This window comes from Pinus tabuliformis, chromosome 5_1 (genome assembly GCF_031772625.1).
Source record: "Pinus tabuliformis cultivar Carrire ecotype Pingquan chromosome 5_1, CPIR1, whole genome shotgun sequence".
NCBI lineage: Eukaryota > Viridiplantae > Streptophyta > Pinopsida > Pinales > Pinaceae > Pinus > Pinus tabuliformis.
Genome location: NC_142305.1, coordinates 220704761 through 220776849, shown reverse-complemented (window position 1 = coordinate 220776849; position 72089 = coordinate 220704761). Strand labels below are relative to the sequence as shown.

The 72089-nt window shown below is 37.6% G+C and overlaps 1 pseudogene; it reads left to right on the top strand.

The window, feature by feature from the left end:
• The first annotated feature begins 19048 nt into the window (after positions 1 to 19048).
• LOC149164198 (ras-related protein RABA1e pseudogene) lies at positions 19049 to 19817 on the top strand (annotated as a pseudogene).
• The last annotated feature ends 52272 nt before the right edge of the window (positions 19818 to 72089 follow it).

The window sequence follows — 72089 nt, the reverse complement described above, 5'->3', positions numbered from 1 at the left end:
CAAATTGATGACATCTTTACCAAACTATTACCTCATGAAGCATTTGAGTATCTTCGCCAAAATCTTGGGATTCTCCCAAGTTCTCATTAGAATATTTCTTTTATCTAACTAAGTAGAAAGGGGGAGTGGAGTTGTGTACAGGTCTGCAAGATGATAGTTTGTCAGGGGGAATTACCCTTTGTCATTGATGACAAAGGGGGAGAGAAGGCAGTGGGAAGAGGTGTCATGATTGCAGGGGGATTACTTGTGTTTCCATCAATGCCAAAGGGGGAGATTGTTAATCAATGGTTGTCATTGATGCCAACCCAAGCAACACCAGGGTCTACCCCGATTTTGCATGGGCATTTGACTTGAAAACTTACTCTATTATGAGTCAAGGATATTTTAGATGGATTCTACTCGTCAAGATGTTTTCATTGATATATGGCATGCCACATAATTCTTCACAGTTTGAGAGATATTCGTGTTTGAAGTTAGTAACCCCAGTTAGTGGGCTAAAACCCTATCAGGTGTGGCATGGCACTCATAATTGGTTGTGGTCATTGAATAGTCAATAATTATTAATGTTTTTTTCCTCCTAAAATCCCTCCAACTTTCACTTGTTGAGGACCCTCTCAACTCAAGACATTCATATAAATAGTGACCCTCGTATCCTCCTCTAGTAAGGATTTTGTGGCTTCAAACAGTTCATCGTGACATTTTCACTATAATTTTTTTTTTTTTTTGGTGAAGCCTCAGAAGCTTAAATTAAAACCCATTTGAGCCTAAATATTGATGAAACTCGTGATCGAATCTCAAATCTTAGTTCGATATATTTTCAGAGATATGATCTGAGGAAGTTAGGGTTTTTGCAGGCTCCTGAATTCCATGTCAAACAAGGCCGAAGGTTGCAACAGTGACATGTGGCACTTCATACAAGTTCACTCTACTGAACCAGTCTATAATCAGGTCATTCTGGGAGATTGGGCATAACTCTTTCTTGAAGAACCCAGTCTTGATCAGACCTGTGGGGTTGGAAAGAGGACTTAGAGGGATACCACAGGATGAAATTTCAGACCCTGGAGATATGAAATTACATAGATACAACATATTCAATATCGAGTTCCTAGAAGGAAAGAAAAAGCATTCATTCAAGTATCACTTCAATAAGGACCACACATCAACAATCAAGGGTAAGTCTACTACAACAAGGTACGTATGATTAGTGTTTACATTTGAATTTTGAGTATCATCTCTGACATACGTTTTTGCAGGACAATTTAAGCATATACAAGGTCTCGATTATTTCTCTATGTCTCTATATGTCACAATTAGTTTGATACCACATTTCAGATGTCTTATTCTTGATACTACACATTTGATGCTACATATTCCTGATGCTACACCAATTCTACTAAATCTATATGATGTTGTAAGTTCATGTTACTTGTCTTGTCATAGTTGATAGAATGGTCTTTGTTGTTGTACTTAGAACTAGGCCCTGTCATTAGTTTTTATTATATATATCTTTAGGTCATTTTTGGATATATTCTTGCATAGAGTCCAGACCTATATCAAGAGTGGGAGTCTTTTTCTACTGCTACAACAAGTCAACAACAAAATTGACAAGCACACTTCATGTACACATTGTAATTTTAATTTGTATTTATTCATTATTATGCACTTACATGTGTTTTGCAGGCAAAGCTAAGTTGAAGGGTATTTTGTTTTGTTTTGGGATTGGTTTTGCTAGGAAAATTTTTGCATGTAGGTAGAAGAAGATTCAAGTACACCATCAAGCAAGAATTCAAGAGCAGAAGTATCAAATCAAAGGAATCATTGTAGCGGGACATCCTTGAAGACATGACAACCATTCAGATATCGTGAAGTATTGTTAAGGCCAAGAGTCATCATTTTAAACTTGTAAAAGAATCATTGTAAAAGAGTCATCATTGTAAAGTTGTAAAAGAGTCATCATTGTAAAGATTGTAAAAGAGTCATTCTGCCTAAGTCGAAGAGGCAGGGTTGGGAGGTATAAGAGTCACTGTTGGGATGATGTCATGGTTGGGTTGCAGGTCATAGAGTGATTGGTTATTTGGTCAAGTACATGAAAATCATTGTACATCTTATTGTATCATGGATTGTTGTCCCTGGTTTGGGAATCCATAGTCTCGTATTATTTCAGTCATTATAGGGTGGCAGGGAGGTGCTAGGCAGGTGTATGAAGTAACCTACAGGTTGGGGCTTGTGAACACTTCAAGGTGGTAGGGTGGTGCTAGGGCAAGTTGTGGCTTGCTAGGGTGTTGGGACATCCATTTAGTTGATTACTGAAGAAACCGGGGCATTGGGGCATCCTTCGAGTGGGAGCTAGAGACTAATGCTTTTATAGACTTCTAGGAAGTTGTTGCTTTCATTTCAGTTGGGGCTGAAGATTAAATAATTTATTAGAAAAACGTTCGGTGGTTTTTGACTCGGAGGGGGTTTTCCATGTAAAATTATTGCTCTGAAAAGAATTAAAAGTGATAATTTCTAAGGAATACTGATTCACCCCCCCTCTCAGTATTTCTAACACTAAGAGGTATAGCCACCTGCAATATCCAATCTAATAAATCCAAGATCAGTTACAAAGATTTGAGTATTGAAGGCACTTATGTTTAACAAAAATACTCAAGAAATGCAAGCCTCATAAAAAAACATTTTTTTGAAACACGTAAAAGATTTCTTTTGGAAACTTAGGAAAGGGATATTGTGTAATATATAGTACCCAATAAAAAGAAAACATTAAAATAAAGTTGAATTCACAAACATTATTCTAGAATTAATGTGATAATGTATGTATTACCCTGTAGTAGCTACAGGCATTCCTTCATTGAGAATATGTGATGGAGAGTGGACAGTCAATGCATAAGACTACCTTTTTTGTGGATATGAATCTAAGTAGCCCTACCATAGGGCCACTGCTGGTTGAAAAGTAACAAGCTGAAGTTTTCAAGAGCTTCTCTGTTGGACCAACACTGAAGCTTAGCCTAAACATTTTTTCAACTCCACCTTGAGCTACTATTTTGGTCCCCAAGCTCAAATTTCCTCATACTGTTTTAGACATGCTTCCCCCAAGCTTCATTGAACACAATAAAAAAACATATGCATTTTATGAGCAAATTATATTGAAAATCCTTTACTCACTTTGCATATAATGAAATCTTAATTTTTACTCATATTGAAAGATTATGCAGACATAAAGGTTTATAGACTTATTGTGAGCCCAAAAAAGCTCAACTAGGCCATTAGCATTTCTGCTCCATATATGCAAGTGCTCTAAGAATGCATCTACCATAGTTGTACACAAAACAAACAAAGCCATAATCCAGTGAAGATCATTATCTCATAACGCTCCATATTAAAAGTCTATAACTTCAAAGCACTATAAAAAATGATAATTGTTCTATCAGGTACCAGTGAAAAAATCGGTCAACCAAAAAACACAAAATATTCAAATTTTAAATAAAAACATATATATTAATGTGGATCTATATGAATCCAAACCATTTATACACAAATATGAATATAGAAAATAAGAGTGCATGTAACCAAAATAACACTTAGTGCAATGCATTTTTGAACCAAAAATACATGCACAAAGAGGCAATGCCAGCCTCATAAAAAAAATAAAAAAATTTGAAACACGTAAAAGGTTTCTTTTGGAAACTTAGGAAAGGGATATTGTGTAATATAGTATCCAATAAAAAGAAAACATTAAAATAAAGTTGAATTCACAAACATTAGTCTAGAATTAACACGATAATGTATGTATTACCCTGTAGTAGCTACGAGTTCCTTCCTTGAGAAGATGTGATGGAGAGTGTACGGTCAATGCATAAGACTACCTTTTCTGTTGATATGAATAGTAGCCCTGCCATAGGGCCACTACTGGTTGACAAGTAACAAGATGAAGTTTTCAAGAGCTTCTCTTTTGGACCAACAATGAAGCTCAACTTAAACATTTTGTCAACTCCACCTTGAGCTACTATTTTGGTCCCCAAGCTCAACTTTCCTCATATTGTTTTAGACATGCTTCCCCCAAGCTTCATTGAACACAATAAAAAAGCAGATGCATTCTATGAGCAGTTTGTATTTAAAATCATTTATTCACTTTGCATATAATGAAATCATAATTTTTACTCATATTGAAAGATTATGCAGACAAAAAGGTTTATAGACTTTCTGTGAGCCCAAAAAAGCTCAACTAGGCTATTAACATTTCTGCTCCACATATGCAAGTGCTCTAAGAATGCATCTATCATACTTGTACAAAAAAAACCATAAATTATCCAATGAAGATCATTATCTCAAAGCCCTCCATACTAAAAGTCTATAACTTCAAAGCACAATAAAAAATGATAATTGTTAGATCAGGTACCAGTAAAAAATCGGTTGACCAAAAAACACAAAATATTCAAATTTTAAATAAAATAATATATATTAATTTGCATCTATATGAATCTAAACCATTTATACACAAATACGAAAAATTTCTCATTTATATAGCAAATAAGAGTGCATGTAACCAAAATAACACTTAGTGCAATGCATTTTTGAACCAAAAATACATCAACAAAGAGGCTCTAGATGACCTCTAGTGTGAAAAAAAAACATGCTACAACAAATACCTACATATCATCAAAATCATTGCCTATATTGGGATATTCATCATCAATATCACCCTTTAAGCATTAAAATAAGATAGAAAAATCTTCACATGTCAAATCAAGATTTTGTTTGAGTGATGGGTACACTTTTATTAGTGCCATGATAAAGGAGTTTATCATAACATATATCTGAAGGGCTAAAAAATTATTTATAAAGACCGACCATAGCTACAAAATTCGACAACATGTGGGACACACATAGATGATGATCCTCTTACATTATTGAGGAGCCATTTAGAAAAAATGGTAGTAGAGCTGAATTTGAGCTTATAAAGAAGAAGAAAGCTCCAATTGGCAGTCTAATGGACAATATTTTTAAACAAGGGTTGTCAGAGGAAGTTAACCGTTGACCTTACCATTAAATTATTTCTCTATCCCAACTTCCTTTCATATAATGTTGCAAGGTCTCCTTTGTTGGGAAAATTTTGGTTAAGGGTCGGACAACCTCAGCCGGATTCAAACTTGTAACCTCTCATCCAAAACACAAGTTCCTTACCATTGCGCCACAGGGGTGGTTCTTACCCCTTATGGTTCATGACACTATATAAGTTTTATGTTGGGAACATATATTGAGGAGGGGTTGGGCAATCAGAGTCGCCTGTTGGTCACTTTCTCACCATATGACCAGACAATGGTGCAAATGTGTGGGGCTCGAGACCTGTTCTAGCCCCTGATCACATGACTCCCATAAGACCTCAACCAAGGTAGATTTTAGTGCTCAATGGGAAGGGGCTTAGGGTTTAACCCTAGCCCATGGTCATTTTTCCTGCACAGGACTGTCAGCACTGGAGCGGAGTGCCAACTGAAGGGGTGAGAAAATTAAAGCCCTAGGTTCTAGGCATATGAGCAGTCATGAGACCTCGACAAAGCGCAGACATGGGTTCAACTCATTTATTGATCCGGATCTTGGGAGGAGGCCCCCAAGATCTAAAAGATTGAAATGGATCTTGGGGGAAAGACCCCAAGATCTGAAAAAAATTGAAATGGCAGAAGAAGAAAAAAAAAAGGAGAATGCCCAATAAACAAAACCACAAAGAAACTTTTTATTAAAACCGATAATAACTGTAAAGGCTACATTGTGGCCGAAAATCTGTCCTTTTACAAAATGTGACTTGTTACTTATAGTATTTTTCAGTTATAATACCATAGGCCAATTCCATGGGTGAATGAATACCATGGGTGGATTTTACAATACCACGGACGGATGCCATTTACAATACCATGGGTAAATTCCATGGGTCGATGAATAATATGGGTGGATGAGTACCATGGGTGGATTTTACAATACCACGGGCGGATGCCATTTACAATACCATGGGTAAATTCCATGGGTTGATGAATAATATGGGTGGATGAGTACCATGGGTTGATGCCATTTTCCATTCGGATCATTCCCCCCTCCTTAAAAAGCAATGGTCCCCATTGCATAAAGTTCCTGCGAAGCCTTTGTGGAATATGAAGAGCCACTGAAGATAAGGGTTTTATGTGGTTAACCCAAAACCCTGATAAACGAAGATCCAAGGATAGAGATACCCTGTAATGCTTGTGACCAACTGTGATTCTGACAGTGTGCGGCCTAGCAAATGGACTTCGATGACAAGGATTTTATGCGGTTGACCCATAACCGTGATGTTGGTTGCTGATGAAGTAGCAGGTGTCTACATAGCCTAGGGTGGGAGGGCATGTCTCCAAATAACCCAAGCCGAATGATTCTATGTTGAAACTGATGAATGTGAAGCAGGTGCTTACTAAAGCGGGGTGGGAGGGCATGTCTCCAATGGAAACCCACTCCGAATGCTGCTCCAAAGTTAAAATGGACATAACTCGGCCAATATAACTCAGAATATTTATTATAACCTGTTTTTAGAAGCAGAAGGATCATTTTTCATCTTTCCATGAGTTGGAAATCCTTATCTGGACACTCTGAGATCTCAGATTCGCGCTGCAACAGTTCCGCCGTCACAAAAATTATGATACAATAGCTGATTTTAAATCAGCGATATCTCCCACATCCGAACTCCGATTCGACCCATTTTTTTTTTGAAATTGGGTGATTTTTCGAGAGGAATATAGATATGTTATTATTTTTTTGTAAATTTTGTACCAAATGTTTCAGATATGATCTGAAAAGTCGCCTTCCAAAAAAATTCCTGCAAAAAAATTGAGACTGAAATATGCATGAAACCCTCATTCCCATGGAATCGTAACCTGCTCTGATATCACTGATCCAGATCTTGGGAGGAGGCCCCCAAGATCTAAAAGATTGAAATGGATCTTGGGGGAAAGACCCCAAGATCTGAAAAAAATTGAAATGGCAGAAGAAGAAAAAAAAGGAGAATGCCCAATAAACAAAACCACAAAGAAACTTTTTATTAAAACCGATAATAACTGTAAATGCTACATTGTGGCGGACAATCTGTCCTTTTACAAAATGTGACTTGTTACTTATATTATTTTTCAGTTACAATACCACGGGTCAATTCCATGGGTGAATGAATACCATGGGTGGATTTTACAATACCACGAGCGGATGCCATTTACAATACCATGGGTAAATTCCATGGGTCGATGAATAATATGGGTGGATGAGTACCATGGGTGGCTTTTACAATACCACGGGCGGATGCCATTTACAATACCATGGGTAAATTCCATGGGTCGATGAATAATATGGGTGGATGAGTACCATGGGTTGATGCCATTTTCCATTCGGATCATTTATTCTTTTCTCACTATGTCTTGTTGAGGAGAACTTTCTTTTATATTTCAATGTGGAATTGAAGTACTTGTATGCTCATGCATGTTCATTTTCAGATGGAGTACTAGGTCTTTGTAGGAGACATATTTTATTGCTAATGGTTTCATGATTGACTATAGCTTGTCATGCTTCTTATAGTGAGAGTTCTTTGTAGGAGAATTTTTCCTTGAAGAGGAAACTAGCCACTTGTTTTATCAACAAACTTTTATGTACTCTTTTCACTAAATATATGGAGTGGTATAGCTATGTTGGCAGGCTGAGAAATGTAGCTAGGAAGGGGTGAAATCCATCACCAAATTCTTTGTTGTTGCTCTTCATGAATGTCTGTATGAGTTAAATGATGAGATGTTTCTTATGTTTTAAGGCTTACATGAAAAACTAACTCATAGTCCTTGAAGAGACCTTTGAAAACATGTTTTGTCATAAGACCCATTTTTACTTGCAAAGCGTCAAGAGAACGATCACTTTTTAAGGAAGGAGAAGCTCTCCTCCAATTTCAGATAAAGAAGTATGTGTTAATTCCTATGTGCAAAGTCATAAATAATGCACTTGTTTGTAATTTTTCCCACATGGTTGTGGAAACTAAATATCCACAAATATTTTGGACACTTTACATTGTTCATTCTTTGAATTTAGAACTTACATCTATTGTTTTGAATGTGACATGGATGGGAAATTTAATTGATTATGCAAGCCATATCCATAATTTTGTACAAAACCATACCAATTCCCATCTATAAAGAGCAAGAAAAATTTTCACTATTGAAGATTCAAGATACTTATTTTGCCTCTTCATTGTTCATGTTTAAGAGGTTGAGGAAATCAAGGCCACTGTTGGATTAATATTTATTTCAAAGAAATGGTATTTTTTGAGAAAGTCAGATAAAAATCTTCAAAAAAAGAAACAATGTTGGATGATGGTTGGTGGGAGAGGTAGATATTACAATTAAGATCATGGAAAATATTATTTCTTCGTTGCAGTTTAGACCAACACATATTAAGAGATTTTTACAATGGATTTGAAGTGAGTTTAGACTATGAATACTCGCACATTATGTCTCATGTATGTGTGCTCTCAAAACCAACATATCCATAAATGAGAAGTCAAAAACATCAATGGCTAGACTCAGGGACATACTATAGAGAGATATGGTTGATTCTTCGAGAACATGGATCTTTGCAAAAAATTCCAAATCATACACATATATGAAACTATTTCTAATTCATAATGCGATTGCAATGTATGTGCTCATCCCAAGACATAAAACATGAAACAATGCAACTAAATCATTTAAGGGGAACACCCAAAGTAAATGGTTTGTAAAATTTTTGGGTTCAAAAAAAGGTGTAAATAAAAGGTTACTAACTGAAACATGACCATGGGAACATTTTCAAAAAATGGTTTTTCCTGTTAGAACCCTTTTCATATTGACAATAATTATTCAACTATTCTAAGAACCATTACTACACATACTCGTAATTTCCTGTTCTCTAAGATATTTCCATTTTATTTTGCAATAATCTACAGGAAAATGGAGAAAAGGTTTCCTCACATTAGAATTGAAGCATTCTTTAGATAAGACTGGAACTTTTGTTGGGTTATACAACATTATTGGCATAACAGGTGAATCATGGTCTCCTAGAACCTCACATAACCAAAAGAAATAAAGAAACATGTTCCTTTAGTAAGCAATAAAATCCTAATTAATCTCCAAAAGAGAAAAGCATGTCCATAGGAAAGGCTGAATTTTCCACAATTATTTAGTCATACCATGTTTACATTTGAATACCCAAACCAAACTAATGATGTATGCAAGTGAGTAACATACCTGTATCAACACGGTTGTTGCATGTACTGGGAGGGAAATTTTTCAGTGACTCAACCACATGTGGAGCGCAATACTGATTTACTGAAGCAAATCCAAGATAGTTGTAGGAACCACGATTTAAGCACATATGTGTCTTGTGCTATACAGGTACAAGTATAATTCATTAGCTCAACAAAATTTCAAATCAAATAGTTCTCTTTCATCCAAACTTTTCCCTCAAGATACCAAAAGAAAAGGTTGTCATATCCATTGATTATCATAGTACTTGCAAATATATGAGAACAATTATATAATGGAAAAACTAGGATATAACCCATCTAACAAAAAATTGGATTTGTCATAGTATGCAATCCTAGTATAACAATCAAGTAATGAAATTTTCAAAATGCCAACTCAATTTGAGAACATATAAAGGATGTGAAAAATAGTGTGTCTAATGAAATGAAAAATAAAACCCAAATTTCGAAGTATATTCAAGTATGACCATCAATGGAGAAATTATAAAAATTGAAAAAGAGATTGTATTAATAATTGAAAATCTCAAGATTTTGGATCATAAGGTAATAATGCAATAAATCAGCTAGACGTTTTTCCAGTAGCAGAGAAACTCATTCTCCAGATGTGGCAATTTTTAAAACCCTACAATCCAAAATCTTGTAGTCACATCAAAAAGAGAAATTAAACATGTTACTATAAGAGGGGAAATTTTCAACATACCCATCCCTAAAGCAAATAGCTCCACTTCTTCATGTTGCTGCATATAACTTTACAAGGGCAACAAATACAGTAAGTGATGAGTACAAGAAAAACACACATGTTTCATGAAAAAATTTGTATCGTAACTCATATACAACTTTCCTTTATCATGAACCATAGAAAACTCATAAGAAATATGCAAAGGCATTTGAAAACATTTTTATCCATGGAAGTAGTTTAGTTTTCTAATACTCATAATCAGAGGGTAGCTATTTTGAATTGTTAGTCAAACTTACAAATCAAGACAATTCCATCATAGCCTTTGTACAAGAAGAGGAGGATCAAGCTACCTGATTCTTAAGAACAAAATCAGCCTGACTAACTCTAGCTCCTAGTTTCAATAATAACAGGGTTAGAAATGATGTAAATTAAAAGGTATTGAATGTGGTTTCAAAACTTGCTATTCTACAACATCTGATTGTGAAATTGTGACAACCCTTGGTTGCTTCTCCAAAATTGTAAGCAAGGTAATTATTTGGAAAGAAAAATGGGCCGAGTCAAAGAACATAGACTTAGGAAGTTGAGGAGGATTAACAACTAAGGACTTGTTTTGTTTTATCATAGTGTTATAGGCTAACATGTTTGCTAGCAGGGAACTGGTGTATTTGATTTTCAAGATAAAGAATGGACACAAACATACTTTGGTAGCACTAGGCAAGAAAACAAGAAAACAAAACAAATTAACAACGAAGTGGACATTTAGTGGGTAGTTGATTGGTGACTGGAAATACGCAGGGGTGAGCTACTCACCCACTACAACAAGAAAAATAACAGACAAAAAAAAAATTAAGGGACACAGAGAGGTGGACGAATTTGATTGGTCTAGGAAATTTTGGCCCGAAAACAAAAATGACTTGATGATGACACTAAATAGAAGAAGGGGAAACGCTAAGGAAAAATTGGGTGTGCATGGACATTTTGGAGGGGGAAGTAAGAATAGAATAAAAGAGGGGGTACAAAGAAGACGGGGAGAAGAGGCAAGGGAGGAGAGCATAAGAAACTAAGAAAGATAGTTCAGAGAGGAAGATTATACAGAGACTATGGCAAAAAGGACAATCCATGCATCATTTTGTTGGATGATACGAGCATTAGTGCAACAAGAAACTCAACATGGAAGCCATGCAGTGTTTGACAACGCACATGAAAGAATTCGAACTTCAGCAAATTGTGAGCTAGGTAGAATTGATCATGCTGTTAGAAATTCACGACTACAACTAGAGAGAGATATGCACACCATGGGAGATAGCAGGGGAACCCATTTTATTTTGCTAAGGATACATGAGCATCAATGCATAATAAAAATAAATATGAGTGGGCTACATAGGGAAAAATTTGTATGCTTGCTGGAACAAGTGGGAGAGAGAAACATTCAAGGAAATATCCCACATTCTGTAATAGTGCATGAGCATTTTTTGTTATGAAGAAAATCATAGTATAACCATTAGGGGAGCATGTAAGATATGCCTAACATTAGCGGTAAACACCCATTTGTCATGCAACATGCTACAAGAAGCCTATGTACATACCTAGTTGAAGAATAAACAGGCAGCAACGCATAAAAGGAGAAAGTTTGCATTCCTACAATGCACAAAGGAGAAGGATAACTCGGTTGAGCAATAAGAGCACTTATAAAATTTCTCTCATGTGAGGATAAGATCTCTATTTTCCCTGGGGATTGGAGGGTGGAGATCGATTTTTCTAGATTCCCTTGGCAGTCAGGGAGGATATTTCTTCTTAGATTCCTGGTAAGGATATTTTTGAGGTCTCTTTTTCTTGTTCTTGCTTTTTTATAGTGGGTTATATATTCCATTCATTGGGTGGAGCCATTGTGTTTAGATGATTGAAGGGCCGTGGTGAAGCCCCTGGAACCCCTTGTGCGTGATTGAGGGTAGATACATAGGACTCTATATTCCCTTATGTTGATTGAGTGTGGAGGTGGAAAACCTCTGGAATCCTTGATTGAAGGTTGAGTTTAGCTCATTCAGCTGGTGGGTGGAGGTGGTTGACCATTTGGAGTCCCTATTTCAACTGACAATATTGGTTTCTTTCCTTGAGCAAACCTCTTCATTCTCTTGAGTTTGGCTTAGGGGTTATTGGGCTGCAAGAAAGAAATACCACAACGCAACCAAATCTATGGTTAGGTGGAAAGTTGTAGTCCCTGACTTAGTTTTCCAGTTTTAAATTGAGATAAGTATCCCTCCCATTTTATTTGTATAGTAAATTTCATATTATGCTTGCTTTAATTGTTTTCATAGTTATGGATATTATTCTTTTATAATGATTTTATAAATATGTGTGTGATGGAGCTTAGACTTGAGGATTGTTTGATGGATATGGACATTGTTTAGAATCTTGATGCCTATGTTAATGGATTTATGTGGTAAGCTACAATCACGGTTTGTGTTCTTAGTAAGTAGGATGCATGAAAATCATAGAGACACTATGTCTAGCTTTGGGTTGTAGGGGCATGGATGTGTACCAATACATACATAGCCACCATATTAACTATTTGTGAATATTGGGTGAGGAATAGCTAATCCATGATGTATGCAAATCTAGAAGCTAATCTTTGTTAGGAAAAATACCATGTATTACAATAGTCTCTTCATTTGTGTTCTTCCTTGCATTTGAATTTTGCCACATTATGTGGCTATTCATTTTTCACTCAATTTTCTCCTCATGAGTCTTTAGCAAACACTATTTTTTAGCAAACACTCAATGAGATTCTTCATTGTCCCATCAATATCAATTGGCATGCATTTCATCTACCTTGGTGTTGAATATCAATTGGTATGCATTTCATCTACCTTGGTGTTTAATATCAATTGGTATGCATTTCATCTACCTTGGTGTTGAATATCAATTGGTATGCATTTCATCTACCTTGGTGTTGAATATCAATTGGTATGCATTTTATCTACCTTGGTGTTGATTCTTTTCACATGGAAATTTTGTACATCTAGAAAATCATCCATGGTAATGAATCTTTACATAACTTAGGTTCAAAAATCCTTTCTCTACATCAGTTTAAGGTTCCTACACAACAATTTGGTTCACTGGAATCTCCTCCTGGAGAGATTTCCAATGAGTACCCAATGGCTACATTCCCAAATTGGATACTTTGGTATCTTGTTGCACTCTCTGGGAGAAGGTGGAATTGTTCTCCGTTTTCCCTTTACATAAGGAACAATACACATTTAATCTTATCTTGTTCATAACTTGAGCTTTCCCAGTTCTCCTTTCTCCTAAAAATATCCCTTGACTCCTATATACTAAGAAATAATTTTCTTCTTTTCTTTCTTTTAAGAATTATATAATACTAGAAATAATTTGTGTGCTAGACTTTTCCCTAATTAATGTTAACCCCTTATAGGGAGGGTGGGTCTCAATCTAGAGTAGGAAACCCTCATTGAAGAAGGCCCATAATGACATTTTTCCAATCACATTTTTTCACCCTAAGGTGTGTTTGTAAAAGCATGGTTTATGTTTTCTTGGTAGCTTTATTTATTAGTGAAAATGTTCAAACTTGTATGGTGTAAACTAGAAATTGCACTAGATGTTGCAAAGGAAACGCCGTAAGGCATAAAAGGGAGATTCTCTCCCCTGAGCCATATATTTTCACAAAACATAGTACTAGATTAGAATTGGTATCTTATATCTTTGGAACGCAACAAACATATATGTATCTACTAAACATAGTACTAGATTAGAATTGGTATCTTATATCTTTGGAACACAACAAACATATATGTATCAACTAGTTAGCGTACTGTGGATGTACTTAACAAGAGTGGTCTCTCATTTGTGCACATTTGAGTTTGCATCTCCAATTGCAAATGTGGAGGGGGAGATGGAAATAATCCACCTACATGAGTTAATGGGCTACTAGGCAATGCACAATGAACATAGTGTCACCTCAAGGATATTCTCTTGATCCCAGATTTCCACGACTTGAAAACCAATAACATATAACATTATTGAAAGCATAAGGAAAGTAAGCATATTACAAGTCATGTAGGGATGACTATGGATAACTCACAACATTGAGGGTGATGATTCCTTTTACATCCAATCCTACAATTTTACCAACATCTTTCATTGCTTGGTGTTAAGCATAATTAAAATAGGCAGGCATAGTAATGATTGCATTCAAGAGTCTTTCGTTTCTTTCATTGCCCATTTATTTATACCCAAACATCAACATTAGTTTCTTTAACAATACATTAGTTTCTTTAAAAATATTAAATCAAACGCCTTCCTCATCATTGCCCATTTATTTCTACCCAAACATCAACATTAGTTTCTTTAACAAAACATTAGTTTCTTTAAAAATATTAAATCAAATGCCTTCCTCATCTTGGTCAACAAAAATGCAAAAATGCACCTATTTGACTGGGAGAGTATTTTTTCTCATTTATTTCTACCTAAGCATCAACATTAGTTCCTTTAACAATATTAAATGAGACACCTTCCCATCAAACACTTACACCCAAAAATAGTATTTGTGGGATTAGTCACAACTTATGCTTGGAAGGAATACTTGCAAGTATCTCTCTCTTTTGATTCACAACTACAATAGATGGGCCCCTTCTGAGTTCTCAATTACTTTCTCCCTTTTGATTCACAACTATAATAGATGGGCCCCTTCTGAGTTCTCAATTACTTTTGGGTTCTACAGATATTAAAAAAAATAGTCTAATGAGAAGAATGCATGAAAATCAAAATACTAATTATTTTTTCAACTCAACCTAGAGAAAACAATAAGGAATTTAGCATTCAAGGATAAACAACTAAAATTCCCTTCCATGATGGCCACACATGAGTTGGTAATTACTTCTTTTATACATCATTTTGGGCTACATTAGTCAGATAAAGATGTAAAATTTAAATTACTTACAAGTAGTAAAATAAATCTTATTTTCTTTTGCTTTCTTTTACTGGAATAAAAAATTTATAACATCATTTTGGGATACATTAGTCACATAAAGATGTAAAATTCAAATTACATAAATTTTCTTATTCTCTGACAATAAAATAAAAAATAAAAAAACTTGGTAAAAGAAATATTCATATTTACAAGTAGTAAAATAAATCTTCATATTTACAGGATTACATATTAATTTTATATTAATAAAAGAAATATTCATATTTACTAGTAGTAAAATAAGTCTTCATATTACAAGTAGTAAAAGAAATCTTCTTATTTACAAGATTTGCTAATTTTATATTAAGAATATAATGAATTATACAGATGTGATTTTCTTTTGCCTTCTTTCACTGGAATAAAAAATTTATAACAACATTTTAGGCAACATTAGTCACATAAATACCATACAATGTAAATTACATCAATTTTCTTATTATGTGAAAAAAAAAAAGTAGTAAAAAAAATATTCATATTTACAAGTAGTAAAATAAATTTTCATAAAATTTATAACATTATTTTAGGCTACATTAGTCACATAAATACTATACAGATGTAAATTACATAAATTTTCTTAGTAAAAGAAATCTTTATATATACAAGTAGTAACAGAAATCTTCTTATTTACAAGATTTTCTTTAGAAATATATGTTGATGTGCTCAAGAAGGTAGAACTTTCACACATTAACCTCCACTATTTCTATTGGAAACTCCAAAACGAGAGACTCTTGGCGTACATGGTCAGGAGATGGGAGATGGAACATCCTCGGGATCTCGTTCGTTCAGGTTGTACCCATCTTCCATACGAGTTAAGGATGCGGCCCATGCCCTCCACTTGGTACCAGTTTCCCGACACCATTAACTTTGGCCTCAACATGTCAAAGGCTTGGTTCACCAACGCCACATCTCGCTTGGCATTTAGTCATAACGGGGCAGACGGGCTCTCGAACCCATGCAATAAATGAATTCATTACAGTGGATGATCCAATTGGAGTTCCACTTCAACGTGGGTATATGTCCAGGGGAGAAGGTCAAGCATGGGCTTCATCAGTTGGCTGAATTTTCCAACCTTTCATTCGAGATGATCCCAAGCACCATGTTCATTTGAGATGATCCCCGACATCTTGGGCACCACGTCCTGTCTGCTCACCAAGAGGGGAACCTTAACCCCAAGCGCCTCCAATCTGCTCACGATTTCTAGTTTTAGATTCAGATGCAATTCTTCTCATAGAAGCTCTACCTAGGGACTCTGTGGGTGAATGTGGGAGACTTTCGTCACGGGCTCTAGGGTAGCAAGCTTTTTTTGCTTAATGGGATGATCGTACTGCAAATAGCGTGTCTTGATAATTGTTTTGGCAACCAAATACCTTCCAACAGTTTTTAACGACTTTTCAACTACCTTAAACTATGATCTAATGGTTGAAAATCTATCCATCGTCTAACATAAAATCTAACGAGCTGTAATGATTACACGAAGGCCGAAGGGAAGTTCTTTTCACATGGAAACGCCTTACGGTGTAAATATCTCATAACCCTTTAATGGACCATCTTCCATGTAGGGGATTAATGATGTTTTTCCTTTGTCTAACCAACCACTAGTTTGGAATGTCATTTTTAAGTTGATTTTTATTTATTTATTTATGTCCCTACATAGGACATTTATTTATATAGTTATTAGATTTATTTCTTTAGATGATATATATATATATATATATATATATATATATATATATATATATATATATATAGGGTTAGTTTAATGGGTTATTGGGAGAGTTATTATGTATTTGGCTAATTCCATACCAACATATGATATGTAAATCTCCCAAATAAGACACTTATATACTAACAAATTTATTAAAGATATTATTCAAGGATGAAAAAACATCCATTAAAATAGTGCAACCATATCAATTAAATGGCTAATGCCTATGGGAATCAATCCTTAATAATCATCAAAACACTTACTTCATCATACATCTCAAATTATTAAAATTAAAAAAATCATAAGAATCAACTAAATTATACTTTATTTAAAATAATCAATATTATTTTATTTTTTTTCTGCGTAAAGACTATTTCTATTAAAAAAAAGAGAAAGAATATGTACAAAGAGGTCAAGACCTCAGAGGGGGCAGAAGCCAGCCCTCAACCAGAGATTCTGATACATACAGATCCTTCTATCCGCCCTTTCAGGATTGAGAGACCTTGAAACATGATTTGTAAGTCCCTGACAGACAAGAAAGTGAACCAGTTTTGTGTCTAGCACAACAGTACGATCGCCGACTATGGCTTTGCTGATAAGCATTCTGTCATAACCGCCATATACAAAATTAAAGCAAAAACAAGGCTTGCTAAGCCATGATTTGTTACTGCTCATCAGATTATATTGGCTCGCACCGATACAAAAACAAATGCTGAAACAAGAACAATATCCAGAGATGCATAACATAGACGCATAACATAAAATGAAATAGAGCAGAGGCAAGAATGCCAACAGTAGGCGTTGAACCAGAAGCATTAAACGTGTTTAGGAGAGTCGGGAGCATCCTTGTCCACCTGGCTGGAAGAGGCAATCCACGTGACGAACTCATTATCTACATCTCCCGCGATACCGCCATCTGGAGGAATTACCAAATTCAAAATGCTACCTGGAGGATGAACCGGCTCACATGCAAGCACCTCGCGCTGATTGGAGTCTGCCGGAGGCTGAGGAGCTTCAGATACAATGCCATCTTCCTGCATGTTGTCGTCGTTGAACACGACCCCAGCCATCTCCCCCTGAAGGACACTATCATCCGGAGATTGAGAGGTGGTGGTGTGGGCCGAGCTGCTGGGCTTATCCTCCTCCTCAGCAAGGATTACAGTGATGCTGGCTGACAGCACGGGCCTATTGAGCCTGTTATGGAAGGTGAAGCAGGTTGTTTGAAAGGAGTTGTGCGGGAGAGGCCTAGCATGGCCAGAAGGTGGAGAGGACGGGGAGGCAGAAGCGATAGGAACAATGTTCTGGGGAGCAGAATGAGAGGCCCGACCTCAATTACCAGTGGTGCCTCCACGGCGAGAGACTCCACGATGACGAACCATTTTTGAATTATTAGAGAGACCAGGTAAGGGAAATTGGCAGAGCCGAAGGGGAAAGGGTTGAGCGTAGGCGGACCAGGCTAGACTAAGAATCCAGGTGAGCTTCCAATCTGCCTGAACGAAACAGGGGTGCGGGAAGAATAGCGAGAGGTAGAAAGAGCCGAGGGCAATTGCATAAACCTGACACCAGGCCATGGATAAATCACCGCGCATAGTCTCTCGAGCTGAGTGCGCATTGAATACTAACTGTGCGACCATTATTCTATACCCTGTCGAATTGATGTCGCATGCCATGGGATTGTGGGATCCGCGTCCGCGAGCCAGGTGCAGGGACAACTGCCTGCGAGGAGTAAATCCTCATAAATGCTTAGCAGTGACACGCGCATCCGGGTAAAATAATCAATATTATTAATGAAAAAAACTATTTTAAAAATAAATCATATTATTAAAAATATTTTAAAATATTACATAAGTGAAATCTCTATTGTCTACTAAAAAAAATATTGATAATTAAATTAAAATTCCGAAAATAAAATAAGCCATTATTATTATTATCTAATTTTAAAGTCACGGCCAAGCCAACACCAAATTGGTGTATGATACTCTTTTGTTTGTGGGACAAGGGACCCACCTCCACATAATTATTTGACTACCAAATCTAGAAAAACATACATATTCTACTTTTAGGAAAATATATTCTTTACTCTGGTTTTGAACATGTGACTTTTTAAATTAACACATAATCTTAACCATTAAACTTATTAAATATTATAAAAATAAAATAAATTTTAAATATTCTTATCAACCATCAAAATAAAGACTTTACTAATGAGCCACCCGCAAACCATGCTTAAGCAACCACTATTTTGTAGTAGCCGGCCGACCTTGGAATGCCTTCAATAAATCTCTTGGCTCGCCTATACATACATATCCTCCCATGTTCAAAGGTTTGTTAGTATGAAAGTTCTCTTCATCGAAGCCGTACGAATAACCAGCGCGTAGAATCTTGAAAGCAATGGCGTACACAGTTGATGCAGAGTATGACTGGCTATTCAAGGTTGTGCTCCTAGGGGACAGTGGTGCAGGAAAAACGAGCTTATTATCCAGAATCGCCGATGGTATCTTCCGACAGAATACGAAGCCAACGGTTGCAGTAGAATTCGCCACCCGCACCAAGGAGATCGATGGTCAAATCATCAAGGCTCAGCTTTGGGACACTGCCGGTCAAGAAAGGTACGTAGAGAATTAACAGAATTCCATAAATTTGATGATGATTATTTTGCGAACTCATCGAGTTTTATTTTTTTAAATGGTGATCTGCTTATATTGTTATCAGATTTCGTGCTATAACAACTTCGTACTATAGAGGATCAGCGGGAGCATTAGTGGTGTACGATATTAGCAGCCGGCTGAGCTTTGAGAACGCAGAGAGATGGCTGAAGGATCTGAGGGATAAAACCGATTCTTCATTGGTGATAATGCTGGTGGGGAACAAGACCGACCTCCAACATTCCAGATGCGTCTCCACCAAAGAAGGCAGGGATTTGGCGGAGAGAGAAGGCCTGTGCTTCATAGAGACTTCGGCTAAAGATGCTGTGAACGTGGAGGATGCATTTACAGAGGTACTCTCTCGAATTTATCGCAACTTTGTGGGCTCTAAAGTTGTTGAGGATAGGAAGCCCAGAGCGGGAGCTGCGTGGCTGGGGACACCGCTTGATATGGGTTGCATTGGGAAAGACGAGGAAACGAAAGCAAGCAACGGTCGTTGTTGTAGTATGACTTAGGATTGCCATGGCATTATCACTTCTTGTATCAGTGGAATTAGATAGTGTAAATAGATAGCAGAGATTATATCTTTTGATCTCAAATTTTCACTTTGAGCATGGTATGACTGAGGATTGCCATGGCCATGTCATCACTTTTTGTATCAGTAGAATTAGATAGTATAAATAGATAGCGATTGTTGCTATACTTTACCCATCCTTTGATTTTAAATGCAATTGAATATATGTTTCTAGATGAGAATTCATGGTATTGTTGCTATACTTTACCTATCTTTTTTATTTTAAATGCAATTGAATATGTTTTTCTGAGATGAAATTTCATGGTATTATGTTATTTTACTAGCTTAGCTATATAGTTAAATAGTTGGAAAATGTTGAGAGTTAGTATTTAATAATTTATATTTGTATATTTATTTTATTTTATATCTATTCAATTTTACATTTCAAGTTGCTGAAATATCATGATTTATGAATATCATATACTCAAAAAATATTTGACATTTTTCTTTGACATGGCCCATGCAGGCCCAAATCAAAAGAGATATCGAAAGTTGTTTATACAGATCCCTAAACACAAACATTTAAAGATCACATGCATACACATGCATTGATCTGTAAATTCATAGGACTATGGCCAATGGAGAAAGCCGTCTGCAGGTGTATTAAGCAGACCTCAAAACCAAAAGGTGGGGTGGATCTGCACCTAGGATCGAAAGGATTATTTACTATGGTTTTCACAAACCTTGAAGATAGAGACATAGTATTTGATGGAGGTCCTTATTTTTCCCCCAACTTTGTTCCAGAAAATGAATCCTTCACAAATTTCTCATTCAAGCTTTATTCCCCGCCCCTAGACTACTAGCTACCTTTGACCCTAGAACTCATTGGTGACACTATGGGGAAGTTTATCAATATCTCGGATGCAACCATGCAAAGATGGAAAAACCATATTTGATATTCATCCAAGAAATTAAATGTATAATAGACAAGATGAAAGCATTAGATAGGAAGCTAGGAAGGAACATTGATTATTTAGATGTGGAGTCTCAAAATAATGCATGAGGGCTACTGACCTGGTGGAATCCTAAGGTTCTAAATATGGTTGCAGTTGAATCCTCTAGATTCTTCCTCTCCCTAGAGCTATAGTTAATAGGGTCAAACTGAAACACAACCATAACGTTCACAAATGTATATGGACACCAAAGAGTTGAAGAGAAACTAGGTCTCATCCAAGCCCTGAAATACTTGAGGAAAAGAAATCCAAACCCAAAGTGGATTGTAGGGGGAGACTTTAACATGCTCACCTCACTAAAAACGGACTTTTCTGATTTTAAGCCTTTTGAACAAACTACTCCTCCTTTATGGAAAACATCAAGAAATGGTGATCCAAGCCTCTTCCAATAAGAGGCTCCAAGATGTTTAGAATGAAATCAAGGCTAAAATATATTAAGGATCAACTTGAGAGCTAGAATAAAAATGAGTTTGGAGAAAATTTCCAAGCAAAAAGATACCTAAAAATCCAGATGGAATACTTGCAAAGATATCTTATCAAAGATGCTTCTTGGACAACCTCTATATATAGAGGAATGTCCCCCCTTTAGGCCAACATGAATTTTTTCCATCGTTTTGCTTCATTTGGAGGATGTTTCTCCATGGAGAGGACTTGGAATTTACTTGGAGGTATTCCTTTGACTCTTATACAATTGTATTCATGTAACATGCCCTTTAAGGGTCCTACACATTTTCTTTTGACCTTGACTCACCTATAGCACTGAACATGTGCTAGACTTTCAATGAGAAAGGAACTCATTGACATATATTATAAAAATAATATTTCTTTTCTTAAATAAGTACGAATATCAAAAGTGCATTTATGAAGACCGAACCTAGTTACATTTCCTTGAACAGCTCACAGGCACGCCAACAAAATCTTTAGAATCAAGGATGCCCAGGAACAATCGTATGAGGCTCATAAATATATTGAGGACATCCTGGTGCAACACTTTAAAAAAATTACAACTGAACCCCACGTGGTTAGATCTGTAGCGATCGAGAAGATTGCAAGGCATATTCTCAAGATATTGATAAAGGAGCTTAATCAGAATGTAAATAAACCCATTTCAATGGAATAAGTGGCTCAGGTTGTTCAAGAGATGCCCATTAGTAAAGCTCTTGGCCCTGATGGATTCACCATAGACTTTTTTAAAGCCTGTTATGAGGTGGTCAAACAAGATGTATTTTAAGTAGTTGAATATTCTCGGGATTCATTAACTGTCCTCAAATCTTGAAATTCCACTTTCCTAACCTTAATCCCAAAGGAAGAGGTAGATAGTACCTCGAATAAGTTCAGGCCTATCGATTTGTGTAACTTGATATGTAAGATCATATCCAAAGTTGCAACTAATTGCCAAAAATTAATTCTTCCTATGTTGATTTCAGAGGAATAATTTTGATTTGTGGAAGGTAGGTAGATTTTGGATAGTGTTATCCATGCCCACAAAATTATCCATTCTCTCAAAAATTTGAGAAAGGCGGGAATTATCATACAGTTAGACTTATCCAAGGCTTTTGAAAAAGTCAATTGGGAATATATGGAAGCAATCCTACAGGATTTTAGCTTTGAGCAACGTGGATCTGATGGATTATTTCATAAGTAACTTCCCTAAGTTTTTCCATTTTAGTGAATTGATCCCTTGCCAAACCCTTCTTCCCTTCTCGAGGAATTCATCAAGGGGACCCTTTATGTCCTTTCTTGTTTGTCATGATGATGGAAGGAATAGGTAGATCCATCAAAGCTACCAACAAGGGAGGAGATATCAAAGGTCTCAAGCCTCATGAAGGATGCCCAAATATAACCCACCAACAATTCATAGATTACACTATGCTTCATGGAACCCCCACAGTAAAAGAAGCCAGAAAATTTAAATGCTTTTTGGACACATTCCATTTTGGAAGCCTCGGGTATGGAGATCAATCAGGAAAAATCTATGGTTTTCTTTTTCAATATCCGCATATCTATTCAAAGGAATTTAACTAATATCCTTGGGTTTTAAAGGAATTTTCTTCCATCTAGATACCTGATTATTCCCTTGATAGAAAAGGCCTAGAAGAAATCAAATTGGGAGCGAATCATGTCTAATTTGGAAGATAAAGTGAAGCACCAGACTTATAGAACTTTGAATTTTGTTGGAAGGCTTGTTTTGACCAAGGTTGTGTTGCAAGCAATCACCGGATTCATGTTTTCAGTCCTCCCATCCCCCAAAGGAATCCTTCAAAATATAAGAGAAATCCAACAAAACTTCCTATGGAAAGGAGTTGATGATAAAAGGAAATGGGCATTAGTAGCCTGGGAAAAATTATATAAAACAAAATTTTGGGGGACCTTCGTTTACACAACCCTGAAGCTATCAACTTAGCTTGCGACACAAATCTATGGTGGAGGTGGCTGAAAGAAACTACATCACCATCGGAAAAATTGTGGAATGCAAAATATTCCCCCAACTAGAATCTATAGGACTATATTCGTATGTCGGGAACAATCCAAGGATCAACAATATGGAACCTAGCTCGGGGAAATAAAAAAAGTTAGTCAAGAACAATTATTTTGGAAAATTCGAGACAGAAGGAAAACATTGTTACCCATCCTAAGTTTTGAAGCGAGGCGCACTCTACAAGCAGAACTTCAGTGACTGGGAAAAGTTCAAGTTTACCAGTATTGGGAACAAGAAACAGAGAGCATGAAATGGTGAAGATGGTGTTCATATATCTTCCAAGTCTCCAACGAAAATGATGTACTATATATGGAATTGATGGAATAACTAAACAAAAGATGTATCCTCTATGCAGAAGAAAAAGATCACCTAAGATGGGGAAAAAATATGGGGGCGAGTTCAACCTCAAAGAGGCCAGAATATACCTTAAGGATAACCATCGTAGTGAAGTGTATCGACTATGGAGAAAGATTTGGACCTCACAACAATGACCCAAGGTTAAAACCTTCCTCTGGTTAGTTCTACACTAGAAGGTCCTGACATGGGAAACTTAATTAAGAGAGGCTTCATAGGAGCCTCTTGGTGTCATCTATGTGAAATAGACGAGGAGAACCTAAACCAGTATTAAACTCCTACCGATATACCTCTATCATCTAGGATTAGATAGCCATACTATTAAGCAAACTGATAGAACCAAGAATAACATCTAAGAAATGACAAGTAAATGGAGAGAGAACTTCACAAAATATGAGATAGTCAATCTTACCTGGAGCTTGGTAGCCATCTTCGTAATTTGTTAGAAATGTAGCAAGAAAAACCTCCATTTGACTTGTACGTTAGTCAAATGGAGAAATTTGATTTTCCACATCAACGGGATGACTTGGATTGCAATTAGCTTGAGTGACATGGCCTTGTTACCTAGTTAGAATAGAAAATTCGAGTTTGCAGGCTTGGAGTAGAGTTGTGCATGTATTGATTGCTAAAATTTATCTAGTTAAGTTATTTTCAATTGAACTCAGTTAACTAAGCTCTAGTCATTAGTTGAGTCGGTTGGAGGTCAATTGAGTAGTTATGACTGTTGTTAACTCACTAATCTCTCAATTAAACAGTCAATCAGCCAAAAATAGCCCAGACATGCATGGAGTTCGAATTGCCTAGTTTGAGTGGAGGAAAAGGCACTTTGTAATCATCGATTGTATACTAGTTGAGTGTACAGGCTTGGAAATTAAGCAGGTGATCAATTCCCTTATATTTGCACAAGGAAACAGGGAATTTACCTATTCTTTAGGATATCAATTCTCCAGGATTGTGCAAGGAAATAGGAGGAAGATGGGGGCATTGAATAGGCTAAGTGTTGGCCATATATAGTCATTCAATAAGAGAACAATTTTACAATGCAGAGTGTGCTTCAGAGCTTGAAGCTCACATTGTAATAGTTTATCATTCTCATTTGATTAATGAAAAGAAGTGGAGGGGTTTTCCCAAGCTGGGTTCCCCTATAAAATCATTGTGTTTTGATGATTGCATGTAATTGCATGTGTTTTTATCTTGTGTTTTTCTATTCCGGAGATTGTAGTAGAAATTTATATCTCTTTTTTTCAATTCAAATTCATCATTAGTAGAAATTTTTTTCCATTTCTACATGGTATCAGAGCACCTACAAACATAATAGAAAATAGTCAATAGATATTCTCCCTCAAGAATTTCGATTTGAAAATTTAGTGAAGCAATTTTCTTTCATGCAAGGAAAATGTCTTTCAACAAATTGAGATTGGAATATGCCATGGAGGGAACCTCAAATTTCATAGCTTGGAAGGAAAAGATGGAAGTTGTATATGATGATAATGGAGTGCTGGAACACAAAAATTGACATTCCAAAACCAGCAACATTGGATGCACAATAGTTAACCCTGTGGAAGAAGGATACTGCAAAATCCATGAGGATCATCCTGTAGAGTGTGAGAAACCACATAGTCTCGAATTTATATGGAAAAATCCATTTTCTATGTGGAAGACCCTCACTGAATTATTAAAAAATAACAGTGATTCCAGGAAATTGGAATTGAGGGACAAGCTCATAAAAATATGAATGCAGAAAAATGAAACCATTCCACAATACCTCTCTAGATTCACTCAGGTTCAAGAAGAACTTGGAGGAGTAAGAGAAAATCTTCCATCTTCTTAGCTAGTGCGCCTAGCTCTCGTAGGACTTCTAAAATCTTGGCACAATTACCAGAACTCTATAAATGGAAGGGACAAATTACCAAATTGGGAGAGACTTTGGTCAGATTTGGTGTAGGATGAAATTTGAAGGAACACCAAAGATGGAGTAACATCCAAAGCTACGGAGTAAGAATTTTTTTCCTTGGAAGGCAAGGGAAAGAAGGCCTAAGACAAGCATGAGTCCAACTAGAATAATTGAAAGAAGAAGGACCTTAACAAGATAAAATGTTTTCACTTCCATGAATATAGACACTATGTAACCAAGTGTCCGCAAAAGAAATCCAATAAGAAGACCTAGGGAGGAGCAGGAAGTGATGCTCTCACCTCCCAATTCGAATTGGATGTCACCTTGATTGCATGCATGGAAAGCACTGTAATGGGGAGTGTGTGGCACCTAGATTATGGTGCCTCATTCCATATGATAGGATGCAAAGAATTCTTCAATATCATAGAGGAGAAGGATCTCCAAATGCACATAGAACTTAAAGGTGATGGGAGGTATAGTACCAAAGGAATTGGTATAGCCACCTTTAAGAGGGAGTTAGGCTCCCATATTCATTTGAAATATGTTATGTAAGCACATGGGCCAAAGAAGAATTTGATTTATGTAATTGTATTGGAGGACAAAGGTTAATATATTATGTTCAAAAGGGAAAAGATTTTCTGAAACATGTAGCTATAGGGAAAGTGAAATAAATTGGAGTTAGAGTGAAAAATATATACAAACTTGAGGTGGATGCTTGCACTGCACTGAGTAGGAAGGAAAAAAATGTGCCAAGTCAAGATGTTGGATAAATCTGGGACACTTACGCCATGGGGTCTTAAAAATCATGGAAAAAATTACCATCGGCCTCCCAAAATGGACCCTTGACCAACATGATGTCTTCAAGGTTTGCGCACTATGGAAATATGTCAAATACACCTTACAAGGCAGAGATAACATAGCTGAAGTAATCTTGGGGCAAGTCCACTCTAATGTATGTGGATTGTAACACCCTCCTCCCACAATTACCTAAGCTAGCTAGTCCATCGAGGTAAATATGTGACAAAGAGTTACTATGATATGATTCAACCTCCTAGATCACCTTAAGGAAGTGGAACTGATGAAACAACACTTTAGAGACCTACCTTAGGTGCTACAAGACCCCCAGGAGCTAATCAACCACTCAGGCGCCCAACCCTTGAGTTAACTTAGATTTTCATTAAACTAAACCCCCAATCACTCCCATGATAAGTCCTCCATGCGACTGGAACCCTCCAGTCGTTCCCACAGGCCTACTTCCTAGTGACGGTAGCCTTTTTCAGGAAGTTTTGTGCTAGTGATCACGATATTTAAGCCACTTTTTCAGGGCTAGGACTTAGTCATCTACCCAAAAGTTGATGAAATTCTCAGAAATGATAAATAAAATGAAGACAAAGCCTCTGATGCGAAACTTGAACAAGGAACTAACCAGACTCATCCTAACCATGACAGGAATTTCGTCAAACACATCATTAACATGTAATGTACAGGTCATATAAACACATGAAAATAGGGACCTCATACTTATATGAGGATCGTCAAGAAGGTCTGGTGCCCTCTCACATTAACTGCATTATCATCTATTAGGTCATTTATTCATTAACATTTCATTTACTAACCAAAACATGATCAGATCCATAACTAAGGACTGTCATTAAACCATAGTTGTAACCAACATATAACTAGATAAATAACAATAATAGGAAAACCATCATAGCCACATAATACCAAGTACATTTACACATAGAACATAAGAGGAAAATAGCTCTTATTAACATATGCAAATCCAACCAAGTCAGGAACTTCCACGTACCATTCGACGATAGATTGGGCTGAACCAATTCTCTCTTTCAACCAATCACCCTTGTGCCATATTCCAAGCATGAATGTGGGACTTACAACTAAACCAACCATGCTTCTCAAGCTTTACTGTATATCCTGCCAAATTGGTCAAGGATTTCTAGGCCCAAAGCAAGCACCAATACAACCAGGCTTTATCGTATATCCCGCCAAGGGATTCCTAGGCCCAAACAAGAAACATACACTACCAAGCTTTACTGCAATCCCACCACATACCAATCCAGGGATCACTAGGCCTATACAAGCATGGATTCCTCTGGATATCTACATCTAAATCGTGAGGAATTTGTCTATCTCCACCCTTTAGGCTTTACTGTATATCCCGCCATTTATCGGTCGAGAATTCCTAAGCCCAACGAGGGTATACACAACTAGGATTTACTTGATCTGGATTTAAACAGGAATGCAACAAATTACAGATATAAAATAATACTTCATTTCATTAATGTAAAACACTGAAATATGCTTACAAACAGAAATGGAAATAAACCAGCTAGGGTGATGGTAGCTTATCTCTGAGAATAGATGTGACGGCTACATGCCTCTGAAGTGTCTTATAACTAGGATCGAAGGCCTATTTATTGTTGAGAAACAATTGAAAACCCTAAACATCCAAAAACCTAACCCTAGGAGATAAAGTGCCAAACTGTGGGCCCCGTTTAGGTAAATTGGTACATCAACTTCCCGGGGTTGTAACTTTGGCATACGATCTCTGTTTGATGCGCACAATACCTCATTAGAAATATCTATCTGAGGACTACAACTTTTGAGTGAGGAACATTGATCCATGGAAACCCATGTTGCTCCTAGTTTTCCCTAAAAAACATCGTTTAGGGCCTCAAAACGGCTCCGGAAGTTCGGGACTCGAAAAATTGCCAAAAATAGTAAATTGTGCTACAATTAAGGAAACTAAAAAACTGAAAGGGATAGTTGTGGGGGTCCGAGTGGGATAAGTGGGTGGCCACCAAAATCCACCTAGATCATTACTACAATCCCACCTTTACCGGTCCAGGGATTCCTAAGCCTTGTGATTTTTCCTGAGATGACCACCCCAATCAGTTTTGAAACCATCCGGAAATCCATTTCAACCAAGTAAGAGAAACCCCATCACACAATGACTACCTGGAAATGGCAAGGCAAGGCTGAAAACCACTATCACCCCTGGCAAAACCCATGCCAATGACAACAAGAGAACCAAATTTACATATGCATGTACCATGCATGCCAAAACTAGCAAGGAAATCATTCATTCAACTCGATACCTGCAAGTAATCCCGATGTAGCTTCCTGATCCCGCTCTTCCTTGCTTGATCTTTGGTTCCATTTTTCTTTCTTGTCCTTCCTTTGCCTTCCTCCAATGCTAGAGTGCTCCAAGAATGCTCTAAGTGTGCAAGATTATGAGATAGTAGAGAGAATAGAGAGAGAGCTCCAAAATCAATCCAACGTCGTATTGTGACAAACATTATCGCAAGATGACAATTGATATGATATTTATTGTCACAATGTTACATTACATTACAATTTATTCAATGTCACCTCTCAACATTACAAAACTAGGGTTTATTTATCCCTTGGGTTTATAGTATTAATCTATTGGGTTAAATAATTCCTTGTGTTTAAAATATTAATCCCTAAGGTTTATAATATTAAGCCCTTGAGTTTTTAATCCATAGGGTTTATAATATTAATACTTTGGGTTTACTAATCCCTTGGGTTTATAATATAAATTTTTTGGGTTTATATCATTAGTCCCTTGAGTTTATAATATTAATAATTTGTTTGGTTCAATAATTGCGGGTTTATAATATTAATCCCTTGGATTTGTTAATCCCTAAGGCTTATTATATTAATCCTTTGGGTTTTTTAATCCCTTGTGTTTATAATTCCTAGGATTTGTAATATTTTTTTTTTTCTCGGTAAAAAACTAAATCTATTAAGAAAACTTATGGTACAATGCGGGATTACAACCAGGAGAAACAAGAACAAAGGCAGCCGGAAAGGATTGGTTGTCCACCTCGGCTCCTAAGAGAGAAAGAGTAGAGAACAATGCTGAACAAGAAGAAACAGAAGGAACAGAGGAGCAGGAACAGAACAGAGGAATCTACCCATCATGTGCGGAATCCACTATTCTGCTTTTTTTCCCTTTCTTTTTGCCAACTTTGACCCACTCAGGGGGGGTTTGCTGTGCTGGCGTGATTTGCAAGCTTAGATGCGCCGACGGAGAGGTCTCCTTGTCCGAGTCCGAGGATGAGGTTTCATGGTTCCTTTTCTGAGAGGCTGGTGTGACAGACGCAACCATTGGACCTGCCAAGGACGGATCTGGTTCCGACGCTGCTGCCTCACCTTCCTTGTTCTCTTCCTCTTCGTCAGAGCTGAAATCAAAGTCATCCATGGGAGGAGGATCATGAGGCTTCCAGCTTTTGGATTTCTGCTTAGTGCTGGATTTCTTCTTTTGGGCTGGTATCGTGGGACAAGAACTCTGAAGGTGGCCTGTAAGATGGCAGTAGCGACATCGGAAGGCTGTGTTCTCGTAGTCCAAAGTCTGAGTCCAGTGGAAATCTCCTATTTTGAGATTGATCTGGTCCGGGAGACCTTTGCTGATGTCTATTTCTACACAGATCCTGGCATAAGTGTATAATCCCTTTTCCCCTCTATATACGTCAGTGTCTAAAAGGCTGCCTAGAGTGTTGCCAATCCCTTGAAGAACCGCAAAATGCCAAAGATTCGCTGGAAGGTTTGGAAGTCTGACCCAGATGGGAAGTTTGGTGATGACTGCTGTGGATGGATCGAACTCTGGGAACCAAGGAGTGAGGAATAAGCCAGCAGCACCCCAGAACCATGGGCCACCAGTTAAGGCTTTTTGATAATCCGTCTCAAAGGCAAACACTACAATAAAAAATCCTTTTGAGCATAGCAGAACCTTGCAGTTGTTGGTCCATTCAGAATGGATCCATTGGTAGAGGTCTGCTGTGCGGGGCCATAGCCCATTAAACCTGCATATAATGCCATGATCCAGAAAATGCTGGGTTTGCTCATCCAGCGATGGATGCATTATTTCTATGGAGGGGGTTTCCTTCAGTTTATCCACCAGGAAAGGCTTGGGAGCTTGAGCAGGTGGATCTGTTTTCTTTGGAGTCTTAGCATGGACAGCATCCTTGTAAGAAAAAGCCTTAGCTGAGGATGACTGTCCTGCTGCGCCTCCTCTTAGACGCAGGATGAGTTCTATGGAGGAATTTCTCTGGATGCTGTAAAAAGACAGGGGGTTGAGATCCTCAAGCTGTTTACCTGCGTGGAGAAGTCGATATGCTGCAGAGGGAATCCCCAACTTGATTTCCAGAGCCTGCTTGAGGTCTTGCACTAGATCCGTCGCTCTTACCCATTGCAACAGGGTTTTGCCAGATATGGTTTTGATCTGGATCTGAAAAGAGGCTTTCGAAGGCTGCCTGAGGACCTGCGATTCATCAGTGATCAGATGGACCTGCGTTCCTTTGCAGAGGAGCGCTACTCCAACATTGGCAGGGCCGGGCTGGGGTCTGACGGCGTCTGGTGAAGAGACGACAACTGCTGATCTTCTAGTATTCGTCTTCAGGGCCTTGCCAAAAAACGCGTGACCTCTGTTCCTGTCAAACGGATCCCGGCTGGATCTGCGAAGGTAGGGCCTTGCCATCGAATGAAGGCACGGATCTGCCTTATGCCATCCCCTGAGAATGCCTGCATGTGGCTTTTGACTTTCGCTGACCCGTCTCTTGCCGTATTCGCAGGCTGATCTACCAGATCTGTGCACAATATTCACGGCAACGGGTGGTGCAAAGCGTGCCAGGGTAAGATCCAACCGGTTTTGATTAAGAACCTCCAGGCGAAGAGAAAGGGTTTCTACTGCCGCCCTGTGGTTATTGATCTGCATCCAAAGGGAAGAGAACCGCACCAGTCTCTGTATGCAGATCGAAGAATCCGTCCCATCAAAAGTTCTGGCCCAGAACCGGTATGAAGCCACGATTTCTGAGCATCTCGCATCCCGGCCTTTAATCGATCCATTGCAGAGCAGAGATTTTTGGATCTCGACGGCGCAGATGTAGATTGAAACCCTAGACTCGCAGATGGCTTCCATTGCTCCGGCTCAATCAAAAAGGTTTATGCCAAAAGGTAGTGGGCTTGGCCCGGTTTAGACTAACTACTCGCACGACGAGCTACGACCTTGCTCGAGATCGAACACAAGACCGGTCCGTCATGACGAGGCCGACTTTACCACTATGCCGCCTCCACGACCTTTTAGGATTTGTAATATTAATCCCTTGGGTTAATAATATTAATAATTCCTTGGGTTTATTAATACCTTCGGTTTGTAATATTAATCCCTTGCGTTTATTAATTTCTTGGGTTTCTAATCTTAATCCCTTGGGTTTTGAATCCCTTTAGTTTTTAAATTCAATAATCCCTTGGGTTTTTTTTTTTTTACAGAAACAATTGAGTTTTATTTATAAGAAAAGGTTGGGCCTGAGCCAAACAACCTCTATTACAGTCAATTGAAAGATTTCTGGCTTTTTAGATTCCACATAATCTGGCTTTTGAATTGGTATTTCGCTGTTGCATTTGATTCTTTTGGGATGGCTGAGAGTTCCTTGCTTTGCTCTTAGTTTCTGAATAACCTGTCTTTTCCTTTCCACTTTTCTTTGATGATTTGAGACATGCCTGACTTACCCAAACTCATTTCCAGCAACTCGAACCTGTAGCCTCTGACTTGCTATTCGAGCGCAATAGTTGTGGCAAGGCCCGATGCGTGGTTCGAATTGTGCTGTTGGAGCAGCGATGACTGTAATTGAGCAGTGTTTTGGGTTGTTGGAGCAGCGCTAACTTTCCAACAACGATTGTCAACCTGTGATGGGCACATGAGCTGAGCAAGCCATTGCGTGGTTCTATTTGGACTGATGGAGCAGCATTGTGTATGACCTGCAAGACTGCGATGCTTATCTTTCCCATCAGCGTTTGTCTACCTGTGCCAGAGCCTTGGTTCAACGTCATTCTTCTGCAATCAAATGCGGTTTTGGTGGATGTTGTGATCTCTAAGGTTTGCACTTTCATGGAGACAGGACTAATGCATAGGGATTGCGAAACAGGCCAATTGCCTTGGCTGCCCTGTCCATGCTTAGCTTTCCTTCTCTGTTAAGGAATTGGGTGCCTTTCAGTTTCTTCATCGTTCTTTGCCAGAATACCTTGTGCTAGTAGACATCCTTTATTATCCATTATATCAGCTTCCTTGTTCAGAGTTCGTAGGACATGGTAGAATGAGCAAGAAGTGAAATTTTGTGCCATCTTTCTTATTCTTTCAAGGGTCTTGTTAAGAGCAGAGCTATTGAGTTGGTTGCCTGTGTTAAGGATTTTAATCAAGATTTCAGAATCCCCGAATATTTGAAGGTTTTCCCCTCTGCTCCTCTGAGTAAGCTGACATGCTTTGAGCAGTCTGAGAATCTTGGCCTGGTTGTTGGTGCTCTATCTTAGGCCCTAACTGAAGCTGTCCTTTTTGAGCCCGTCTTAGGAGTAGATTGTTCCTCCTACCCGTGATATCCCCAGGTTTTCTCTAGAGGCTCCGTCCAAGAATATCGTGACTTTGCCCTGATTTTTCCACCACTTTTTAAAGTTCGCCTCAGAGATCCGAATCTGCCATTCTGGATTGTGGCTAGGTAGGGAGAGGTTCTTTTTTATGCTTTCCCATCTCAGCGATTCACCTAGCCAATTGAGCTCTTCAGGGAGTAGAGAATTGTTAGGCTTGTGAGGTCTATTTTTAAAAGTTTCTAGCAGTAGAGCTTTGGCCTTGGCAGTCACTGTATTGGTGGATTGAAGTCTGTTGTTGAAGATGGCTTCATTCCTTGCCAACCAGATTCCCCAATAGATGTATTTTGTGATTGCATTCCATATTTTAGCCCATGTTGATTTTCTTTTCAGAGTGTGAGGATAACCTTCTTTCCATGAGGCGAAGAGATTAACTACTGAAATCTGCTTAGGGATTTGGGCGTTGAGCCCCATCATTGCTTGCACCCAGACTTCTTGAGAGAAGGGGCAGTCTATGAACAAGTGTTTGATCATTTCCTGAGCCTTGCAGTAGAGAGGGCATCTATGGGGACCAATGATTCCTCGTTTCTCTAAATTATCTCCAGTGAGGGTCCTTTTGTGCATGAGAATCCAACATAAGAAGTTTATTTTTGGGAGGCCAAATGGATCCCAAACATGGTGCCAAAGCTTTGTAGTGTGGATCTGATGTTGTTGATCTTGAAGAACTGCAAAGCCCAGTCGTGTTGAGTAAGATCTAGTCTTCCCCTAGCCCCACTTGTCCCTCGATTGGAGATGCACAAGAGCCAGACCAGAGAGCTTGGCTAGAAAGAGATGGAGTTGAGGGAGCATCCAGTCAGGGGGGCGATGTTGAGCCAAATTACTCCCGTTCCTTGGAGAATCCCAAGTGCATATGTCAGCAAGTTTTTGGATACCTTTTTAGATGAGCCAGTTACACAAATCTGCAATTTCTGGTGCAAGATTTAGGGGTTGGAGGCCCATGATCTTGTCTTCCCACAGTGCAATTATTTTCTCGTTTCTTGGTATTTTGTAGAGCTGGTCTTTAAAGAACTCCCAACCTTGGCTGCACAGCTTCCACAGCGTGGTTCCTTTGTGGGAAGCTCCTTCTTCCATATTCTTTATTGAGAGTCTGTGCAGATATTTTTTAATTAGAACTTGACTTACAGGATGTCTTTGATTTGAGAAGATTTTCTAGAGAATCTTACCTCCCAAAGCCAAATTGGCCAACCCAGGATCTCTTACCTGTAGTCCACCTTCAGATATTGGCCTTTTCACTATGTCCCAGCTTACAAGATGAAATTTTTTTTGGTTCCCCTTTCCTCCTTGCCATAGAAAATTTCGAATCAGCTTTGCTAGCTGTTTGGTGATCATTTTTGGAGCTAAAAGGAACGAAGCCTCGTAGATAGGAAGGGATGAGAGAACTGACTTAACCAGAGTGAGCTTCCCGGCTGTGATAAGCCATTGTCCGCCCCATGTAGTCATTTTTGCCTTGATTTTGTTGATAATTTCCATCCAATGAGGGGCCTTGCTGGTTCCCAAAGTTAAAGGCAAGCCAAGATACTTGAATTTTTCCCAAGAGACATAGCCAGTGAAGCCCGAGGCTTGGGAAATCTTGAGAATAGTTTGTTGGTCTACCGTCCAGCCATACACTGCACTTTTCCTCTTGTTGACCATAGCTCTGGAGACTCTCCAAAAGCTTTGGATTACTCCATTGAAGGCCCTTGCTATTTTGATGGAGGCTCCTCCCATAAGGATAGATTCATTGGCGAACAAGGCATGATTGATTGGGGTTGTTCCAGTTCGCCCTAATGCTAGGAAGTGTCCCATTGAGCTTCTCAGCTGAGAGCTTTCGGCTCAGAGAGTCTGCCATCAGAATATACAAAAAGGGGGACAAAGGGCAACCTTGCATGATTTCCCTCGAAGCTTTGAAGTATTTTTCCGGCCTGCCATTTACTAGAGGGGCTATCCAACGTTCTCCAATGCATGCTTTAATCAATTTTACAAATTCATGAAACCAAATTTAGAAATAACTTGGAGGAGGAAAGAGTGTCTTACTCAATCAAAGGCATTCACCATGTCTAGTTTGATGAGCATACCTTTCTCTTTGCGTTCATGGCTGGAATGGATGATTTCCTGCACCAGTATCACGTTGTCCAGGATATGCCTGCCTTTGAAAAACCCTCCTTGGTTAGGTCAGATGAGTTTTTCTAGCAGAGGCTTTATTCTATTTGCAAGTAACTTGGTGAGTATTTTGTAGGACACATTACATAGCGAGATTGGCCTGAATTGATCGAACGCCACCGGGTTGGCTTCTTTGGGAATTAGAGCTAGGAAAGTGGAGTTTGTGCTTCCTCCCACTTTGGCTTTTCGAAGGAAGCCTTTGATCATTCTATAAAAATCAGCCTTGATGATGTCCCAGCAGATTCTATAAAAGTGTATGGAGAACCCATCAAGTTCTAGAGCTTTTTCTGGTTCCATCTTCCATATGACATTGATAATTTCGTCTTTAGTGAAGCGCTTCAGGAGTGTTGCATTATCCTCCTCATTAACCATCCTTAGAATGTGCTTAAGGGAGTCATTAGCTTCCTCCTCATCCTCCACACCTTATTCTTTGAACAACCGCTGGAAATGAGAGGTTTCTGCCTCTTTTATCAGAGTTGTGCCTTTGAGAATAGCCCCATCTGGCGAGGTGATTTCAACAATGTGATTTCTAGAAAGATGGGTTCAAAGTTGCTTGTGGAAGAAGGCTGAATTTTTGTCTCCAAACTCAAGCCAGAGATTGTGTGACTTGAGCCTCAAGGATTCTTCCTCCTCTCTGAATGACCGGAGGGTGCTGATTTGGAGTTCTTGCTCGCTATGAATTTTTGAGCTGGTAATGTCTTGCATCTCCAGGCCCATTTGCAGATCCAACAACTGCTTTGTGCTCTATTTTCATTGGGTAGTGGGAGAGTCTGTGGGCTTTTTTATCCATTGTTTCAAGGTTGTTTTGGTGGCTTTTATCTTTTGCTCCCAGACATAGCTAGGCAATCCAAGAACATGGATGGACCATGCCTTGTTGACTGTATCCATAAACCGTTCTCTATTTTCCCAGAGAGGGCTGAACCGGAAGGGTATTGGCCCCAAGTTCTCTTCTTCTTCCAGCAGAAGGAGGATGGCTTTATGGTCTAAAGTCCACTTTGGCAGAATTTTTGTGGAAATGATCATCTTCTCAGAGAGGAAGGTACTCTGGAGAAGGAATCTATCCAACCTGGCTGAAATATGTTCCACCCCAACTCTGTTATTTTTCCATGTGTAAAGCCCCTTTTTGGCTTGAAATCCAATAAATCCCATTGTTGAATCAGGTCTTCCACTAAGGGAAGAAAGTGGTCCCTGCTGCTGGTTCCTCCTCTTTTTTCCTTTGGGTCAAGGATTAGATTGAAGTCTCCCGCAATAATTATATTCTTGAGGGAGTAGGCTTCCAGGAAATCGGTCAGAGTTTGCCAGCGTTTTTCCTTTTCTACATAGAGGACAGGTACATAAAGATTAAAGAGAGAAAAGTTAATCTTACTTGGGAGGTGTCAGAGTTCAGTGTAAATCCAGTGTTGCATCTGAAAGGAGCTCTCAAGCTGAAACTTGTCAACCTCCTAGAGAGTGGCTATCCTGCCGCATGTACCTCTAGCACTTACCACTTTTCCAACTTTTGTTTTCCATTTTACTGTGCTGAGTTCCAGAAGGGATTCTCCTTCTATTTTAGTCTCTTGGAGCATGAGGATCTCGGGGAGTTATGATTTCAATAAGTTCTTGATTGCTTCAGCTTTTGAGGGATTCCCCAGTCCTCTGCAATTCCAAGAGACTAATCACATTATTTACTGGCAGAAGGTGGGGAAGCACCTCCCTTGGGAGGCCTAGTTCTAGTATTTATGTCAATAGACATCTCAATAGTGGGTTGGCTACCTTGTATTTTTTGTCTCTCTACCTCTTCTTCTCTGGCCTCTCTGTGAGATTTCCTCCGCACTCTTTTCGAGGACCTCTCAGTTGTCTCATCTTCCGAGGATCCCGAAATCTCTGGGGTCTTCATCCTTGTCATATCTACATAGGTTGGGGGGCTATAGACACCTTTTGGGGTTTCGATTTGGGGAGGGATTGTTTCTTCTTGCCTTTTGTTTTCTTCCATGATGTTGGCCTGCTATTCAGCCTCTTTATCTATTGGATCTTGGATTTTTTCTAGTGTGCTGAGTATTTCAAAGGGATTTGTGGGTATCTCTGCTCTTGGTGGAACTAAGCTTCCCTCTGCTTAGGCTTTGGGAGGAGCACCCCTCCCTGTAGACAAGGCTTTCCATTTGTTCTTGTTGCTTTGCTTAGTTGTTCTTGGTTTCTGAACCCGAGTCCATGGATCTCCTTTCTCGTTCTCGGCTCCATACTCTGATTTCTTTTTACAGTGCCTAGCAAAGTGCCCATAATCATGGCAATGTCGGCATTTAAATGGGAGTTGCTCGTAGTCTAGCACTTGTATGTGTGTCCAGTCAGCAACTGTGAGTTTAATAGCCTCAGGAAGACCTTCCTCCAGGTCTACTTCTATGCAAATTCTCACACAGGAGTACTAATCTCTTCTTTCTGCTCGATCGATGTATTTACCAAGTTTATTGCCTATGGTTTCTAAGGATTTAGGGTTCCAACAGTGCAGAGGTAAATGGGGCAAGCACACCCAGACCGGGACAGCCGAGGGCACATCCTGTGTCGGATCGAAGTCTGGAGTCCATTGATTCAGATACAAACCCTGAGGCCCCATGAAATACGGGTCGTTTCTGAATATGAGGTTCTTGTCTTCTATTGCTTCAAATACGAATACAAAGAAGCCTTTGCTGACAAAATGACTTTTTATTCCTTCCTTGACCAGAGATCGCCAGTTCCTTTGCACCCATGCATCTACAACTTTAGGCGAGGGCCATAGACCTGTGAACTGTCCAATAAGCCCTCGTTCTGCTAGGTTTAATGCTGCTTTGCAGGGTTCTTCAATCAGCAGAGAAACTGTGGGGATGGATTCCATTCTTTTGACAAAATTCTACTAGTTTTCAGTTGTTGGCTATTTATTGCATGTCGCAACCAGATCCCGGAATGCAACTAGCTCAGGTGGAAGGGGAGGATCTAGTTTGCGGCCCCCTCTTGGGGCCATGGCTTTAGATCTGCACGCAATATCACGGTTGGTTGTGGCTCCTCACGCATGCCCCGGGCTCCCTCCTACCGCCCTCGGAAGCAGCACCAAACTCCCGTTGTCTGGTTCCTCGCACGTAGAGCACTCCACAGTCCCGTCTCCTCCAATCCCTTGGGGTTTATTAATCCATTAGGTTTATAATATTAATCCCTTTATGAACGATATAATCACTTGCATTTATATATCCATTAGGTTTATAATATTGATCCCTTTATGAATAATATAACTGCTTCATTTTACAATCCCTTGGGTTTATAATAGTAATCTCATGGGTTTATAATGTTAATCCCTTGGGTTTATAATAGTAATATCATGGGTTTATAGATAAGGTTTACCCCCTGGCGGCGGCCGAACCTGAGCTCTTTTGAATCTGCTTCCCGTGCTCGCCTGTTCCTGCTCCCCAGGCCCTGCCTGGCAGGGCTGCTGCACACCTCGATCCCCTCTCTCGCTTTGGACTGTTCTGCTGGTCCCTGCTCGGTCCCTCATTGGGGCCCAGCCTCTACCTCCCGTCCCGCGCTGGTCTCCTCACGCTATCTCCCGCTGGCCATTCACCTCTTGAATGGCCGGGCTCGCTCCCCCCCCTCCAGACTCTGAGAACAATGAGGAAATTTTCGCCTCTCTTTGTCCTGAATCGGCTAATCCTAGACCCCGTCCCACAGTGACCAAGTTTATCAAAAACTCAATGAAATCCCTGAGGTTATTCTTTCTCCATCCCTTCCAAGGAAGTCAGCAATAATACTCGCGGAAAGAGGGCTAGTAGGCCAGTTCACTGGTCTCTGGCCCTCTCCGAGATCAGTCCAGAAATGGGTAGAGCGCAACTGGAGTGCGATGTTACAAGGGAAAATAGCCATCAGATTCTGTGGAAGAGGCTATTTCACATTCCTCTTTGAAACAAAAGAAGACAAGAACCTCATCTTCAGAAACGGCCCCTACTTTAATTATTCAAGAAGTCTTTACTTGAACAGATGGACTCCGGACTTTGATCCGGAAATGGACATTCCAAACGCAGTACCAGTTTGGGTCTGGCTCCCTCATTTGCCGCTTCATTGTTGGGGAGACGAATCAGTAAAGGCAATAGGGAACGCAGTAGGCAAATACATCGACAGATCTGAGCCAAGGGAGAACATGCATGCGTGCGCCAGGATTTGCGTGGAAGTAGACCTAGGGAAAGGTCTGCCGGAAGCTATCAAGATCAAGGTAGACCAATGGACGCATATCCAGCAGCTGGACTACGAGCAGCTTCCCTTCAAATGCAAGGTATGCCACGAGTATGGTCATTTCGCAAATAGATGTAGTAAGTCAAAAATAAATGAATCTACTGAAAACGAGGAAAACCCTGAGGGCACATGGGAACCAGTAAAAAGGAAAAAACCTTCCTCCACCCAAGGACCCAGCTCTAAACCCCCTCCGGAATCCCCCCCTTCCCCTCCCCCTCCCCCTCCCAGCTCAGCTTTCCCTTCATCCTCCAACCCCTTCGAATCTCTGTCCGTTGAAGAACCTTCTTCCCCTCCCTCCTCCCCCCCCGAGCAGCGACCCCTCCCTCCCTCGTGATCCCCCTTCCTTCCCCCCCTCCAACCATAAAGAGAATCCTCACCATAAACAAATCGAAAGAAGCTAGCCAATCCACAGACCCCCCGAGAAAAGCAGGCCGAAAGTCAAACAAAGAGCTCAGAGATGAAACAGCGGCAAAAGAGATGGCTACGGGAGCACAGCAACCAATGGACTCATATCTAGGCAAACTAAAAGAAAGCGGAGAAAAAGCAAAGGAGAGGAGTGGACCTCACCCAAAAATTGGTAAATAATGATCTTGGTCTCTTGGAATTGTAGGGGGATGGGCTCTTCCTTAAAAATAAAAGCAATCAGGGACTTATTAAAACAGGAGCAGCCAGACCTTCTCCTCATCCAGGAGACCAAAATCTCTGAACAAGACTTTCAAAATCAAATCCAAAGCTTCAAAAACTTCACAGGAGTATCAACAGGCTCAGAAGGTGCCTCAGGAGGAATAGGAACAATATGGAATAAGAATAAATGGGATATCACTAATTCACAATTTTGCAACTGGTGGGTAAGAACAGATTTAAAAAACAAAGGATCTCAGGAAATCTACTCTATATACAACATATATGCCCCAAATCATTATAGGGACAAAGGCCGCTGTTGGGACACCATATCCTCAGATCTTCAGTCCGTGCAAAACAGGAATATAATTCTGGGAGGAGACTTGAATGTAATAAGAAACGTGGAAGAAAAGTTAGGAGGAAACTACCACGCAGACCCTTCAAGAGACATGCTGGAATCCATAATACAGACACACAATCTGATTGATATTCCCCTATCCAACGGGAAATATACATGGAGTAACAAAAGAACTGGCTCCTACAATATTAAAGAGAGATTGGACAGATTTCTACTTCAGGAAAGAATCGCAGCAAGTTTCCAGTCTATTAAGAGCAAATTAATTCATGCTTCGGCCTCCGATCACAAACCTGTGGTTTTAAATCTGGACAAAGGCAGAAACTTGGGGCCTCTCCCCTTCAAATATAACAAAACATGGGATCTCAAAGAAGAATTTCGCACTCTCATCCAAAATCAGTGGGCCAAGGAAGTATATGGATCGCCCTACTACATTTGGGAAACAAAGTTAAAATCTCTAAGAGCAGTCATCAAACAGTGGGCAAAGGAAGCAGCAATTTTGGAAAATAAAAAAAAATCAGATCTGCTCACGAAGATGGAGCAGTGGAATAAGGTTAAAGAGAACATTCAATATACAAGTGAAGACTTAGATTATGAAAAAGAAATGTACAGGGAACTCTTTAGACAAAATAGAGTAGAGGAAGAGGACCAAAGACAGAAATCCCGATGTCTTTGGCTGAAAGCCGGAGACAAAAATACATCCTTTTTCCATAACAATATAAAGCTCAGGCGAGCTGGAAATCAGATAGACAAAATAGAGGCTGAGGGAAAAGAGATTAGTGACCAAGAAGAAATTAAAGAAGCAGCATATAACCATTTTAAATCTCTACTATCTGCTGCTCCTCAGCAAACGGACAGCTCCGACTTTCTTAGTGCAGTAGAGAGAAAAATATCAGATTCTCAAAATAAAGAGTTGGATCAGGACATTTCAGAAGAGGAAATCCGAGCAGCAACCTTCAGTATGCAGCAGGACAAGGCCCCGGGTCCGGATGGGTTCACGGTCGCCTTCTACCGAAATCATTGGGAAACAATCAAAAAAGACTTTGTGCGGATGGTAAAGAATGTATTCAAAAATCACAAGATGGGAGAAAATACCAAGTCTTCTCACATAGCTCTCATCCCTAAGGAAGCGAATCCTCTCTCTTTTGACAGGTTCCGCCCCATATCCCTATGTAATGTATCTTACAAGATTGTAACCAAAATTCTAGCCAACAGGCTCAAAAAACTTCTTCCTCACTTAATCTCTGAGAACCAGGGAGGTTTTGTCCCGAGCAGGAAAATCATAGACAACGCCATTCTGATCCAAGAAGCTATCCACAGCAGCTTCAACAGAAGAGAAAGAGGAATGATAATCAAACTCGACATGGCAAATGCTTTTGACAGAGTCGACCATCCCTTTTTAACAGCAGCTCTCCAAAAATTCGGGATTTCAAAAAACTTTATTAGCATTATCAATGGGTGCATCTCCAACCCTTGGACTGCTCCCTTGATTAATGGTCGTCCCAGCAACTATTTTAGAAGCTCTAGGGGACTGAGACAAGGTTGTCCTCTCTCTCCCTTCTTATACATCATAATTGCAGAGACTTTGAGCATTCACTTAGAAAACCTCCGCAAGCAAAAAGAAATCACTGGAATACGCATAGAAAGAGGGACCAAAGAGATCAATCATTCGCTCTTTGTGGACGACACCCTCCTCATTGGGGGAGCTTCAAGCTTAATGGCAAAAAGACTCAAGAAAGTGTTGGATGCATTTCTAGCAGCCTCAGGAGGGAAGCTGAACAATAGAAAATGCAAGATTTACACTTGGAATGTTCCTCTCCAAATCCGGCAAAGAATATCCCTGATACTGGACATTCCAGTGCAAAGGAACTGGAGTTTCTTCTCCTATCTAGGTCTGCCATTAGCTAAAGAAACAGTCAAGGCTGAGATTTGGGTCAAACACATAGAAAAGATGAGAGGCCTCCTGCAGAGTTGGGGAGTGTCTTGGCTAAACTTGGCAGGCAGATCGATTCTTATTAAGGCCATCCTCTCTGCTCTCCCAATTTATCAATATGCGGTCACTATGGCCCCGGCTAGCATCCACAAACACATGGAGCTTATCTTGCGAAGTTTCCTCTGGCAGGGAGGAAAATAGGAGACCAAGAAATTTAGCCTTGTCAAATGGGATCAGGTAACCCTACCATATGAAAAGGGAGGGCTATCCATCAAAATTCCGAGTCTCTCCAATCGTGCTTTGGGTTTTAAGTTGATCTGGAGAATCCTTACTGGCAAAGGATCATGGTGGGTTGAGGTCATAAAAAGGAAATATCTCAGAGGCCCGAACTCTAATCTTCTTTCTGAACCAATAGCTGAAAGACCCTGCACCCCTGTGTGGAAGCTCATTAAAAAAGTGCTTCCCCAATTCAGAGAAAACACATCCAAACTCCCTGGAAATGGTAAGGATATTAACATCTGGTCAGACAGAATTATGGGCTCTAAGCCGAGAAATCTTCTCCAAGCTCTCCGACCTCTGCAGATCTGGATGGATGAAAGAAATTTAACCACCTTGTTTGATATATCAATTTGGAATCATAACAATTGGCAAGACTGGAAGGACCTTCAAATCCCCAACGAACTTAGAGATCTCTGCTCCAATCTCAAGTCCTCTCTCTCTGGTTCTGCGCCCACTAAGATAGGGGCTGAAGACAGCTATATCTGGGATCCCAGCGGAGGAAAATTCACGGTAAAAGAGGGGTACAAAGCATTACAGGCCACTACCCAAACAACAAACTGGAACCTTTCCACAACTGTCTGGAAATCAGAGTGTCTCCCAAAAATCAAACACTTCAATTGGACTCTTCTTAAAGGTAAGACCCTCACTGCTGAGAATCTAAGGAAAAGAGGAATTCTGGGCCCATCAATATGCGGCTTCTATCGCACTGAGGAGGAAAGCATTCAACATATTTTCTTACTCTGTCCCTTTGCCCAAAGCTGCTGGAAGCAGGTTATTAGCCCCATGGAAATTGGTGAAACTTTTGATCAGATCTCCTCTCTTCAGAAAAATTGGGGGAAATGTTATCCCTTCTCCAAGAAAGGCAAACATAATATCAACAGATTGTGGAAATGCATCCCAGCCACCCTATGTTGGCAAATTTGGCTAGCCAGGAATAACTACGTCTTCAACAATAAAAAGCCCAATCCAGCCAGCATCCTGGCTAAAACAACAGCCATCATCTCTGAAACAATAAGCACAAATCTCATCGCCCTCCCAGATCAGTCAAGCTGGCATAAAGAAGAGATGGATTGGTACAATAAATTCAGCCTCAGTTATACCAACAATCACCATTTCCAAACAAAAGCACACAAGAAAAGGATGCACTGGAAACTCAGAGGAACCAAGGAAGAAGTTAATCAGTGGATCTTAGAACAGAAGCGTCCTACTCTGCATTTCGATGGCGCTTCTAAGAACAACCCAGGGAAAGCTGGAGCAGGGGGCATCATAAAAGATCATCATGGCAAAATTATCGTAAATTATGAATGGGGTCTGGGAAAAGTTTCTAACAACGTGGCCGAAGCGTATAGTCTCCTTCTAGGCACCACCATTATGAATAGGCTGGGAATCAGAAACCCAATCATCTTGGGGGACTCGACCATCATTATAGCAGCCTTGGTCTCGGGAGCAGACTTTAATAAAGCAGCATTTAGCAATATAAAGCTCAGGATACAGGATAATCTCATAAATATGGGAGACACGATGTCAAGCATGTTCTAAGAGACAACAACACCGAAGCGGACTTTTACGCCTCCAAGGCCACCAACAGATAGAGTGGACAAATCAGAGAAAATGAACACATCTACGTCAAAGAAATCCCATAGCAGACTAAGCTGTCCGTCAAATTCTTTGAATAGCAACATCAGTACGCTTCTGAAACCAAGTCACTTCAGTCATCATTCAAATCTTGCATTTCTCTGCCTCAATCTTGACAAGCTGACCTCAATCCGCCCCCTCGAGAATTGTGTTTCATCTTTCTCCCAGTCTGCACTTTGGCTCGCACTAGGGACCCGATCACACCAAGTTTCACGTGATTCTCCCTCTCAGAAATCAGGTTTGTGTCCCTTCACAATCCTTATAGATTGCATCACTGATTCTATGTTTGATTTAGAGCCTACCCAAATCCATGAGCATATCTCGTACCACCTGCTTGCTCAGCCTCCCTTGATGTTTTATATATTCCTCTCCCCCCTAGCTCATCTCAGATCTCCTTCTCCCTCCCAGAAGCAAAGCAGAGGAGCAGTGTTTGGCTATCCACTCCCGAAAGTCCGCAGCAATAGTGGTAGACAGCAGCCCTGTTCCCCTAAGTTTCAAATCTTTTCCCTCCTTGCCCATCTCAAATCTTCACCTCCTCTTCAGCAACAAAGGAAAGAATCAGTCCTTGGCATCCAGCCTTAGGAGTTTGGCAGCAACAACGGTCGACTCCAGCTCATTTCTCCAGCGAGATCGTCATCTGCAATCTTCAGAGGTATATGCAGCATTTCGCAGTTTTGGTTGTTTTACCATAAGCAGTTCTTTAACTTGGTTCTCTTAAGAGATTGGCCGATCTCTTCTAGCGCTGACACCCGCCTTCATCCCCTCTGCTCTCCCATTTCTCGTTCTCCTCTCTCTCTCAGAGCTCCTTCTCTTCGCTCCTCCTCTCTTAACATCACCTCTGAGATGGCCTCAAATCCGGAAAATGATGAACATGCCGAGAATCCCTTGGACAGAGTAATCACGAACAGCTCTTGCACGCTCTGTAAGGCTCATTGCTTTATGATAGCTCGGTTTGTGAAACATTTCAACGAGCTCAAAGAAGATTTTCAGGCAGATAGTAGATCTAAGAGAAAGAAGTTGGAAAAACAGAAAGTCGAAATTGAAGAATTAAAGGAAAAATGTAAACACATGGAGGAAGCAATCACCCACATCAAAACGCTCACTCAAAGTATGCAAGCAGAGAACTCTACCAGAGCCAGCGCAAAGCAAGAATTGCAATATGATGATTCGGTCAACTAGCATGAATAATTTATCTAATGTCTTGTAAATTTTGTCTATTAGCAGGCTTATATGTAAGGCAGTATAGCCGTTTCCTTTTCAATCTATATTTCAATTCAAGCAACAAGGAGCCAGGGTCTGCGAACGCATTTTGGAATTCTCCTTCTCCTCTTTCTCTTCTCTTCCTAGATGTAACAGGACTTGGTCCCAGCAGTTTTTATAATATATGAGTATCCGATCTTGTTAAAAAAAAAATATCATGGGTTTATAATGTTAATCCTTTGGGTTTATAATAGTAATCTCATGGGTTTATAATGTTAATCCCTTGAGTTTATTTATCCCTTGGGTTTATAACATTAATAATCCATTGGGTGTATTATTCCCTTGGGTTTATTTATAATATTAATAAATGTGAATTTAGTATATCCTTCCAATTTTCCATCTATTTCTAATATTAATCCTTTGGTTTTCTAATATTAATCCCTTATGTTTTTAATCCCTAGGGTTTATAATATTGATGCCTTGGGTTTATAAATCCGTTGGGTTTAAAATATTAATCCCTTGTGTTTTTAATCCTTGGGGTTTATAATATTGATCCCTTGGGTTTATTAATCCCTTAAGCTTATAATATTAATCTCTTGGGTTTAAAGTATTAATCCCTTGAGTTTAAAATATTAATCTTTTGGGTTTTAAATCATAGGGTTTGTAATATTGATCCCTTGAGTTTATAATAATAATCACATGGGTTTATAATAATAATCCATTGGTTTTATAATATTAATAATTCTTTGGGTTTATCAATGCCTTGGGTTTATAATATTAATGCCTTGAGTTTATTAATTCATTGGGTTTATAATCCCTAGGGTTTAAAATATTAATCCATTTGGTTTAATAATGTCTTTGGTTTCTAATATTAATCCCTTGGGTTTTAATACCAAGAGTTTTTAATATTGATTCCTTGGGTTTATAATCACTTGGATTTATATTATTAATCTGTTGGGTTTATAATATTAATAATTCGTTGGATTTATTAATCCGTTGAGTTTATAATATTAATCCCTTTAGTTCGTTAGTCCATTGGGTTTCTAATATTAATGGCTTGGGTTTTTAATCCCTGGGTTTATAAACATAATCCATTGCATTTACTAATCCCTTTAGTCTATAAATCACTTTTGTTTTTAATCCCTAGGGTTTATAATAGTAATCCCTTGGGTTTATAATATTAATGCCTTGGGTTTATTAACCACTTGAGTTTAAAATATTAATCTTGTTGGTTTTTAATCCATAGGGTTTATAATATTGATCCCTTGGGTTTATAATATTAATCTCTTGGGTTTACCAATCCCTTGTGTTTATAATTTTAATCTCTTGGGTTTATAATTCCTATGGTTTATAATATTAATGCCTTCGATTGATTAATTCCTTGGGTTTATAATCCTTAGGGTTTATGATATTAATCCTTTGGGTTTATGATATTAATCCCTTAGGTTTTTAATCCTTGGGGTTTATAATATTTAGCCCTTGGGATTTTAATCCTCGAGGTTTATAATATTAAGCCCTTGGGTTTTTCTTTTTAACTGGGGTTCACGGTCATTGAGTGGCCACTACATCCACGAGAAATAATCTAGGTAGATCCACCTGAAGGGATCTACATGTTGACCTAACCCCAAGGGTGTCGAGCAGATTTGACCCCATGACCTTCCCAATTGGAAATGTACTTAGGAACGAGAACTCAACCAACTAAGTTATCCCTTGGGGCTTATTAATCCCTTGGGTCTATAATATTAATCCACTGGGTTTATTGATCCCTTGAGTTTATAATATTAATAATTTGTTGGGTTCATTAATGCCTTGGCCTTATAATATTAATCACTTGGATTTGTTAATCCATCGAGTTTATAATATTAATCCCTTGGGTTTATAATATTAATGCTTTGGGTTTATTGATCCCTTAGATTTTTAATCCCTGGGATTTATAATATTGATCCCTTGGGTTTATAATATTAACCTCTTGGGTTTATTGTTATTACTAATTATTACTATTAATTGATTACTATTAGTTATTATTAATTAATTATTATTATTATTATTAATTTTATAATATTAATAGTATTATTAATTAACTAATAATAATAAAATTATTAATAATAATTAATCATAGTTAATAATAATTGTAATATAATAATAATAACGATTATGATATTAACCAATAGAAATGGTTTATACAACTTTTTTCACAATTTTCACCATTTCACTAAGTAGAGCATGTCTCTGGATTTGAACCCACCATGACCAAAAACACAAAATATGGCTCTACCGCTTGAGCTTAACTCCTTCAACAATCATAATAAGCATAGTTATAATATAATAATAATAATAATTTATTATATAATTGTTTTTTTTATATATTACTATTATTGTTAATTAATTATTGTTTTTAATCCCCCATGTTTATAATATTAATGTCTTGGGTTTATTAATCCCTTGAGTCTAAAATATTAATTCCTTGGGTTTTCAATCCCTCGGGTTTCTATTATTGATCCCTTAGGTTTGTTAATCCCTTGGATCTATAATATTAATATCTTTGGTTTATTATTATTATTATTACTATTTAATCCCTAGGGTTTATAACAATGATCCCTTGGGTTTATAATATTGGCGCAGTCTAACTCATAGACAAAATATACTTTATCACCATAATTTGGTAAAACAATTTCTAAGAAAAAATGTGATTTTTGTTGTTTAAAATTCATTTTGAATGCTTAAATGGAACACCCTAAAACCTCACTGGGACACTCGAATTCTATAAATTAAACAACTTAAACTTAAGTTTTTAAAAATCTTTACCGTATTTTGGTTAAAATTAACCAGAAAAAAAATGTTGTGAAAAAGATCATTTCATCTATAAGTTAGACTATGCATATAATATTAATCTCTTGGTTTTATTGTTATTATTAATTATTTTTATTAATTGATTAAAACTAATTATTATTATTAATTAGTATTATTGTTATTAATTATTTAATATTATTAGTATGATTTATTAATATTAATAATTTTAGTATTAGTTAAATTTATTATTATTATTAGTATTATTATTTAATAATATTTAATCATAATTAATAATAATTGTGATATAATTATAATAGAATAATAACATTATTTTATTATATAATAAATATTTTTATATTATTACTATTATTGTTATATATTTATCAATATCAATCTTTTTTAACACATTGCATTTATTGGGGGTTCACCGTTCAGTTGACTTTGCAATTCAGAATGCATATGAGGTCACCGCAGGGAGATGGTTGGGGTTTTCTTCGGGGGTTTACTCTAGCCTAATGATGAGCTCTTTTCCGATTACTGATGCTTTCCTTCATCTTTAACCTGGATTAGCGAGATTTGTGCGGCTATGCTCTAAATAATTGGGTCAGCACTTGTATTTCTAGTCAACACGCTCTCATAGTCTTTGTCATCCAACACGCAGTTTCCAACCTCTGTCAGTATCAGGGATTCACTCAAAACAACTCAAGTTGCATGAGGATGAGTTTCAGTGCTTAGATGGAGGATAGTAGACTACACACCTGACCCATATGACAAGGCGCTCATCTGGAAGGAATTGCCACATCAAACTCTAGGGTTGGAAAAGATTTTTCCATATGGATCCTTGGACACAAGGTTTTATTCATCTTTACCTAATATTGGGGTTGATCATAAGCTACCCATTTCTATGGGTTCTCCATCACCGAGTCTCACCTATGATTTTCGGCGTAATGTTGATATTTCAATACCATAGGCGTATGAATGGTCGGGGGTGAAGGATTAAAGGATTTAGTATTGTTGGAATTTCCTTGGAGGCACTAAGATTTGTGGATAATTGTATTGGCCCTAGTAGCCCTATTGTTCAATTGCCACCTGTTGGGACTTATCCTGGTCCATCTAATGATTTAGGGTTTTCTAGAGATGGGGTAGTCAAAGTCAAGGGGTGTTTGGGATCTAGTGTGGTAGCTGGTTGGCTGAATGGTTTGGGGCCTTCTTCAGAAATTGTTGTTCCTAGTTAAGGATTAGGGCTTACTCAACAAGTGGTCGTCTCTGAGGAAGCGAGGTCTGTGGGGGTATTCGATGTCTTGGGGGGCTGTAATATTGGGGTTTTAGCGAGATTCTCACCCACTACAGTAGGGGAATCCCCCCATGTTGACCCTCTATCTGAATTATTTGCACAAATGATTAACAAATATAAATTGGTAGATATATACATGGCTAGGATAAGGCCAACATGGAGGAATTAGAGAGTTGTTGAAGCCATGATTACTTGGAGACTAGACTGATTCTTGGTTCAGGAAGCATTGATACAACAAATTCCCCTTTTTAGACAATGGGTAGGGATGAGAGGCATTTCTGATCATCAGCATGTCTATTTGGAGATGTCTGGAAACTTCAACAAGCCAAGGGCCCCCTTTAAGTTTAATGTGAGCTAGTTGAAGGAGGAGGAGTTCCAATCTTTGGTTCAAGATACATGGAAATTGTGTTCCATTGGGGGGAGATCTTTCTATGGCCAGTCATTTGGCAGATAAATTAAGGAGGTTAAAGAAGAAGACTATTGAGTGGGCCAGGAATAAAAAGTTGAAGGATGAGGAGTCTCTGAAACATATTGAATTGGAATTGAAGCTTTTAGAATAGCCTGGAGGAGGTGGATACATATATGTTAAAGAAAACTTGTATGTTATCCAACTAGAAGTAGTAAGAAGAATATTATTAGAAGCTAGAGAGGAATCTTGGAGGCTCAGGAGGAGAGTTATTTGGTTACAAGTAAGAGATGAAAATACAATTTGTTTTCAACAATTCGCCAAGGGTAGGAAGGCCATCAACACCATTTGGTCACTAGAAAATGATAATGGAGTGAAAGTATCAAATTTTAGGACCCTTGCAAGTATGGGCTCTTATCATTTTAGAAATATCTTCTTAGCCCCTAGACATTCTACCTTAATTGAAATAATTCATATTGTTAGACTCTTTCCTCCATTTGTAGATGAAGACAATAACGGAGAGATTATGGCCCCGATTACTTTAGGAGAATTGAAAGGGATTTTACAATGGATCAAGGACAAAAGCTCAGGGTTTGATGGATGTTTGGTTGAATTTTTTTTGGGCTTCTGTGAACTGATTGGGTTGGATTTTATGAAAGTTGTTGAGGAATTCATAACCTTTGGTAAAATGTATGATGCCTTCAACACATCCTTCATTGCTCTCATCCCTAAGACAGATTATCTGAAATCATTAAATGACTTTAGACCAATCTCACTATGTAATTATATTTACAAAATCATAGCTAAAATCATAACCAACAAGATTAGACCCATCCTATTTTAACACATATCTAATCAGAAATTTTCCTTCCTGGACATAGACAAATTCATGAGGCTATAAGCGTTGCGCAAGAAGGCTTACACAGTCTGAAAATTAAAAAATGGAAAGGCATGATATTGAAGATTGGATTATGAAGCCTTTCGATAAAGCTAATTGGCTCTATATCCGTATATTGCTCACTTACCTTAAGATTAACATCAACTTCATAAATTGGATAATGTGTTGCATTTCCTCCATGCCCTTTGCAGTATTAATAAATGGAGTAGCATCGTATTTCTTCCATGCAGAAAGGGGTTTACACCAAGGATGTCCTCTATCACCACTAGTTTTCCTTTTGATCATGGAAGGCCTCAACAGGATGGTTATGGATGCTGAACGAACGGGGAATCTGATTAGGTCTTCAATTTATAAGGTGTTGATCTGATCTGAAGGTAAAGGTTCTTGTGGATTATTTTCTTCAGGATGAAGGAAAGGTTCTTGTGGATTCTTCTCTTTAGGATGAACAAAAGGTTCTTTTGGATTCTCCTCTTCTGCAAGGACAAAAATTTCTTGTGGATTCTTCCCTTGTATCTCTAAAACAGAATTGATTCTGAGCACTTTACAATTGGATTTGGATAGAAGCTTAGCTAATCCTTGGCCTTTTACTAGCTTTGTAGTTTTGATAGTTAGATCAAACTCCAATATTTGAGTGATCCATCTACCTCTCTTTCCATCAGTGTCTGGTTTGGTTAAAACAATTTTCACAGCATTGTTAGGAACATAAGCAGTAATAGGAGAATGTAGGACATACATCCTAAATGATTTCAGGGCGTGAATAAGGGCATAAGATTGCTTCTCAATTATGTCATACTTAAGCTTAGCAACTCTCATAACCTTACTGAAAAAGGTTGTGGGTTGGTCATGGGAATCTTCATTCTTTCGTAGTAGAACAACAGCAAGGGTTGTTTCTGAGGCAAAGGAAAAGACATTGAATGGTTTAGTGTAATCAAGGCTGGCCAAGGTGGGAGCTTCAGAGATGGCTTTCTTGATCTGATCAAATGCATGCCTGGAAGAGATAGTCCATTTAACTTCCTGATCCTTTCAGAGCATGTCAATTATATATTTTACAATCTCAACATAATTTGGGATGAATCTCCTTAAAAAATTAATCTTGCCTAGAAAATCTTGAATCTCCTTCTTGTTTCTAGGTAAGGTTAATGTTTCAATGGTAGACACACGTTTGGGATCAATCACTACTCCTTTTGAAATTATATGGCCCAGCAGTTTTCTTTCTTTGATATAAAACAGAGACTTTATAGGATTCAATGATATTCCAAATTTTCTACACCTGTCAAAAACCTTCATCAAGTCCTTTAGATGTTTCTCATCAAATTTAGAAAAAACAGTTATGTCAACAAGATAATTGACCATAAATTTATTTACTTGACCCACAAAAGCTACATCCATAGCTCTCTAGAATGTTGCTCCAGCATTGATTAAGCCAAATGGCATCCTAGCATACATGAATGTACCCTAGGGTGTAGTAAAGGTTGCCTTCTCTCTGTCTGCTGAATCAACATTTACCTGATTATAGCCTAAAAAACCATCAAGCATAGAAAGTCGTTGTGCTCCTAAAACCATTTATATTTTAATGATGCCTTGTTCAAAATTATAAAGTCCACACAAAGTCTAATTTCTCCATTCTTATTTGTAACAGGAACTAAATTTGCAACCCAAACAGAATATCTAAGATGGAGAATGATCTAGGCATCTAGCATTTTCTTAATTTCCTTTTCTACAGTTGGTAGAAGAGCTGGATTGATCCTCCTAAGTTTCTGTTGATCTAGAACTACTTCTAGCTTTAAAGGAATCTCATGTTGTATTAATGAAGTATCATAGGTTTTTAGATCAGTATAGGTCCATGCAAAAACATCCTTATAAGTTTGAAGTAACTTAAGATATTGAGCTTTAATCTCAAGATCTAGAGATGCACATATTTTGATGTTTTTAATATCATCATTTGTTCCAATATTAATTTCTTCTATGTCATCTTGTGAAGAAATGGACTGAGGGTTTCGGAAGACGTCATTTTGATCAAACAATTTTTCTAAAGGAATGAGGCCTTTGGGAATAAAATTGTTAGACAATTAAATAATGTCATGATCAACAATTTTTGAATTGAAATTTGAAGTATCATTTTCATTTGTATTTTCATCTATTTTTGTTCTATCTTCATCAATTTGTAGAACTGAAAAGTCATCTACAACTTGCAGAAAAGATTTCAGATGTTCAACATCATCAAATATCTGCTAGTGTTTTAGATTGTCTGGGATGGATGGTCTATACTTGACTTGTATTTGATATAGTACATTGGTCTGATCATGAATTTTAAATGAACTAGCAGAAACAACTAAGGCATCTGCATGAATATTCTGATTTCTTGGAATATAAGTCAAATTAAAAGCATCAAAGAAGTTTTCAACTGAATCCAAAACTTCATTTCTATAAGACCTAAGTCTAGGATGCTTAGTCTGGAAAATATTTCTCACTTGTTTGACAATAAGTTCTGAATCCGTAAAAACACTTAAGTTTTGAACCTTTAAGCTTTTGGCTAATTGCAGTCCCAAAAGGAAAGCTTCATATTCAGCCACATTATTTGTAACTTCGAAGTCGAGTTTGCATGATTGGGTGATATTTTCTTTTTCTGGTGAAATTAAAACTACCCCAGCTCCTTCCCCATCTTTTGTACAAGAACCATCAAAGAATAGTTTCCATAGATCAGTTTGATTTGGTTCGGGACTTTCAATCGCATCTTCTATTTTAACTTGAGTTTCATGTATTTGGTTTGAAGGGGGTTGAAAGCAACTAAAATCCTGATCAATTGCATAAATGGGATGGTTCCTTGGCTAGTCTGTTTTGCAAACAGTGTGCACAAATCTTACCTCTCTATATAACCTTAATTTTTCTCCCCCATAAACTGGAATAGTGCCATAAGACATATCCATCTGAAGAGTTCCCCCTAATTTGGCACAACAAGACCTAGAAAGGAGCATTCCAAATTTGGGAGGGATATCTATGAAAACTATATCAAGCACTACACGTTTCACTGGAATTTGGGCAAGGGTGACTACTAAATCCTTAATCAATCCTAAGCAGGGCACCCTTTTAGAATCAAAGGTGTACAAGTCATGGTAGGATCTAGTTATGTCAAGTTTCAAATGGTCCATGATAGTTTTTGGCATGAGGTTATGTGATGCTCCAGAATCAAGCATACAATTATATAACATGGAATCATTTGTTTTAAGAGTTACATAGAAAGGAGTCACTATTTCATCTATCATATCCAAGCTAGGACCAAAGACAACTGCTAGTTTTTCATCTTGCAGACTAATGATATCACTTTCAGCATCAACCAAGGTGTTTTGTATCCATTTAGAGACTTGATTTTTATACCCAGGATTTTTGGAATGTTCTGAAAGTGGAATTGGGATTTTAACTCTTTCTACCTCTTTTTTAACATTAAATGTAGTCAAGGCATTTTTATCATTTTGAGCAGTTCAGTTGACTGATTTAATGGTCGAATAACAATTGTTTGAGTTTCAAGAACTTTGGTACGAGGTTCAATTATTGGAGTCCCCTTAGGAGGTATTCCAAGGCTAGGTCTAGGCCTAAGATCATATCTCTTGTTCAACTCTATAATTAAAAATTCAGAGAAGGCATGGTATTTAGAAACCTGTGAGGATTCTTGATCTTCATGAAGCTTATTTTGTTGTGAGAGAGGAATCATAACTATTTGATTAGAAGAAGTATCCATGTTATTGATATCTTCAGTAATAATCATAGTATTTCCATCAGGTTTCTGGTCATCTATCAGTAAAGGAGTGAGTACATGATGATCATTAATAGGTCTCTAAAGAATTTGTAATTGTGGATTCCTTCTATACTGACCTTGGTTTTGATTTTGGGGTCTAGTAACTGTTTGTTGAACTGTCCTAGGTTGAGTCTCAATCTTGGAAATTCTATTAGATAGATTTCTAAGAAGAGAAGTTATTTCATCTATTTTAGAATCTTCAGTTTTAGCCTTAGAAGAACTAGAGGAACTAGAGGCTTCTTGAATAGATTTGAGTTTTCTTTGGACCTTTTCCTCTTTAGCTTTCAAGGAATTTGAAGCAGCCCTATTTGCTTCCACCTCTATAACATTTGTTTGCATATCTTCAAGAGTTCTTGAAGTTCTCTCTCTTAGCATTACAACAAAATCATCGTTAAAGGCTTTAGAAAACCTAGACTTAGTTGCTACTACATGGGGTTTACAATCAGGGGGCATCTTATGATAAAGTTTAATGAACCTTTTGATAAAATCTGATACAGGTTCACCAAAGTTTCTTTTAATTTCTTCAAACTCAGTCAAAAAGTAAAGAGGATCTTTCTTTACACCCCATTGGTTTTTAAATATGTTTGTAAGCTCTTCCCAATTTCTAGTGGAATTTACAGGTAACTGCCTACACCAGATTCTTACATTTCCTTCAAGTGACTGTACAAACAATCTCATGTAAACATTTTCTTGTTCTATATTCATGTTGTCTGCAAAATCTAGAAAATCTTAAAGATGGTCCTCAGCTGTGGGACCAGTTTCTCTATTATACCTGGGAAGGTATTTCAAGTATCCAGCTGGGAATGCATCGAGGTTAGTAGGTATGACTAAAGCTTCATATCTAGCATGTACAATAGGTTGGAATGCCATAGTAGAAGGTGGTGTATGAGGTGTTTGTGTGGATGAAGAAGAAGGTGATTTAGGGGGTGTGTGACTATGTGGAGGTGAAGAAGGAGGGGATCTCCTAAATGACTTTAAAGGAGACTTAAGAACTAACTTTGGGACCTGTGAATGAATATACTATTTTGTTTCAAAGGGTGGATTTGTATATAAAGAGATGGTCTCTTCAGGTTGTTCAGAAGTGGAAGGAAATGAATAAGTGGTAGGGGATATGAAATCTGTGGGCTTGTATTCAGGTAAATGAACACCCAAGTCAGACTCAGTTTTAGGTGATCCTGGTGGTAGTGGGGGTTCTGGATGCTTTTCAAAAGAATGAATGAGGAAAGTTGAATCTAAATCAACTCCCCTATCTAATAGTTTAGAAACCCTAGGAGGTATTTGTGTCAAATCAAGATCAGATGGAATATTACTAAAAGGATCAAATGATACTAACTCTTCAGACTGCAAGGCTAAAGAGGAAGAAGAAGATGGTTGATGTCTCCTTTTAGAACTGGCTTTTCTCAGAAGTTTTTAAGGATATGACGGAGGATTAACTAACTCAAATTCTAAATGAGATCTGGTGTTCTTAAAAGGTGCCAGTTTGGGCTAGTGGAGTCGTCAAGTGAAATATTTTAACCTTTCTAGACCTTTAATCACCTTAAAGGAATAGAATGAATATCGTTGTCCCAGGAAAACTTAATGGAATTCAAATCCCCGACAATGGCGCCAGACTGATGTTGTACCTCTGAGTTGATAATGGTCAACTATCAAGACAAAACATCTAAGATAATTGTTTCGGGGGATTTTTTGTTTTAATTTGGAGGACCAATGAATGAAATAGATATAACATTGTAATACCTAACCTTTTGAATAATATTAATCCCAAAGTAGAGGGCTGCTATAAAATTTCACACAGTGATAAAGCCGGAATAGTGGTGAGCAAAAACAAAAAAATATATGATTATTACAGTTTTCAGACAAAAAATTAAACAATCATAAGTATGAAAACCTTTGACCAATGTTCATAAGGTTCAAGAGAATATGCTTATGCTTACAACAAGATGTTGATGATTTATTGATTTAGAGGGAATTAATTAAACATACAGTCCATTAATCCATTCTCTTTATAGATTATCACTTCAGAAGCTTATAGGAATAGATTGAGACACAACTATTCCTACCTAGGTAATTCTGTAAGACATAAGAATATGAAGAAAAACATAATGTGTAACACTAGAAAAACTTACAGGAAACACAAACTGTGTAAAACTGAATTCAGAATCCTTTGCTTTGTATTAAGGGTCTAGAAAAGCTAGTACATCAAGTGTTTTGAAATGCTTCATCAAGAGTACAACTCCCTTTCAATGGTCAACCTGGTTCAAGGGTGAACTTGGTTCAATGATGAACCCATAATAACTCGTAAGGAGAGTTATTTATACAATAGTAGAACTAAGAAAATATCCTAAACTATTTTTACAAAAATAGATTTATTCAAGGAAAAGGAAATATCTTCATGCAAGAAGATAGAGACAGTTATTGAACTGCTGCTTGCTGTCCCTATTATTTAGGTTCTGCTATCCTTTAGACTTTGATATTTTTCCCTTTAAGCTGCTTGGTTGTTTGATCTTCACACTGGATGTAATATTTACTTATGAAATTTCATCTGATACACTTTCATCTGATACTCTTTGGCCTTGTTGACCTGTCAATAACCTTTACTGTGCTTTTTACTTTTACTGTACATTTCAAGTTTTTATTGTGTATTTCAACAGTAAATCATTTAGTTTTTACATGTCTCAGTATCAGGTAATTGAATAATTGATCATATTTCTATATATTTCATCTACTTGTCTTTTATCTGTATGTTTTATCTGCGTCCTCTGTTTTATCATTTACTGTCTCTGTGTAAAGGATTTCTTCTTTGTTTTAACCATTATTGTGTAAATGACTTCTGCTCTGTGTAAATGATAATTGTCTTTTAACTGTATAAAGGCTTTTGAATTTGTTTCCTTGTGAATCTGGAACAAACAGGTTTTATATGATCGCCTGCAAAACACAACAATTGTTAAGAAAAACACAAGCTAACAGGGAGGGCCGAAATGGCTTCAGGGAACAAGATAGCATATGGACAGAGTCCTGGAAATGTTGGGAATGTAATCAGAGGTCAAAATAGGTTGCAGAGGCTCAGGGTGGCGTAGGCAGGGTTATACAGGTTTTACTGAAAAAATGAGCGAAAGGAGTGAAAATGAGGGTTTTCAGGTTTGAACGGTTAATAATTGACTTTAGCGCGGAAATTCATAATGGTGAACAGTGAATGGTTTCATTGTACGCGGGGAGCAGTTTTGGAGGCTCATCGCACCGCTTTTGGCCATGGGGTGGTATTTTCTTAAGGGAACGTGAGTTAATGTAGAGTTGCCATGTAACCACAGGGGGCTCGAGCAAACCCACGAATCTCACGTGCTCTCGGGCGGGTAAAGCTCGGAGATCGGGAGCACGCAATATTGTTGTGGGTCGTTAGATCTGGGAGCCGATGATCAGACGGCTATCACGTGGTAAAGTTGCACGGAGGGTGATCGACGGAGATTAGCGGGGCCCGGGGAATAATTACAAGTGATTTGTAATTATTTTAATGAATAAAGTGTGATTAAATGTATCGTGATGGGTTTAAGAGTGATACCAAGGTTACATGCGGCAGTTTGTTAACCACACCAAGGCTGGGTTAAAAGAGTTCTTATATCGGGAAATGGCAATATAATGGAGTTAATTAAAATAAAGCGGGTTTTAATAAAACTTAGGCTAAAGGGGTTTTATGGGTTTAAAAGGGTTTTGTCGGGGTTTTATGGGTATGGCGGAGTTTAATTAGATAAAGCAGAGGGGGGAATTTATACTTAGGGTAAATGATTTTTTATGGGTTTTTAGGAAATTAATAAGGGGAAAGTGATTTTTTCAAAGGGAAATGGATTTCACACTAGGGAAAAGGGGTTTTTAGGTAGGGGAATGAGTTTGGAGGGTAAATTGCTAGGAAAATGTGTGAAACCAAGGTGCAAAGGTGAAAATGAAGGGAAAAGGGTATTTTCTTAGGAAATGATGGGATAATGAGGAAATTAGTAAGTATGCAGTGGGGGGTGAAATGAAATGAGGGGAAGTTAACCAAATAAACTTGTGAACATCTTTTCACCTTCATAACTTCTCCTGCACATTGCAACACATGATCAAGCATGATAAATGTGCGTATGCCTCAATCAACTTTGTACTTCTACAACCTTTCTTCTACCTACCCTTTACTTATCCTAACATTTTTTCTTCACTTAATTGGGTGCATTTAGGCTAGCAGACCTTTTTCTTTTGAAAAACAAACTATCTAATTCTAACCTTATAACATCCAAGGGCTTAGATTAAACTGATGAGCTCCTTATTATTCTCTACCTAACTATTGATCTGCCAAGATTAAAAAGTTTTGCTAGATCTATATTCTTTAACTATAAACATGAAATTTAAAGCATGAACTAGTCAAGATTAAACTATTTGACTGTCATGGGTTGTGGAATTTATGACAAGCTGCACACAACCATTATTTTGCATAATAAAGTAAAAAGTAGTGGCACTTGGACTTGCACACTTTCAGAGTTTATTTCTTTTTTCTTTTCTCTCTAACCTAACATTTTATTTTTGCCTTCATTTTTTAGGGCATCTATTCTAACATTTTCTTTGATAAAAATAAAGATAAAAATTAGGGAATCTAATCTTATAACAAAAAACATATAGGTATGATTTTAATTAATTACATCTTGAACTAATTTAGTAAGTATATTATAAGGCATAGATATAATAATAATAATAATAATAGGTTAACAATAATTCCATTAAAACATGATTATAACAAAGTAAGAATTATAGAAAAAATTATAAAATTAAATAATTTATTAATAACAAATAATTAAAATAAAAATAAAAATCAAGCTTGAACTGGTCGGCTTCACAACTCACCTAATCATATTTATATTTATAGCTCCTGTTTTCTCTTCTTTGTAAATCAGTCCTGATGATGTGTCTTGTTCTAGACTCGAAACATCGACAACATAAAAATGAAGACTGTGGAATATCTGAATTCAGAACCTCAAATACCACACCACAGAAATCTGCAAACCATTATGGACATATTTATCAAGATATTTCCTAACATTTTTATTCAGTATTATTTTTATCCATATCCTAGCTTAACATTTTTTGAAAAATATTTTCATTTTTTGACTAATTTATTCTAACTTATCAAAACCAAAAAATGATACAACACCATACTTGGTAAAAACCTTCACAAGTCAAGGTTTAAGGCTCCTTCAATAAACTCCATGTGGAAACATTTGATTTAATTATCCAAAGTATAAACTTTATAGACCTTTGAGCGGAACCTTATAAATCCTTCCATAATCTTTGGACCTTGACTAAAACTCAGACTTAGACCTTCATTAATTAATCCCGCTTATTTCTATTATAATTCCCATATAATAGAAATACTTCATAACCCACACTTAAACCTTACCTTTCCACCATTCCACAAACCTTTGCACATATATCGATGCTCTCTTTAGCGCATTCAACCTCCGCTGTCAATCTCATTCCTTAATCTAACGGTTATCGCGTCACTCGATCGCCAACAAGCTTGGCCAATCTCCACCGTTGATCTGTCTCGTTAGATCCAATGGCTATCGCGCAATCTCACACAGATACTTGCACAAACGATAACAGGTCGAGGCAGCGCGAGAAAAGTAGTTTTCCCGTGCTACGTGTCGGCCTCTAAGGGTAATCGCGTAGAATTTAGAAATCCCATTTACCGCTTTGAGTCCACGCGAGATTCTGCTTACCTCCTACGAAGACCGCTCCACTATTATACATGTGGTTTTAATCTTCGACATTCATCTTCTTGACTTTAACTTGCATGACTTAATCTTAGCCGTCTATATCACACAATCTCGTCCGTTGATCTGACTGATCCAACAGTTCCTATGCACTATTACGTTCTTTTGTTTCTTACTGTGTAATAGCCCATTCGTTCAGCTTTCTGCATGTGTATTTGTTCTCGCCTTCCGGTCTTCATTTGTTCTGATCTCGATCTCCACTCTATTACTTCATTTCTTCGCACCTTTACACTTCCTTCATCAATCTTTAAGGTTTAGGAAACCCTACAGTTATACTTTCACTATAACGTTGAAGGTCTTCTCCAATATTGTCTGTGTATAAACCCATAACACTCTTCTCTGCACTTCTTCTCTGATTCTGCACACCTGCAACCTATGTTACGCAGAATTACTCTAATCCCCACACAAATTATCATTCGATTACTCAATCCACACTTGCACAATTCAGAATTAAATTCTCTGTATATATAAACAAATGATTATATAACGAGTCTTCCTTTGGCCTGATATTCTAATCAGTGGCCTTTTCCTCTTTCTGCCCGTAGGCTTATAATCAAACCTATCTAGCTCTTGAACTAACTAACTCTTTTTATGCCTTTTAGGCTTACATTTATACAAAAGGTTCTATTAACCAATTCTTGTTCAAATCCTTAATCTGCTGAACTAAATCCCGAATATCCTCTAAGTCCACTTTTGACTCCACTAATCCCTAAGGATCCTCTTTAGTTCCACAAATCACGAAACCAATTCCTAATCTAAGACTTACAATTGATTTCCAAATCTCTCAATCCCCACTAATCACTCATCATCACTCATGTTCTCCTACATTCGAGAGCATTTACAAATATCCTCACAATATCTAATTAATTCCTATTCCAATCACTCAAATCATTAGTAATTACATTAATTTGATACATAGGAATCCAACTTCCTTGAAAACACAAGACCCCCTAAGTTAACTAGAATATAATGAAATTGCTGAGCTGGATGCTCCTGCATCAAATTCAATCTGAATCTGAAATAAATTTGGGGAATATATCTACAACCATCGTCATCGACATCTTAGTTAAAACAAGGATTGTTGAAAATATTCACATAGTTGCCTCGTGCTCGATCAAAGAAATTCGAACTTATGAGGCCCTATTTCAATAATTCTACGACATGTTTGCCTGGTCCTATGAGTAAATGTCAGGAATTTACCCAAGCATTGTAATACACAAATTAAAACTTACCTGGATGCCAAGCCTGTCAGACATCAATTACATTCGATGCATCTGTGTAAATCTATTGTGATTAAAGTTGAGGTCGAGAAACTACTCAAAGAAAGTTTCATCTACCCAGTTCCCTTAACTGAATGGGTATCCAATATCGTGCATGTTAACAAGAAACAGGGAACCATTAGAGTATGCATTGACTATAGGGATATTAATAAAGCTTGTCCAAAAGACAATTATCCTACTCCCTATATCGATCAAATCATCAATGAATGTGCCAGAAATGAAATATTCTCGTTTATGGATGGATTTTCTGGCTACAATGAAATCAACATACTCACAGCTGATCAACATAAAACTACATTCATTTTCCCATGGGGGACTTTTGCCTATCAAAAACTCCCATTTGGCTTGAAGAATGTAGGTGAACTTTTCAACGGGCTATGTATTATGCATTTCATGATATCAAGCATATTGTGCAACCTTATTTGGATGACTTTCTTGCTCATTCACTGAGATGGGAAGACCATCCAATGCATTTGAGAGAAATTTTCATCAGATGTCGTCATTACAATATTCGCTTGAATCCAAATAAGTGTGTTTTCTGTGTGTAATCTAGTCGGTTGCTAGGGTTTCTTGTTTCAAAGGAAGGCATCTATCTCAATCCATTGAAGGTTGAGGCTATCTTGAATTTACCTCCTCCTTACATTCTATGCCAACTCCAAAATTTGCAAGGGAAAGAAAACTTTCTACATCGATTTATCCAGAGCTATGCCAAGTTGACTAAGGGTTTTACTCGAATTTTGAAAAATGGAATCCCATTTATTTGGGATGAAGTGGCTCAAAAAGCCTTTGATGCACTTAAATATCCGTTGAGTCATACACCATTGTTGCATCCTCTCGATTATCACTGATATTACTTTTTATACTTAACAGCGTTTGATGCCATCATAGGTATGGTATTAGTTCAGGAAGATGAATCAAACGAAGAGCATATGATATATTACTTAAGTCATAATTTAACCAAAACCGAAGCAAAATATGCACGTGGAGAAATTGGCCTTGGCAGTTGTTCAAGTTGTCCAACATTTCCGTCACTACATTTTATTGTACAAAACTACTGTAATTTCTAATTGCAACCCCATGTTTTACATTCTTACCAGACAATTGCTGGGAGGAAATTATTCCAAATGGATAGTCATCATACAGGAATTAGATTTGGAATTCATTAAATCCAAATCTAAGAAATCATTAGTATTTGTTGAGTTATTGTGCGACTTTCCCCATATTGAAACTGAAGACATGGCAAAAGATTCTCTTCAAGATGAATCTCTCTTTCTAATCAGTACTTTAGATCCATGGTACATAGATATCATCTTTTATCTCCAGACTCAAACATTTCATCTAGAATTAAGTTGAACTGATTGTCGCTGAATCCGGTATCAATCCTAGCAATACAATATGGTTAGCGACACGCTTTATCATCGTGGTGTCGATTCTATTTTCTATGGTGTTTAACTCACATAGAAGCCAAAAAGGAATTAAATGATTGCCATTCTAGAGCTTGTGGCGGTCATATGTCAGGGTTTTCCACTGCTCAAAAGATCCTATGGGCAGGGTATTTCTGTCCTTCTATGTTTAAAGATTTTATAACTAGGGTCTAGAAATGCCATAATTGTCAAATTTATGTTCGAAAAATGCATGCACATCCAACTCCTCTTCACCCAATCATTGTTGTTGGTCCTTCCACTAAACAGGGAATTGACTTTCTTACATGTAACCCTCACTCGGCTGGGGGGAATGGGTATATTATCCTTGCAAGGGATGAGAGCATAAGACATTAATAAAGATAGTTTAGAGGAAGATTATACAGAGACTGCGGCAAAAAGGACAATCCATGCATCATTTTGCTGGACGATAGGAGCATTAGTGCAACAAGAAACTCAATGTGGGAGCCATGCAATGTGTGACAACGTACATGAAAGAATTCAAACGTCGACAAATTGTGAGCTAGGTAGCATTGATCATGCTATTAGAAATTCACGACTACAACTAGAGAGAGATATGAAGACCATGGGAAATAGCATGGGAACCCATTGTATTTTGTTGAGGATACATGAGCATCAACGCAGACTAAAAAGAAAGGCTAGTGGGATACGTAGGGAACAATTTGTATGCTTCCTGGAACAAGTGGGAGAGAGAAACATTCAAGGAAATATCCCACATTCTGTAATAGTGCATGAGCATATTTTTTATCAAGAGAAGCATAGAATAACCAATAGGGAAGCATGTAAGATATGGCCAATATCAGTGGTAAAAACCCAATTGTCATGCAACATGCTACAAGAAGCTTATGTACATACATGGTCTGAAGAATAAAAAGGAAGTAACACATAAAAAGAGAAAATTTGCATTTTACAGTGCACAAAGGAGAAGGATAACCTGGTTGAGGAATAAGAGGACTAACAAAAGTTCTCTCAGGTGAGGATAAGATCTCTATATTCCCTGGGGGTTGGAGGGTGGAGATGGCTTCATTGGATTCCCTTGGCAATCAGGGAGGATATTTCTTCTTGGATTCCTAGTAAGGAGAATTTTGAGGTCTCTTTTTCTTGTTCTTGATTTTTGGGTTCAATATTCCATTCATTGGGTGGAGCCATTGTGTTTAGATGATTAAAAGCTGGTGGTGAAGCCCCTAGATCCCCTTGTGTGTGATTGAACATATGAATCTATATTGCCTTATGTTGATTGAGTGTGGAGGTGGCAGACCTCTGGAATCCTTGATTGAAGGTTGAGTGTAGCTCATTCAGTTGGTGGGTGGAGGTGGTTGACCCTTTGGAGTTCCTATTTCAGATGAAAATGTTGGTTTCTTTCCTTGAGAGAACCTCCTCATGCTCTTGAGTCTGGATCGAGGGTGATTGGGCTGCAAGAAAGACCACAACGCAACCAAATCTATGGTTAGGTGGAAAGTTGCAGTCTCTGACTTAGTTTTCTAGTTTTAAATTGAGATAAGTATCCCTCCCATTTTGTTTGTATAGTAAATTTCAGATTATGCTTGTTGTGATTGTTTTCATAGATATGGATACTATTCTTTTATAATTCTTTTATAAAAATGAGTGTGATGGAGCTTAGGATTGCGGAGTCGTTTAATGGTTATGGACATTGTTTAGAATCTTGATGCCTATGTTAATGGATTTATGTGGTATGTTAAAATCATGTTTTGTGTTCTCAGTAACTAGGATGCATCACAATCATAGAGACACTATGTCTAGTTCTAGGCTGCAGGGGCATGGATGTGTACCTATACATACATAGCCACCATATTAATTATATGTGAATACTAGGTGAGGAATGGCTAATCCATGATGTATGCAAATCTAGAAGCTAATCTTTGCTAGGAAAAATACCATGTATTACAATAGTCTCTTCATCTGTGTTCTTCCTTGCATTTGAATTTTTCCAGATTAAGTGGCTATTCATTGTTCACTCAGTTTGATCCTCACGAGTCTTTAGCAAACACTCAATGATATTCTTCATTGTCCCATCAATATCAATTGGTATGCATTTCATCTACCTTGGTGTTGATTCTTTTCACATGGAAATTATGTACATCCAGAAAATCATCCATGGTAATGACTCTTTACATAACTTAGGTTCAAAAATCCTTTCTCTGCATTGGTTTAAGGTTCCCACACAACAGTTGGGTTCACCAGCCTCTCCTCCTAGAGAGATTTCCAACGAGTACCCAATGCCTACATTCCCAAATTGGATACTTTTCTATCTTGTTGCACTCTTCGAGAGAAGGTGGCATCATTCTCTATTTTCCCTTTACATAAGGAACGATGCACATTTCACCTTATCTTATTCATAACCTGACCTTTCCCAGTTCTCCTTTCTCCATCCAAGATAGGTGGTTTTTCCTTCTAAATCCTTTTCTGAGTGTTATTGCACTAGCTTCCTTCTTTTTCCTGTGTGACAATATTATTCTGTTTCACTTGATGTAAAATGGGACTCCTTTATTATCTATAGCATGTGTGGGGCTTTAAAAATCTAATGCCAAATTGATATAGTAGAACCTTTAAGGAGAATATGTGGTTGGGGCTTACCTTGGTACTTAGCTTCTAGATTGGTAAAACTATAACTTAGCTAGGCTTCCTTTGGTTCTAGTAAGTACATGGTCTATTCATTCCTAAATTACTGTGGTATTAAGCTGGAAGGAAAGCAAAGAAAAATAATATCTCATTGGAAGGATCTAGGGGATGTTGGGGATAAATCATGGGAAGAGTGGAGAAGTTAGTAAGAGGCAAGAGTCTCTTCCCTTCTCAAATAAAGAGACTTTATGACATATTCAACATATGAACCCCTCTAAAGACTTATATAAGATGAATAGTCAAATACATGACCCGACATGGATAGAGTGATGTTGGATTTCTAGTAAGCGAATTTGGAGTTATGATTTGAAGAAGCTCCACTCCTTGTTGCACCAACAATAGTAATTGGTTCTAGTTCCTAATTCTAGATGGATTTCTTATAATCTATAGAATAGAGGGATATGCAGGCTACATAGTGTTTGGTCAATTTTTACTTTCATACAAACTAAGGGTCTTTTGCTTGGCTGGTCACTTACCTAGATCTACTAACGAAACCATTGTTAGTGCATAGTGGAATTGTAGTATACCTAGGGGGGACAGTATGGGGTACAGAGGGAAGCACCCAAGGGAATAATGTAATAATGGGATGGGCCATAGTAATAAATAAGGTGGTTAACCCGTATCATGTAAGGGACCACAAGTAGTTTTCAATAATGTAATAAGCCCATGGTATTAGATAAGTGGTATTGAGGGAACCATGGTAATGACCCATGGTATTGTATGTATGAGGCCTATATAGAGGCTAGAGACTCCCCATTGAGAGATGTCAAGGAATATTATATGGGGAGTCTCTAGCCTCTATATAGGCCTCATACATACAATACCATGGGTTATTAACATGGTTACCTCAATACCATCTATCTAATACCATGGGCTTATTACATTATTGCTAACTACTTGTGGTCCCTTACATGATACGGGTTAACCACCTTATTTATTACTATGGCCCATCCCATTATTACATTATTCCCTTGGGTACCTCCCTCTGTACCCCATACTATCCCCCCTAGGTATAGTATAGGAATAATGGTTACCTTGTGCCTAATGAAGTGAATTGGAGACATTGAAGCATATTTTTGAGACTGTTTTATTTATTTTTGGAACCGTTTTATTGCTAGATACTTTTGGCAGCAAGTCTTGATGCAAATATCTCAATTGTTTCAAGGAGTGATTCACTAGAATGTTGCATTATCGGGTGATGCCAAAGAAATTACTAGCATAATTAGGTACTAGTGCATTGATACAGTATGAAGGGAGCCTACAAGCTAGTAGGTAATTAAATCTTCTAGCCCATTGACCTGAAAATAGACAAGATGCACCATAGAATCCCATATGAAAACCCCGACAGATCATCTAGTACTTAATGTAATTTTGTTATACAACTTCATCCAAGAGAAAAATATGAGTGATATAATAGGCATGATTGGTATTGAAACTATACATGATCATAACTAAACATTGTTGAGACTATTTCCCATGCCCCAACCACCATATTATGTAATTAATTTAGTTTAGAAAATACTTGTAGCTGAAATTTTATCTTATTCATGGATTAATGCACTAAATGTTTATCATCTAGAGACTGATATGCAAAACCGAAAGGAGTCATTATGCTACAAATCTTATGTTGGTGTTGTATATGAATATATTTTCTTTAGATTTAGTGTTACATTTAACTATTCATCTAAAATCTAGGGGTGGAAAGGTTGATTGGCGTTACTAAATTACAGCCTTAGACTATCAAGATTGGATAGATTTAGATCTGATGGGCTGCGCGTGCACCTTTATTTGGGTCTGTTTTATGGATTATCCTTATTTGCATCCAGTTGAATTCATCCCACAAAAATTTTCATTGGATTTCTAACATGACAACGTTAGCTTTCAAATTACAATATCTTGTATACCCTCTTTCCTTATGGTTAATAAAATTATAGAGAAATGGGATGCACTGTATAGGATTAATAATGTGCTCTAGATTTTTGACAGTCAAGATGCAAAGCTATAAATGGGACATCACATGCTAGTGGGATTTAGCATGAAGTTAAGATCAAGGACAATGTCTAGGTAATGTATAGATGACTGATATCTTAGTTGTATTTTTGGCTTTCTGCATGTGCCAATTGTTGGCTTTCTTCCATCCCACGCCTATTTTTTGCCTCTGCTTGGAAAAAAAAAGGAATAAAAAATACCCTATCATTTATATATTATAATATATCATAAAAAACCCTTTTATCCCCTATTATATGGTCGATATGTTATTTTAGATTTTCCTCATTTTTTATCCCTCAAGGTGAACACAAGTGATATGTTTTTGCTTCATTAGTGAAGCCCCCATGGTTCCAGGTGCCCCTATCTCAACAATCTTTTCCTCAATAGGGAATCCATAATAACTATCCTCATATTGCCCACTCGATATATCCACAAGTTCTTTAGTGCATGCTCTTTTTCCTTCAATGGATGTACCAACGTACATTCTTATGGAACTCTATCTCTTAGTGTTTCTGCGACGAGGTCTAGAAGGTGTAATCACTCTTATTTTTCTAGGAAGTGTATATGCTCTACTTTGTCTAGGAGGTGTAAGTGCTCTATCTTCTGGTGTTGTTTCAATGCTTACCTCATGTTCTTCACTTTCTGGCTTCTTTAATTTCCTTTTTTTCACCACAATTTGTACAAGAGTATTTTTTTAGATACTTCCTTAGATTCCTTAGGAATTTTTTTCAGGAACCCCTACTTCAGCTGACACTGTTCCAGGTGCCCTTATTTCAACAGTCTTTGCCTAAGTCCCCTTATTCCTCAATAGGGCGTCCATAATAACTATCCTTAGATTATCCACTAGATATATCAACATGTTCTTTAGTACATGTTCTTTTTCCTTTAGCGGATCTACCAACAAACATTCTTATGGAACTCCATCTCTTACAGTTTTTGTGACGGGGTCTAGGAGGTGTAACCACTCTTCTTTGTCTAGGAAGTGTAACTGCTCTACTTTGTGTGGGAGGTGTAATTTCTCTATCTTCTGGTGTTATTTTAACACTTACCTCTTGTTCTTCACTTTCACTTTCCTCTGTTTTAGTGGATTATGGATGTGAATTTACCAATAAACCAGTCCATGTGCTTCCCTTCTATTCTAGTGAATCAATTATGATTAATTTGATGAGCGCATGGTTGGCTAAGCAGGTCTTTGGATGTTTTTCCATATGCACCACCTCTGCCATATGTTGTAAATATTTTAGTAAATAATATGGAAATTGGTTTAGCTGTCCATTCTAAATATGTGCCAATAATTAAATACTATCCCAAAACATCCCTCACAAATAATGAACTTATGAATAAATAAATCCACATCATCCCAAGGGTGAGGAAGGGATGCTTTATCAATAACTCTCCCCTTTCTCCTTACTTCCTTTCCTCGATGTTGGAACTATTATTTTCGTAGAAAACCAACGAGCTCTTGTTTGAGGTAAATCTGTCACCCTAGCAATTATGTCCTCTATAACAACAATTTTGAATCCTCTAACCTCTTAATGTTGCTCCTATAGAGCCTGTGTGAATTCCATAACAATCTATTCACCAAAACCATGTCGTTTCTCAAAGTAGACTAACTACCTGCATTCCCAAATATTTCTAGGGCTTATGGATGGTGTAGCAATGCATCAATGGAGTCTGGTTCATGAGAGACTGTCTCTCCTCCCATTGTTGTTTCAGAGACTGTTACTACTCAAAATTGCTCAAAGAATATTATAGGGAGATACTTGATCAATACAAACACTTTGGTATAGAATATTAGTTAAATGAAATTTGACAATGGGTAGGTAATAATTAAGGTTACCCTTTCAAAGAGTTCAGGATTTTCATCATAAATGATAACTACCAAGAATGATTTCCAAGTAGTCACATTGATTTTCAGAAATGACAATAGGAGTACGGAAGACAATGGGTAATTACTGATTTAGGATAAGTGTATTGTGCGTATGCCAAATAGTAATTAAAAATTTTGGCTATAGTAATTCAAAGGCCCCGCACCACCCCCAATTCCTCTCCTCCCCATACCCAAATCAACCACCCAGGATACCATATTCTATACCATCAATAATTTCATGTTTTTAATATATTAAAAATATCCCTTGACTCCTATATACTAAGAAATAATTTTCTTCTTTTCTTTCTTTTAAGAATTATATACTACCCCATATGAATTTGTGTGCTAGACTTTTCCCTAATTAATGTTAACCCCTTATGGGGAGGGTGGGTCTCAATCTAGAGTAGGAAACCCTCATTGAAGAAGGCTCATAATGATATTTTTCCAATCACATTTTTTCACCCTGAAGTGTGTTTGTAAAAGTATGGTTTATGTTTTCTTGGTAGTAGTAGCTTTATTTATTAGTGAAAATGTTCAAACTTGTATGGTGTAAACTAGAAATTTCACCAGATGTTGCAAAGGAAACGCCGTAAGGCATAAAAGGGAGATTCTCTCCCCCGAGCCATATATTTTCACAAAACATAGTACTAGATTAGAATTGGTATCTTATATCTTTGGAACACAACAAACATATATGTATCAACTAGTTAAAGGGAGATTCTCTCCCCCGAGCCATATATTTTCACAAAACATAATACTAGATTAGAATTGGTATCTTATATCTTTGGAACACAACAAACATATATGTATCTACTAAACATAGTACTAGATTAGAAATGGTATCTTATATATTTGGAACACAACAAAGATATATGTATCAACTAGTTAGCGTACTGTGGATGTACTTAACAAGAGTGGTCTCTCATTTGTGCACATTTGAGTTTGCTTCTCCAATTGCAAATGTGGAGGGGGAGATGGAAATAATCCACCTACATGAGTTAATGGGCTACTAGGCAATGCACAATGAACACAGTGTCACCTCAAGGATATTCTCTTGATCCCAGATTTCCACAACTTGAAAACCAATAACATGTAACATTATTGAAAGCATAAGGAAAGTAAGCATATTACAAGTCATGTAGGGATGACTATGGATAACTCACAACATTGAGGGTGATGATTCCTTTTACATACATCTTTCATTGCTTGGTGTTAAGCATAATTAAAATAGGCAGGCATAGTAATGATTGCATTCAAGAGTCTTTCATTTCTTTCATTGCCCATTTATTTCTACCCAAACATCAACATTAGTTTCTTTAACAATACATTAGTTTCTTTAAAAATATTAAATCAAACGCCTTCCTCATCATTGCCCATTTATTTCTACCCAAACATCAACATTAGTTTCTTTAAAAATATTAAATCAAACGCCTTCCTCATCTTGGTCAACAAAAATGCAAAAATGCACCTATTTGACTGGGAGAGTATTTTTTCTCATTTATTTCTACCTAAGCATCAACATTAGTTCCTTTAACAATATTAAATGAGACACCTTCCCATCAAACACTTACTCCCAAAAATAGTATTTGTGGGATTTGTCACAACTTATGCTTGGAAGGAATACTTGCAAGTATCTCTCCCTTTTGATTCACAACTACAATAGATGGGCCCCTTCTGAGTTCTCAATTACTTTCTCCCTTTTGATTCACAACTATAATAGATGGGCCCCTTCTGAGTTCTCAATTACTTTTGGGTTCTACAGATATTAAAAAAAATAGTCTAATGAGAAGAATACATGAAAATCAAAATACCAATTATTTTTTCAACTCGACCTAGAGAAAACAATAAGGAATTTAGCATTCAAGGATAAACAACACAAATTCACACATGAGTTGGTAATTACTTCTTTTATACATCATTTTGGGCTGCATTAGTGAGATAAAGATGTAAAATTTAAATTACTTACAAGTAGTAAAATAAATCTTATTTTCTTTTGCTTTATTTTAATGGAATAAAAAATTTATATCGTTTTGGGATACATTAGTCACATAAAGATGGAAAATTCAAATTACCTAAATTTTCTTATTCTCTGAAAAGAAAAAAGAAAAAAAAACGTAGTAAAAGAAATATTCATATTTACAAGTAGTAAAATAAATCTTCATGTTTACAGGATTACATATTAATTTTATATTAATAAAAGAAATATTCATATTCACTAGTAAAAGAAATCTTCTTATTTACAAGATTTGCTAATTTTATATTAAGAATATAATGAATTATACAGATGTGATTTTCTTTTGCTTTCTTTTACTGGAATAAAAAATTTATAACATCATTTTGGGCAACATTAGTCACATAAATACCATACAATGTAAATTACATAAATTTTCTTATTATGTGAAAAAAAAATAGTAAAAGAAATATTCATATTTACAAGTAGTAAAATAAATTTTCATAAAATTTATAACATTATTTTAGGCTAC